The sequence below is a fragment of the Plecotus auritus genome (assembly GCF_963455305.1).
Source record: "Plecotus auritus genome assembly, chromosome: 8".
Lineage (NCBI taxonomy): Eukaryota > Metazoa > Chordata > Mammalia > Chiroptera > Vespertilionidae > Plecotus > Plecotus auritus.
In genome coordinates this window covers 160,464,827-160,527,077 of record NC_137782.1, presented here as the reverse complement: position 1 = coordinate 160,527,077, position 62,251 = coordinate 160,464,827, and the positions used below count along the sequence as shown (strand labels likewise).

The following is a 62,251-nucleotide window of genomic DNA, read 5'->3' as shown; positions in this document are numbered from 1 at the left end:
ATCATTCTACTAACTTCGAACAGATACACCCAGCTAAGACCAAGGAGAGGTGGAGGGTCAGACTATATTAGGTGAGAAGGAGACTTGGAGACCAACTACTTCAATGCTCCTTATTTTGTAATTGAGGGAACTAGCGTTTAGAGGAGCTACATCATCTACCTGCAGCAGGACAACAAGTCCATTTGTAAAGCCTGAGTTATAAGTCATCTACCCAGATCCCCCAGTTCTCCAAGTGCCATCCTGTACTAGGTTTAATAGACTAAGTGAAGCAGGGAGCTGAGACATTTAGGGGGGCTATTATGGCCAGAAGTTTCCAGGTAGTCAGCAAAGCAATTAACAAATACACAGTGAGCACCGATTCTGGGCAATTTCCTCTGAAGAATACAAATATAAAATATGAGGCCTATTTCCAGCTCTTCAAGAAAGTGTGAGCCGGTGATTAGGACTCAGGGTTGAGTGTTAAAAGATCTGGCCCCTCCTCTCTTTTGAGTTGCCACTGAGTCTCAGGTGGACGTGCTTCAGTGCACCTGAGAAATAGCTACATTGCAACAAAAAAGTCGTGTGTGCAGCCATTCTCTGTACCTGTCTTCAGTTTCCCTCGCTAAGTGCTGTACAACTATTAATTAAACATAGATTATTTGAAAGGTGCTTTTAGCGTTTGAACTCAACTGGGCTGCATCAGAAGGTGATATTAATACCATCGCCTGTTGGCAAATGCTCTTTAAAAAAAAAAAAAAAAACTCCTTCCTTTTGCAGTTTCTCCCCATGCAGACAATTTATTTTGCCCATCCTCTGGCTACTTCACCTTTTGTGTCATCATTTTCATGAGACAAGTGGAAATAATATTTCTCTTATGCTCCAAAGAGCCAAACCCCCTTTTCTGGCTGGATCGGAAGAAGGCGGGTTTGAGTGGTAATGGAAAAAAGCCTGATGTGTGTAGTCCGAGCACAAATCCTCAGGGAGAAATAATGCATCTCTTTGAAAAAAAAATAGCTTATACTTATGAGGTAGGAGATTTTCAATTTATAAAGGTTGACTGTTTTCTTCGATTGCCGGGATAACTAACTGCATTCCGGAAAGGTTAGGCTTCTCGTATGTAGGACAGAGCTGCCTCTGGGATGGGGGATGCAGATTCAAAGGTGATGGGTGATAAGTGTGCCCTCCATCCCCTGCGCCACTGCCCCAGAGGTTATGAAACAATGCAGAGCAAAGGGTTAACCTCCATTACCCGGAGAGATGGCAAAGTTCCTCTCCGTGATTTCTTCCCCTATCACTGCTCTCAGGCCTGAATTCCAAATTGATTTCCTTAATAACAATTAAAGATCTTTTTAATTAAACCAGGCATCCTCTCCCTTGGCAAACTTTTCCTGATGACATCTCTGGTTAATTAAAGGTTTGAGCTGCAAAGACATATTACATACGAACAAGGGAAGCCACTTGATGGGGTGCCAGTGAAGGACCCTGCTGGTTCCCACTGCAGAAACCAGAGCTACATCAGAAGGATGGGCCTCGCCTCCTTTACAGCAGCATAAGAAGCTGCAGAAAGTGTTAATAATAAAGACGGTTGGATGAGGGGGGAGTGGTTCATTTTTCAGTTTCCTGAGCTTCAATTGCTGCTTTCGGCCTTGCCGGGTAAGTATTTATCAAGTGGTTTTCATTAAAAGCATCATTCATTTTGATCATAAATCACTGATGCCAACAAAACATTTTTACCTTTTCATCCAAAATTCCTGAGGTAGTTGATACATTTCATAATAGGAGAACAACGAATAAAGGCCTCTTTTCACCCATCAATAAAATGCAGCCACCTCTACAATAGAAAGTAGTAGGTTCTCACAGAAGCGGTGGGGGGAAATCATACGTGTATTTGCAAGAGTAAATTGCTCCGATCCATAAACCTTATTTCTCCTTGTTCTTTCTTTTTTTATTTTTTCCATTAGGACCCCTATTTCAAAATGATAGAGCAGGTAAGCAGTGCAGGATGTCATTAAAGAACAGGACTTTTCTTCCTGCCAAATTCAATAGCTCTTAGGTTGGGAATCAAACCCATGACCTTGGCTTTGTGGTCATGATGGTTGAAAGCAATGGATCTCAAACTTAGATGTACATTAGAAGTACCTCTGATTGCCATTAAGTTAGATGCTTGTGTCTCACCCTAACCCTGCTGAAATTCCATGGGGGATGTTTCCAGGCACCCAAGTTTGAGAACCATTGGTCTAATCCAGTTGAGTCAGCATCACTTCTAGGCCTGCCTGGAAATGAGAAAGGTGGTCTACTAGTTCAATAGTTTGGCCTTCTAGACAACTCAGGCAAATAGAACCTCGTCAGTATTGCTAAGGAAAAGTGGCTCCATTTCTTACAAGACATTGAAGAGGAGATTAAAAATATTTTTGCACTCACACATTGTCACTGGGCAGTGGTTCACAGCTCTAGATCACCAGTTCTCAAACCACTGGACAGGATCAGAATTGCCTGGAGAACTTGTTTTCCTAATCATTGTATTATAAAAAAAAATTTCAGGTATACAGAAAGATCGAGAGATACTATACTCAAACGCCACACATGTAATATACCTACCACCTAAATTCAAAATGTGTTAACATTTTGCCATATGTGTGTGTGTGTGTGCACATGAGCAGAGCCATTAAAAAGTAAATTGTAGACATCATAATACATAACACCTAAGTAATAGCCTTCAGTTAGAAATACTTCAGCACACATTCTCCAAAATGAATGACCTCCTGGACATAACCACAACACCATTATCAAACCTAACTGAATTAAAAATCATTTCCTACGATCTTATAACACTCTGCCCACAATCAAGTTTCTAGGGAATTTAAAAAAGACAAACAAACAAAAACAAAAAAGCAGAGTTTTCTGGCCAGGTTCCCAAAAATGTTTGTTCAGTTAGGCAATGATCATGCTTTGAGAAAGGCTACCGTAGACGACTGACTAATTAAGAATGCTTGTCTTTCCAATAACTGCAACACAGTTCACTTTTTGTACTTGAAAATTGGCCATTTGCAAGGTACTTAACAGCTATTGTTTTATCTGATGCTGTTAACACTGCTACTCTAAGATACAGAGAAGAGATGAGGCAACTGGGGCCAAGAATTATTGTGACCTGGCCAGGTCCTGTAGGAAGGTCACAGTGGCACTGGGGTTCCAACTCTGGTATAATGGATGGAGAACATAGGAGTGCTGGCTCTCACTCTGCGTCTAGCTCTGCTATTGGACTTGAAAAGTGAAGGACTGAAATTGATGGTCTCTAAGATCTTTTCCATGTCAATCTTTCTTTGACTCACTGCATTTCTGACTCCGCCTCCAAAACCCTTTATTCATCTCCATGTGGTTTGGCAGCAAATTTATATGGGGTTATACTGAGTCCTAGGGAAAAACCCAATAATAGAATGCTGTTGAGAAAGAAATGAATTTGACAAACATCTACCCACTTGCTATGGCCAAGAGTGCCCAGGCCCCTTAAGCTCAGGAGGGTGTAAGCCAACGCTGAGAAGCTCCTTCAGGAAGTCAGATGAAACAGGGGTCGCATGAGAAAGTTCAGCTTGAGACCCTCCCATTCCATTTTATAAGTAACCGCAGCTCCCCCATTCTTCCCAGTGTCACAAGGGCTCTGTGCTTCCTTAACTCCCCGCCTGGTTCACCCACATTTTCAGAACTGGTCCACGGCAGAGCTGTGGTCTGACAGGTGAGAACCAGAGCTACTTAAAATTCTTTGCTTGGTGAAGACTTTAATTTTATATGTATTGTGTGAATTTTTTACAACCTGAACATATCCATGCATTACTTGTGTAATTAAAAATAAATAATTAAAAATCTTTGACAGCTTGATCGGTTTTTCTTTTCGGACTCTCAAAGACAAAGCAATCTCCAGGGTGCAGCCAATAGCTCTGAGGTTTTCACTGATGTGTGAGGGGGAGAGGATGGGTTAGCTGTGGGCGGGGAAGTGGTACGAACTCCCATTTACAGAAACGAATGGAAATGACCCAATAGTGCCAACACAACAACAATAATAATGTTTAAGCACGTCTGTACAGACCACACGCACATTAAGGGGCAATATGGAAACTAGGCTAGCTAACCGTAGTGGGACCTGGACCAGTGAAGAAAGGCGGGAGAGAAAGATGTGGAGTAAAGAACCAATTTCTCTAATTCTTTCTGCGTCTTTCAGAATATCCTGTCTTCTTCTTCCCAGTTCTTCCAGACCTGTCTAGTTGGGAGGCATGCCCACATAGTGTCAGTCACTACATCCCCTACCAGAGGCCCTGAGCATCTTTCTTCTTCAAAAGTCCTCATTAGGAAGTTAATCACCACCAGCAGCCTGTCCCTGTCCTTTAGAGAATCCATGGTCAGGGGACCAGCGTGAGGTCAGACAGCCCAGCAGTCTCACGGAGGCAGCTAAAATCTAGAGCTTCCTGTCCTAAAGGAGTCATACCCCACCCCAGGAACAAGCCCTCCTCATGGAGAAGTGGAGCAGAAGTGGCCTTCCAGGTCAGCTGTCCAGTGCCCTGATTTTCTCTAGCCTGCCTTCAGAGGGTCTCTGGGTTTAGTAGCACACACTCTGCTCCTGGAATCAGCTGAGGTGGACATTATCCCACAAAAAGATAAAACTGGAAAGGACTGAATAAAAGGCATTTGGAACAATGAAGGCAAAATGGGCAGCCAGTCTACACATGGCGTGAAGTGAGCATAGCTGATATGGAGTCAGTTTAATTTACCAGTTAGTCTCCTGGATGCTAGAGTCAGAGACCTAGTTCTAATCCCTGCTCTGCCATCAGTTGCGGACTTTTGCTAAGCTGCTGAGTCCTTCTGTCTTCCAGTGTCCCAGGTTGGACTTGGTCACAGACCTCAGGTGCTATTCTAGAATTTTCTGCTTCTTACTTGTGTAACTTACATGTTATCTAGCCTTTCTGAGCCTCAGTGCCATCACCTGAAAACAAATGGCATTAAGAATATGAGCTTGCAGAAAACTTGTCAAAATTCAGAGACAATGGATTCAAAGCATCTGATACAAAAAGTGATCAATATATAGGGTGTCCCCCCAAAATGTCTACATACTTTGAATGACTATACAGTATTTATTTTCAAAATTTAAAAGAATCTATACAAATGAATAATTTTTTTGGTCAATGCCTGTTTTCAAACTGATGACCGTTCTGGTCCAGGCTTGCTGTTAATGTGAAGTAATGGAATCACAAACATCAAAAATCATTTTGTCCAGTATTTGTGGGCCCTCAATTCATCCACTGTTGCTGGTTTTGTACCATAAACTTTATCTTTTGTGTATCCCCATGAAAAAGTTTAGTGGATAAATTTTCTTTATTCAAAGCTTAGTCTGGCTTCACCCTTTATTTCAAACCAGTTAAACCTGAAAAGGAGTGAAAATTAAGTGAGTTATCAGCTGTTAAAGTGTGTATACATTTGGTGTCCTCCCAAAAATGTGTACATACTTTAAATAATTACAAAGACAATGTTTGTACTTCAACTGTGTTTTCAAACTTCCAGTAGCATTTTAGGATGAATTTCCTTTGTTCAAAGCTTAGTCTGGCTGAAAAGAAACATCAACGGAACTATCAGCTGTTAAAGTGTGCATACATGTTTGGGGACACCTTGTATTAGTCAGCCATCATTGCTGCTCATGGCCAGGTGATGATGGTTAAGGTCTCACCTTGAGGGCAAGGAGCATATCTTTGGCACCTTTGTATCTCCACCACTTACTGGCATAAATGAGTGTATTGAAAATACTGAACACTATGCTTGTTCAATGAATATTTTATTTTATTTTATTTTTTTTAAATATATTTTATTGATTTTTTACAGAGAGGAAAGGAGAGGGATAGAGAGTTAGAAACATCGATGAGAGAGAAACATCGATCAGCTGCCTCCTGCACACCCCCTACTGGGGACGTGCCCACAACCAAGGTACATGCCCTTGACCGGAATCGAACCTGGGACCTTTCAGTCCGCAGGCCGACGCTCTATCCACTGAGCCAAACCGGTTTCGGCTCAATGAATATTTTAAAGTGAGCATCTCCTTCCACTTGATTGGCAGCGCTACAAAAGGGAATACGAAGTGATGTGCTCTGGAAATAGAGCACCAGCTTCACCCCTCAATGGATACGTATGTCATGTTGGCAACTCTGGTGGGCATGTGACTTTTATTTGGTTGCCTACATCTGAACCACTTTCTATCTTTGAGGGATTTCCCCCTTAATAGGGAACTAAAATAGCCTCTCCCAAAGGAGCTGAAAATGCTAGCTACTTCCTTTCCCAGCCTCCCTTGCAGCTAGATTTATGTTTTCCCAATCAGATCCCTGTGCCTGATTTTACCTGGAAGCTGATGGGACAAGAGAGGACTGAGAGCAGTGGGAGTGGTGGCAGGTGAAAGGTTGAATTCCTGGTACGAAAGCAACATGGTGCTGGCATCAATAGCAGAAGCAGCCTAGCTGAGTCCCTGCCCAGAGGAGGCAGTGCTGCAATACTGGCCTCTTTTCCCTATAAGAGACCAGGTCTGCAGTGTAAGGTTAGGTATTACCTCTCCAAGCTTAGCCCTGGTTTGCTGTGAGCTTCCCAAATCCCTTTAATATTCTGTTTTGGCTTTCTCAGCCAAAGTCATCTTCTGTAGCTTGCCACCCAGAATTTGACTGATCCAGCAAGATACTTAAAGTCTCTGCAGGTCAGTTTCCTCATCTTCAGAATGAGGTTAATTTTTTAGGAGTAAAAAGAGAAAATATATGTCAGGTGTCTAGCATCAGAGTCCTCAATAAGTATTCTTTCCCTCAAACATAAGGTCTAGCAGCAGTCATAGCCCCAAGTTACTGTGTTACTTAGATTCTTTTTTGACGTTTGAGTATATATGTGCCTTGGATCTACACGATTCTAAAGAGATCCCACAGTATTGGCTGATTCTTCAGCTAGAGCAAGATCAGAAGGCCAGGGTCTACATGAAGAATCCTCAGAGCCATCAAGAGTGAGCTGTATGAGCTGAGTCCAGTATGGGGACCAGCTCTGGGCCGCCTTTCCAAGAAATCATGACTCATATCTCCAAATTTCCCCAAGTCCTCCAAGTGAAATAGAATAATTACGGCATGAATAAATACTCTTTTAGTGCTTTCAAAAATATAATTTCTACCATTTTCAAAATTTGCTAGCACTGGAGTAAGAAACAGCTGCAGAATTATTACCTCTTGACTGACAACTGTTTTGCTCAGACTGGTCAGGTTTGGCCCCTTTGTTAAGACCCCTGCACTTCAAGGATATTGCCATTAGGTGGTGATAAAGAGCCACAGGTTCTGCCTATGGAGTCTTGACAGAAATTCTAGACCGCTTTTAACTGCTTTAGACCCACCTTGTGGATTTGTAGATGACTTCAATATCTGTTAAGCACAAGAAATGGAAAACCATTCAAACTGGCTTAAGCAAAGAGGGGTAATTCATTGGATGTATAGCAGGTATCTCACAGAACCCAAGGACAGTAAGGAGAGCTGAATCTCAAAAAACAAACAAACAAACCCCTCCCTCCCTTTCCCTAGGACCACATGAAGCCTTGTGCCTAAGAACTCTGAAACCACCTGCCTCGTCTCCCCGCTACCCCTGGATAGCCACATGAACTGCGCCCTTGTTTCCCCTCGCCTGCCCTTCTAGCCTAAAATAGCCGCCTCTCAATTTCTATGGCCTTTCTAGTGTCTTCCTTTTCCTTTATAGCCCTTAGCGCTGCCTGCGCATATAGTATATGTTTATTTTCTGTCTCTCCCTCACCCCTATGAGGAAAGCGACTTTGTTTAAATCACTGTTGCTTCATCTGTGCCCAGAAGAGGACATGATGCATAGAAGGTGCTCAATAAATAATTTTGAATGAGTGAAGAATGAATGAATTATCCTTCTCTCTCCAGTCTCGTTCTCTGCTTCTGAGAGCTCATGGAAGAAAATGGCTGCCTAGAACCAGGTCTCTGTGACACCCCCTTCTCCAGCCCCATTCAAACTCTTAATTATGGAGTAATTTAGTTTATTAGTGAAATTTTTGGAGAAAATATTCTGATTGACTTGGTCCAGCCTACAGGCAAGTTCCTTCAGAGTCCATCATGTGTCCAAAGACCTTTGGTTGCAGATTGGGGCCCAAAGTACAAAAAGGTAGCCAGGACTGTGGGAAGAAAGCACGTGCACCCCTAAGCCCAACATAATTATGTGTTTGTGTTGTTTAATTTCATGTGTGTATATGTGAAATAAAAAAACATCAAGTTCCCAATGGGGAACTTGGACAACCACTGATTTTTTTAAAATTATTGCACACATGCACACACAATTAAACAAAAAAATGCATAATACATATATGTCTGTGTCTTTCTTTATGAATTCCCTACTATTCTCTAAAGGCCCTTCTCAGTGAAACTTCTCAGGAGCCCTGATGAGAAGGCAAGCCTTCACACAGAATCCGAACCCTAACTCAGCAGTTTAGCATCTCCCTTAATAGATCCTTCAAGCTGTGGTTTTCTCCTTTTCTAAGAAAACCTTCATTTAATTTTCTGCTGATCTTGCACTTGGTTATGAACTGAACTATTGTCATCGATGACAATCCCCTCCCCCTCCACACACACACATCAGTTCTCTTAGTGTATTTTCTTTAAAATGGGACCTAACCTCTACTCTGCTGTGTTTTTAATCTTTACTTGACCTTCCCAAACAAGAAAATCATCCCAACCAGTTTCCTCCGCTCTATAGCTGGAGTTGGGTGCAACCACTGCAGTATTTATTAATTAACAGACTCTTGGTACAGTTGCCCTGGCAATGCTCACCAAAGCATCGGAACCTTCCAGCAGAACAGCACATACGGCAGTCAATTAACTGCTTTCTTCACACATGTAAGTCAAGGGCACAGAGCACCTGGTGCAGACAGAGGCACCCAGGGGATGCTCAGTAAACGCTTGCTGACTAGCTGACAACACCTAGGCAATGAGGAGGATGCTCAGTCTGCTGACTTGAACATCTGAAGGCATTTAGAGCTGGTGGCAGAGACACCATCCCAGGGGAGTAGCAGCCAGTGTGATTTAAAGAGCATCAGCATTTCTAAGGTGCTAAACCTTAGAAATGATCTAGAAGAGCAGGGAAGGGACTACATGCCTTTTACTAGGACAGGCTACTATGGGAAGAGGGAAATGCTAGACCCGTGGTTGGCAAACTGTGGCTTGTGAGCCACATGCAGCTCTTTGGCCCCTTGAGTGTGGCTCTTCCACAAAATACCATGGCCTGGGCGAGTCTATTTTGAAGAAGTGATGTTAGAAGTTGAAGTTTAAAATATTTGGCTCTCAAAAGAAATTTCAATCGTTGTACTGTTGATATTTGGCTCTGTTGACTAATGAGTTTGCCGACCACTGTGCTAGACCAATTCTTTGTCTGTCTGTCATGTCCATTATCATCTCCCAAAGCAACACAGAAGACTCCTCTCCAGACCTCAGTCTCAGGGGCTCCACCATAGCAGGCCATTAGCCCAACTCAAGCGAGGTCAGATGAGCAGTGAGGAAAATCTCCCTCACTCAAGTGTAACAGAGAATGCCAATTATAGAGACACAAGAACTAGCTTTTGGCTTACAGACAAGCATAATATTTCCAGCTTGTTTCTGCTGAGGCTATGTTCATAGCTCCTGTCTTTAGGAAAGCTGAATCCTACCAGCTACATCTCAAATTCAGATAGAAACCATTTGCTCCATTATATACTCCATCACAGATGGCTTCCCACATTTCTTTTGAATATAAAGAATGGAGAGAGACCCACTTAAGCTAGTCCTTAAAGTGGTGTTTATTGATAAAATAGAGAAGTCAGTCACCTGTGCCATCCGGGCCTCTTGGAAAGAGGATCGAAGTGATTGGAAAGTGCAGGGACCAAGCAGCAGCTATTCTCTGTGATGCTCTCTGACATAAAAAGTCTTGCATCTCTGCCTTCCCCTCTCTGCACACTTGCTTCCTCACTCATGGTTTCTGCTCCCATATTTTCTTTTTTTTTAAATAAATCTTTATTCAGATTATTACAATTGTTTCTCCTTTTTCCCCCCATAGCTCCCCTCCACCCGGTTCCCACCCCACCTTCTGCCCTTACCTCCCCGCCACTGTCCTCATCCATAGGTGTATGATTTTTGTCCAGTCTCTTCCTGAACCCCCATACCCCTTTCCCCCTGAGAATTATCAGTCCACTCCCTTTCTATGCCCCTGATTCTATTATATTCACCAGATTATTCTGTTCCTCAGGTTTTTAATTCACTTGATTTTTAGGTTCACTTGTTGATAGATATGTATTTGTTCATAATTTTTATCTTTACTTTTTTCTTCTTCCTCTTCTTTAAGAAAACCTTTCAGCATTTCATATAATACTGGTTTGGTGGTGATGAACTCCTTTAGCTTTTTCTTATCTGTGAAGCTCTTTATCTGCCCTTCAATTCTGAATGATAGCTTTGCTGGGTAGAGTAATCTTGGTTGTAGGTTCTTGCTATTCATCACTTTGAAAATTTCTTGCCACTCCCATCTGGCCTGCATGGTTTCTGTTGAGAAATCAGCTGACAATCATATGGGTGCTCCCTTGTAGGTAATTAACTGTTTTTCTCTTGCTGCTTTTAAGATTCTCTCTTTGTCTTTTGCTCTTGGCATTTTAATTATGATGTGTCTTGGTGTGGTCCTCTTTGGATTCCTTTTGTTTGGGGTTCTGTGCGCTTCCTGGACTTGTAAGTCTATTTCTTTCACCAGGTGGGGGAAGTTTTCGGTCATTATTTCTTCCAATAGGTTTTCAGTATCTTGCTCTCTCTCTTCTTCTGGCACCCCCATAATTGTGATGTTGGTACGCTTGAAGTTGTCCCAGAGTCTTCTTACACTATCTTCAACTTTTTGGATTTTTTTTCCTTTTTGCTTTTTCAGTTGAGTGTTTTTTGCTTCTTTGTATTTCAATTCTTTGACTTGATTCTTGTGTTCCTCGAGTCTGTTTTTGGGTCTCTATATAATATTTTTTATTTCAGTCAGTGTATGTTTAATTTCTAGTTGGTCCTTTTTCATATCTTCAAGGGTCTCATTATATTTATCGGCCTTTTCTAGGATATTCTTGAAAAGCCTTATAACCGTGGTTTTGAATTCTATATCCAGTCATTTGTTTTCCTCCATTTCTTTCGTTTGTGATCTGTTTCTTTGACGCCACATTTTCACTGCTTCCCTGAGTTGGTAGGGTAGATTTGTGTGCTAGGTTTCCTATATGGCCCAGTGGGTCGGCCTTCCCAGTTAACCTGAGGTGGACACTCTTGGTGCACCCCTTTGTGGACTGTGTGTACAGCCTTGTTGTAGTAAGTCTTAATTGTTGTTGGTATCAGTGGGAGGAATTGACCTCCAGGCCAGTTGGCTGTAAGGATCAGCTGTGTCTACGCTGGGAGAAGTTCGGTGTTGGAGACAGCCTTATAGGATTAGACTTGCCAAATTGCAATAGCCTCTGTGCTCAGTTTGGATGGAGTGGAGTCTCGGGGCAGAGCAGACAGTCTTGGCTTTCAGTCAGCCTTGCCCTTGCGCGCGCATGCGCGCGCCTTCAGACCTCTGCCTTCCCTAGCTCCCGAGTCTCCGCCCAAGAGTCCAGATTCCCCCCCACAAGAGCATGGGTCCCCAGGGGCTCACCTGGAACTGGGGTTCAGTGCAGTCAGAATTGGGGCTCAGTGCAGTCAGGAGCTTCTGACTCCCTTCCGCTAGGGAAAGCCTGTGACAACCTCCGCAGCCTTTGTGTGCACTGGCACGCGCGTGCCTTCAGACCTCTGCCTTCCCCAGCTCCTGAGTCTCCGCCCGAGAGTCCAGATTCCCCCCAGTAAGAGCATGGGTCCCCAGGGGCTCGCCTGGAGCTGGGGTTCAGTGCAGTCAGAACTGGGGTTCAGTGCAGTCAGGTGCTTCCGACTCCTTTCTGCTAGGGAAAGCCTGTGGCAACCTCTGCAGCCTTTGTGCACACTGGCGCGCGCGCCTCCAGAACCCTGCCCACCGGGGCTCCCCCGGGTCTCCCCCAGGTCTCCGAGTCTCCGGGTGCCTTTCTCTCTACCTGACAGTCCAGACGCCCCCTGTATGAGCCTAGGTCCACGGGGTTTCACCTGGGACTGGGGTTCAGTGCAGTCAGAACTGGGGTTCAGTGCGGTCAGGGGCTTCCTTCCCCCTTCTGCCAGAGAAAGTCAGCCAGGCTCTCAGCCACCCTTCCTCTCTGCGTGCACAAAGACCCTTTGCCGTACCTCCAATTCTCTGTGAGCTTTTCTCTTTCCTTCTAGTTGTAGAATTTTCACTCAGCCAGCTTTCCTGTGGTCCTAGATGGTGTCCGTTCTGTCTTTTAGTTGTAGTTTTGAAATTGTTGTGCGAGGCAGCAGTTTAGGTGCTTACCTATGCTGCCATCTTGGTTTCTCTCTGCTCCCATATTTTCAGTGTGGCTTGCACTGCAGTGACTCTGACCCCATCTCTATGTGCGTTGGGCTCAGGTTCTGACAAATAACTCAGTCCCTCACTATTCTATTTCCAAATTTTAAGAGAGGGGTCTGATTGACTTGGCTCTGCTCAGAAAACTGCTCTAGAAAAACAATTGTATGAGAAGTGAATGAGGAGAGCAGGTTGCATGCTACTGTCATGGCTGCCTTTGCCAAGCTGGGCTGGGAGCAATTGCCTGACAGGGAAATTTTGGGTGGGGGCAGGAACCCCAAGCTATGTGACTGCAGCTCCCATGATCAAAATCTCCTGAGTCTTTTCATTTCCCATAGTTTCTGTGCCCTGCTGCCCTTCATTCCACACATCTTGTTCTTCTATATATTTTTTTCATGTTCAGTAAGCAACCTTCTCCTGACCATGGCCTTTACTTTCCCATCACCTTCCCTTAGCTGTATCTACTCTTGAATGATATTCCTAGATTCAATTTTGAATGGAGGGTATATGATGGTATATGATCTCAATCCAGAGATTCCACATCTTCCAACCACACTCCACTTATCTAATCATAGCAGTCATCTCCATGCTCAAAGGAAAGCATTTGTCTCCAAAGCTCACATTGTCGTAGTACTCTTCAGTCATCTGTCAAACCAAAGTCTGTTCTATACGTCGTTTAGCCAGCAAAACCTGCTGTCTTAGAGAATTTGATGTAGTCATATCATGATCAATCAGCCTAGTCCTTCAGTTCAAGTTAAGCCAGAAGCAAGTTTTCACAAATTTTTCAATTCTGGCTTGTTTTCCAGAGGCCAACTGCTTCATTCTGATTCCTAGGACTTAATGAAATCAGGTGCTTTCTGGGTGAGTTCAAAACAACAGTCCCCATTGGAGGTAAAATCTGCATATTCCTCATTCATGCATTTACTTCTTTTATTCACCAACTGTATACTGGTATGTGTTAAGTCTTACCCTCTAAGACGAAGGAGACACAAGTAAACAAAACAGACAAGTCTGTTTTTGCTCTCGTGGAGACAAACATTAATAAATTATCTGATATGTAATTAAGATGAGGACAATGAGGGAAAGGAACACCATTTGAGAATATCATATAACAGAGGAAATTTATTTAGACTGAGGGCTCAACTGAAGGTTTTCTTAAGGAAGGGAGAATTGTACTCCATGTTGAAAGCAAAGTAACCTAGACCAAGGGGCAAAGATGAAAAGAGAACTCCTGGCAGAGGGGTCTGCATGTGCAAAGGCCCAGGCCAGAGGCAGCATGCTGCTTTTCAGGAACTGCAAGAAGATCAAGTGAGAGAAAAATAATACAAGAGGAGACTGGAAAGGCAGGGGGACAGCCAGCCCCCCAGACCTTTGGAGGTCATGTTCAAAACTTTGGGTTTTATCCCAATAGCACAGAGAAGCAGAGCCAGGAGCTGATTCTAAATGACAGGGTTGGTTAATAAGGGCTGCAGAGGGATGGTTTATGGTATCCTTGTGTTCAAAGGTCTCCTTCAGCTACAAAAATGAGAGCAATTTGGAAAGGTCCAGAATGGGTGGACAAACCAAAGAAGAGGCTAACAAAGTAAATACAAGCAAGATGATGGGCCTGGGACTGGGCCAACATGTCAGATGACAGAAGGAGATGAATTTGAGAGATAGTGGGGGAAACCAGTAAGAGCATGCAATCTGCTGAGAGATCTAATGCTCAGACATAAAAAACAAAAACAAAAACATAGAGTTCACCTGGTTTCAATGACATAGAAAAATGCTTGACGAGGAGGGTAGTATTGGCTCTAACTAGGAAAGGTGTCATATGGTTCTGAACTGGATCTATTTAAGGATGGTTAGATTTGGACATGCTGAAATGGGGGAGCTTGGGGACTCTAGACAACCCCTAGGAATATGTCTCAAGGTTCAGTTGATGGGTTTTTGTGCTGGTGTACTCTATACATAGCCTTCTAATTGTCCAGTGAGAAGTAAAACTTGAAAAAATTATCCAGTTAATATTGAAAGTGCACAAAGGTAATCATTTCGCATTGGCCACTGCGCAGTGAGTGTCTCCTCTGTGACAGGCGTTGTGATTACACACAAGTTGACAGCACCCAGGTGCTGCCCTTAAGATGCCACACCAAGCTCACCATCTTCACAGCCCGTGGAGCAGTCTCTACAAGCAGAGTCTGAAGGCCATCTGCATCAACGTCACCTGGGCAGCTGTCTCAAAGTGCAGATTCCCAGGCTTCCTCCAAGACTAACCAAGTCTGACACTCCATACTGAGACTCAGTAAAGCAGACTCACTAGGGGGTGTGTAGGCATCTCTAGCGTAAAAACGAAGTGAAGAGGCAGAGGGTGGAAGGAGTATTTTTTGAGTGACTGTGTTCCATATGTGACAAGCATTTTACACATTAATTCATTTTAATCCTCCCAAGGACACTACCGTTTACATTATTATCTCCATTTGACAGATAAGGAAACTGAGATGCAGAGAGGTTAAGGGATTTATCCAGTGATACCACTCACCTTATAAAATGGAGGCTCCAAAGGTGACATCATCTCTTTCACAAAACAAAATTTTTAAGTTGTCTAACAGTCAAAAAATGGAGGCAGGCCCAGTGGGCATGGCTCAGTGGTTGTGGGTTTGACCTATGAACCAGGTAGTCACGGTTCAATTCCCTGTCAGGGCACATGCCTGGGTTTCATGCAGGAGGCAGCCAATCAAGGATTCTCTCTCATCATTGATATTTCTATATCTCTCTCTCCCTCTCCCTTTCTCTCTAAAATCAATAAAAAAATTTTTAAAAAAAATGGAAGCAGACCACCACCTTTTAGCTCACCAGCAGAATGACACGTTTTTTCATGAAAACACCCATGAAGTTCTATTGTGATTTTCCCAATAGAAACAAGCAAATGGAGTTCCTGTGGGATCTCTAGGACAGGGGAGCAGTCAGGGAGAGATGGAATAGAAGGGGGGCAGGAGTGGGCAGGAAAGAAGAAAATCCACTTGTAGTTTGGTCAACTGAGCTAGTTGGGACTGAAAATCACCAAAAAGCTAGCTGGGACATTCTCAGGCTGTCACTCGCCAAGTCTTGATTTGCAGATAAAATGCCTCCGTAGCACTAAGACTCAATGGCAATTCCATGGGCCAGAAGTACAGACCCCACAAAGCCACTTCTAACAGGGAGAAACAGCAAGCCAAGACATCAACACCGTGTCTTCCTTCCCCCTCCACTGCCATTTCAACATAACCTCCTGGTCAGGCACACCCTGCTTCTTCCTGGATTGCAGACCATGCCAGCAAAGTGGACACAAAGCCAGAGAACCGAATCTGCAGGTAAGCCACGGGGAGTTAATGAGGAGAGCATTGCCAGGTAGGATGAGCAGACACGGACCACGGCAGATGAGAGCGAGGTTTAATTCCATCATGCAGGGGAAGATTGGCAAGCACGTCCCAACTGGAGCAGATTATTGCAGCAGAGGTGAAATATTTCATAGGATATTTTCAGAGGGAGATGCAAGCAGACAAAATGGTTCCAAATATTTTTTTTTAATATCTTTGCCATAACAAGCTAGGTAAGGAGCATGTGGGTAATTGATGCATATGCATGAGAGCATAATTAAGAACTTTAAGACCTGGAAGATTTTCCAGCTCTATGGCAATTATAAACCATAAAAAAGTACCCTTCCTTGGGATGCAGGGCTATTATTCAAGCATCTCTCCTCATTATGGTAGCTGGAACTTACAAAGCACCGCACAGAAACGGAATAAACAAGGGGTGAGCTGTCATAAACTAATGATCCTGGCCTTGTGATTTTCCAAGAGTCTTTCCACACATGATCTTATCTGAGCCCTACACGTATTAGTTTCCTATTACTGCTGTAACAAATTACTACAGTTTTAGAGGCTTAAGATAGCACAATATTTTCTCTTATAGTTCTGGAAGTCAGAAGTCCAATATGAGTCTTGGAGGACTAAGTCAAGCCGTCAGCAGGGGTGGTTCCTTCTGAAGGCTCCAGGGGAGAATCTGTTTCTTGTCTCTTCTAACTTGCAGCCCTGGGCCTATGGCCCCTTCCTTCATATTCAAGGCCAGTCACATAACATCTTCAAGTCACTCTCTACTTCTGTTATCACATTGCCTCCTGTGCCTTTGATCCCCTTCCTTCCTCTTATAAGGACACCTGTGATTACATCTGGCCCATCTGGATAATCCAGGATAATTTTCCCATCTCAAGATCCTCAATTCAATCATATCTGCAAAGCCCCATTTAAGGTAATATATTCACAGGTTCCAGAGATCATGAAAATCTTTGGGGGACATTCCTCAGCCAACCACACTATAGAAACCCTATGAAATACTAGATACATAAATCCCATTTTACAGATGAAGAAACTGAGATTCAAAGGAATCTTGAACTGACTTTCTTGACTTGACTTTGCTGGGTAATTTCATTCATGTGTGGGTATTTATTGCATGTCCTCCGTGGGGCAGACACTATTGCATACACAAGTCTACCTTGAGAAGCTTACATGCTAGTGAGGAAAATAAGCAATTATCTAAAGATTTACATAGATATAAATATATTTGTGTTATAAAGGAAAGGAATAGGGTAGTAGAAAAGAAAAGTAACAGGAGTCACTATTTAGACGTGGAGGGAGTCAGGTCAGGGGGAACCTCTCTGAGAAAGTGGTATTTATGCCAAGACCTGAAGATCTATGGGAGTAGATAGTCAAGAGGAGAAGGAAAAGCATTTGATGCTGAGGGAACAGAGAGTGAAAATACCCTGGAGTGAGGAAGAATCTGTAACTTCAAGACCAGTGTGGCTGGAGCCACATGATAGATGTCATCTCCGCCTGGAAGCCTTTCCTAATCTTGGATTATGGACCCTCCTTGGACTTGCATAGTCCCTTACACTACACCTTATCAGAACACCATGCCGATTTTAATGCCCGGAGTATTTGGGTCTCTTTAACTAGACTGTGATTCATGCAGAATAAGACTGGGTCTATTCATCTCTAAATACCTAGCCTTGCACAGTTTTTGGCATGAAGTAGGTGCTCAATAAACACTCATGGAATAAATGTCTGAATGAGTAATATACAAATTGCTCCTTCTATAAAAGTCCCTGTACTCATGTGATCAGCCCACAAAGTTACTGATGTTATAGGTACTGTGCAGAGAAAGTATGACTCCTTTATTCTCCATAGCTGATCTGATCTTCCTCAAAGCCTCCCCTTCCCTTCTCAGTCCTGCCCTCCACCTACTAGAGATAATGAGGGGGAAATACTATATGTAGTTCACCCAATTCGAATTTTAGTTTTATCTGTTAGCAGCCTCTTTGTAGAGTTCATACTCTTCGGGTCAGTCAGTCTTTCAAATTTCTAATGCTTTCCCACCAAGGTGGCAGCCAGGGAAATAAAGAGGCTCTTCTGTATCAACCAGAAGTTGTCCTACACCCCCGCCCCATAAACACTGTGAGTACTGTCATGTTGGAATGGAAGCTGTTTGAAGACAAGGACTGTATTCTATCAGGTACTCTGGGAAGTACTAAAAGTATGGGACGGATTCAACATTATTATGAATTATAACCAAGGGTGACAAGATCCCATTCAAGAGAGTCAGTATTCTGTGACTAACTAGTAAAAAAGATCAAATAGCTGGTGACACACTTTTTCTTGGTATCATTTTTCTTACCTGTAAAAACTAAAAATATGGATAATATTCTTATTGGGTTTACTTTACGAAATCAAAGTGAAACAGACATTTTGGGGAGAGAAGATGAAAGATCCAGAGAAGAAAGCATGACCACTGTCCCAGCTCCCCCACTTCTGATCTGATTCATCCACCCAACATTGTCGACCACTTCACCACAGTCCAAAATCCTACAGAGAGTCATGTTCTGGAACTTCCATTGTCTCCCAATCTGCCTCCTTTTCCAACACTCTCCTCTCTGGTTTTGTAATCTAAGGGAATCTACTTTAACATCTCCCTGCCTCAGCTTTCCTATCTGGAGATAATCCCATCTCCTTCACTATTGCTGGCAGGCAGTTAAGTGAGCCTGACCTGACAGAGGCAAGAGACTAGTGGCTTAATTAATCCATGTCAGTTATTTCCAGGCTGGGAGGCCCACCTCCCTGCACCCAGACCGGCCATGGTACTTTGGATCCTGCCTCCAGCCTCTGCTCTGGATCTAGAGTGCCTCCCATCTGAGGCCTCTCCAGGAATCCTCCCCATCTTCCCAAGCCCAGGGCAGGTTTCCCTCTAGGAAACTAATTCAGAATACTCAGGCCACATCCATCTCTTCCTTGCTGAATACTTACTGCATTGATCCTGAGCAGAACCATACATTTTAGGGCTTAATTTTCCCCCATTTGTTCTATGTAACTTGTTTCCTAGCTGTGAAACCCTTGAGGAGTGGGCCCCAGACATCCGAGTGCAGAGAAGCCAGGAGGGTGCCCAGCCCCTCATGTTGGCTGATGGTCTTTGGATCCTCCTCTGTCCTGGAACCAACTCAGACCCCGGCCCTTCCAGGCACATGGACTCCTGCAGCAGTTGGAGGCCTCTCTCAAATGAAGAAGGTGATAAGAAAGCTATTTGCCCATAAGTAAATAACTGTTGTAATTATGGAACATTATTCTCAACAGACCAGCAGACGGAAACCAATTTACATAACAGTCTCAGTTATTCATGGAAATGTTTGTGATTTATCTACCAGAGCAGATGAAGACCCTAAAGTTAATGTGTGTACACCAGCACCAGTCAGCCAAACCTCCCTCTCTTCTTAACAAGGTACCCATGTTGAGCCAATGTGGTAGTCAACAGGTCAGACTCAGCATTTTCCGATCCACATTAGGATGGGGAGCTCTAGGGAACCTTGGGTTCCCACCAGTCTCCCCATTGACACCTGGGGCCAGGACAGGGGAGCCGGGGTAGGGGGAGGGGGGCAATGAGAAAGTGTGGGACTGAGAAAACAGCCACAGGGAGGAAGAATGTGGAAATGTGCAACCCCCCTGGCATTTTTCATCTTGCCATGAAGTCAGGGTTGCCAGTGCTCATCCGATGGCTACCTTGTATGAATCTAGTGTGTCCTAGAAGCCTGCAACAGGACCCATCTTGGAGAGGGATGGAATGTGACAAAGAGGTTGGTAGGTACTGAAACAATGGTTCTGTGCATACATCAGAATCATCTTATTGATTTTTGTGTGAACATGTGAAATCCTGGATTTTCATGTCTTGGCCCCTGAATTTCAGGTTTAAGAGGTGAATTGAGGTGCCTCCCTGAACCCAGAGACGCAACCACTCTGAAATGCAGCCAACACAGGATCACCTGTGGCCCTGGAGAACGTGACACGCCGTGAACGAGCCCTGTGTTAAAATGGAAAAGGTGATCTGTGGGACCCTGGAAGCTGTGTGTCTATAACCTGCCCAGGCAATTCTGATTTAAAGTCCCACCGGGCAGACACACCAAGGAGGCTCCAGATACCTACAACATCACTCAAACCCCCAGAGTCAACTCTTTTAAACCAAGTAAACAATGAAGTTAAGAACCTCAATTTTGAAGCAAACTGGCTCCCTTCCCCTAGGAATGGGCTTTAAAGAGAGAGTTCTATTTGGGAACAAATAGATAATCCCCAAATGAAACTTCATAAAGTGGGTGCCAAGGTGCGAAATTCACCCTTGAGAGAAATACCAAGGGTTTACCTTTAAGGTCTTTGTTTCTTCTAAAACTTCGCTTTTAAATGCCTGTTAACAACAAACACTTAATTGTTTGCATGCTTTAAAAAAATTCTTTGTAAGAGGAGGGAAATAGCCCTAACCGGTTTGGCTCAGTGGATAGAGAGTCGGCCTGCAGACTGAAGGGTCCTGGGTTTGATTCCGGTCAAGGGCATGTACCTGGGTTGCAGGCACATCCCCAGTAGGAGGTGTGCAGGAGGCAGCTGATCGATGTTTCCCTCTCATCGATGTTTCTAACTATCTATCCTCTCCCTTTCTTCTCTGTAAGAAATCAATAAAATATATTTTTTTTTAAAAAGAGGAGGGAAATATTTGTTTCAAAACCCCAAACTCTTCAACTCAAAGGTTGGCTCTGCTTAAGGCCCCTGCACACTTCCTATTGTTTTTGCTTAAAAGATATTTATATAAACTCCCATGTGCCCCTGGCAACCCTAAAGGCAGCAGCTATTAAATAAACCAACGCATGCGGTGTTTTAAGGGCAAGACAAATCACAGAGTCTCTTTGATTCAGGCCCAACGGAAACCCACACTTCTGATGGTAACTAAGTGTCTGTCCAATGGGGATCTTCCCAGAAGACCCCGGGCTGTGGGAGTGACTGCGGGAGCGCCCGCCCATCGGTGAATTTCGGGCCCTCCCTGCACACTCAGGGAAGCAGTCACTCAAAAATGCAATCAGCGTAAACCCATCTGTGAACTTGGACAGCGTGGCCTGCCTCGAAAGCTCCATGTGTTCCAGTGAAGAAGGTGACGTCGCACAAGTGCAAGCAGATGGATGGAAGGAACTGACAGCTGATGGGGCGCAGAGCTCACATGTTGGGAGGGCCGTCCAGGGGACAAAGGAGTGTGCATCTGGCAGCGCAAATATGTAATCACTAGAAAGGCCTGTGCTGCAGCGGCTCGGGCTCCGCTCACTCCCTGTTTCCGTCTGTTTAGCCATCCAATGATTTGTTTGCTTTTTCTGGAGCCCAGAAGTGGCTCTTCTCGGAGGGCGGACATAAGCGTCTGGTCACTCTAAAGCGGTCTTCTTCAATGACAACTGATGGATTGAATTCCCAGGACACATTATAAGCACATGAGCATGACTGGTGGGGACCCAAGTTCCCAGAGACTGGTCACTGCTGGGCGCCCTGCCCTGGGGGTTTCTGACCAGCTCAGCCTTGAACAGTGACAGTCCCATCAGGTACAGCCCCGTGGAGGCCCGGCCAGAACACTAGCCTGCTTGCTTCTTCAGCTTTCCACTGCTCTTTTTTTTTTTTTTCTAATATATTTTTATTGATTTCAGAGAGGAAGGGAGAGGGAGAGAGAGATAGAAACATCAATGATGAGAGGGAATCATTGATAGGCTGCCTCCTGCACGCCTCTTACTGGGGATCGTGCAACTGGGCATGTGCCCTTGACTGGAATTGAACCCGGGACCCTTCAGTCCACAGGCCGACGCTCTATCCACTGAGCCAAACCTGCTAGGATCCCCTGCTCTTAATAAGGGGACTTCCAACACGTTTCATTTGCCTAAAAAAACCCATCTGATTACTTCTAATCTATGATGGACAAAATTGCAAAGGAGGGGTGCTGAGTAAATCCAAGAAATGACTAGACATCCTGGGAATTGGCTCCACAGAGACTGTTCTTGGCTAGGTAGACCTAGGATACGGCTGGGGTTGGGGGTGGAAGGATGGCATCTCAACTGTGGAAAGTGAGGGCTGTCAGCAGCTGAGAACCCTGTTCTCAGGCTGGGTTTCTCCCCTGTCTTATGAAGGCTGAGAGACTTACCTGATTTAGGAATAACTGACCATGTTTGGCTCAGCTCTGCTCTCTACCTCCTGGGGGCCAGCAACACAGACAGCCCATTGCCCAGCGTTCTGCAGGGAGCTGGGCCACCTGCTAAGTGTTGGTGGGGAGGGGGGCCTGAGGGGCCCCACCAGAGGAGCCATAGGGCCCTCTTTGTCCACCACGCATGTGGAATAGCACCCACATCTCAGTAGCCAAGCTCAACGGTTTGAAGCACACAGTCACCCTGCCCAAGCCCCGCCCATTGCCCCCACTCCCCCCCCACCCTGGCTCCCCTGTCCTGGACCCAGGTGTCACTGGGGAGATTACCTTGCTGCAGCGGTCGCCTCCAGGTGACACTACCAGCGAATTATTCCAATCTCCAATCTGGAAGACAGCTGCACCAGGCTCAGCTCACATGGTTGATGAGGGAGATGGGGTAGCAAACACACTTAGAATATGGTGTTGCGGAGGGGGGGGGGGGGGGTGGAGGCACCACATTACTGATGATATGGTCACAAGCACCTGAGTGAAGGCTTCCGCCAGGAGACAGAGGTGCTGGGTCCCAAGCTCCCAGGTGCTCTGTCAGCGAGATCTGCTGCAGGGGCGGCTGGCACAGCTGTAGCTCAGCAATTAGCTGAAGCCAGGGCTGTTTATCTGCATCTCCAGGGTTAGAGTGGGACCATACAGGCATCACCACTGGGCGGCTAATTGAAGACTGAGAGCCTCGTGGGTCTCACGTGTGTTTGATGTATCCTATTTGGTGCTTCACGTGCTCATGCATATTTAGTGTGAATCATGAATATTCAGTGCCTACTCAGCTCCTCTCCCTTCCTATGTTAACACACATGGTTCACTCTGTCTGTCACCTCTTTCAAGCCATTTGCTTCACTTCGTTTTATCTATCCTTCTTATTCATTTGTTTCTCTTGTTTCTGAGCAGAACAATATACTCTCAAATAATCCAGCAAACGCACATGACTTCAGCTCTGTTGCTAGAACAGTAACCTCCAACGGCGAAACCCACTTTACAATTTGCAAAGCTCCTTCACATTCATGATCTTATTTAATCGTGGCCAGCATCCTGTGAGGCAGGAGTCAGCATCCCAAATCAGAAGATGACACACCGACCCGGGGAGAGGTTCACGGACTTTCCCACGGCCACACAATCACACTCCCAGTGGGTGGCAGAGGGGCCGGAAGCTCAAGGCATCCGGCTTCTGGTCAAGTGTGTTTCCCATGTCACCAGCCCACCCCTGGATCAGGTTCACCCCATTAAAACCCGCTCTCTCACAGCACAACTTGCAGAATTCAGACATCGCCTCACTGCCTGGCACAGCCTGACCTGAAGAAACCTGCGTGCTGGAAGGCTGGGTGTTGGACACACACACGCACACACACAGACACGTGCACGCACGCACACATTCTACAGAGAAAGGATGTGCTGCAATGAGCCAGCCTGAACAATAATCTCATAGGACCATTTCTAGGCAAAACCTTCAAACCAAACTGCATGTTCACCATCTAATGGAGTCCCCAGAAGGCCCCCCTGCAGCTCGCTCCCTCCAGAAGCTCATCCACCTGCAGAGGCAGCAGTGGTTTCAGGGGAGACCTATGTGTGCCCCGAGAATACCAGGTCCTTTCAACTGAACACTCCCCACCTCATCCCCTACCCCACCCCTACCACCAAGGCTAAGGCCACTCTAACAACCTCTGACTTCTCCCTTCTCAAGGCAGCCAGAGACCAGGAAAAGAATGTTCTGTGTCACCCAGAACTGCACCCAGGGAACCCCGGCCACAGACACGGGAGTGAGGCTCAGCTCACAGGCCAGCCTTGTTGCGGGGCCTGAACCGGGCCCCCGTCTATGAGGGCGTGCAATACCTACCGAGGGTGACAGAGGGGAAAGGTGGTCTGAGGGCCCACAGCCCGGTCCTCGGGCTCCGCCAGAGCACGTGCTACTGCCCGTGGCTGTGAGGCCTCGGCGGGCTGCCTCTCCTGTTACTGCTGTTGAACAAATCGGTCTGCGCTGGGCGAGCGGAATGCCAAGTGTGGTGAAGCTCCCTCTGGGGGGAGACTTGGTGTGAGGCCAACGGGAAGTCAAAACAAAGACAATGATCATTTTGATCATTTTATTCAGCCAGAATGAAAATGAGTCTGGGAAATGAGTCCTTTGTACCAAAGCCCTAAAATAGATGTTTTCCAAACAGAATTGAAACGTGGGTTTCAGGCATCAGAGCCCTGTGGCCTCTGGCTGGCTCTGGTTCGGACGCCACCTGCTTCTCCGCCGACAGAGGTCTGAGCCGTGTGGCCTGGGCCTCCTGTGGGTTAGCACGGCCGTCCAGGGAACAGCAAGCCGCAGTGGAGCTGGCTCTGCGCTGAGCGGCTTGCATGTGATCACACGTGATCCGCACGGTGTCCTCTGGACCATAGATACCCACATTGGAGACTCGCCCATGCTGACTTACACTCGTAAATGGACTCAAGCAGGCATCTTTTTTTAAGGCCACACTGTATTCCTGGCAAATTGATCTCCAGCCAGAGGCAGATTTTTAAGTTTTACAGTCCAATCTCCACTGCACACATAAACTTCTTAAACAGTTGAGTTGAGAAGTGAGGGAACTGATCTGAGAGCACATTAACAGCTTTTTGGGAGAAGGGAAAACACGCAGGCTCCCTGGCAAGGCGAGGCCTGCTCCTTCCACCACCTGCTGCCTCATGGGACTGCAGGCCGGCCTCGTTGTCTTGTACAAGCAGGAGAGGCTGTGCCTTGTTTTCTACAAGCAGGGGGAGCTGTGTCTCGTGGTCTTGTACAAGCAGGAGGAGCTGTGCCTCATTTTGTACAAGCAGGAGAAGCTGTGCCTTGAGGTCCTTGTAAAAGCAAGAGAAGCTGTGCCTTGTTTTGTACAAGCAGGAGGAGCTGTGTTTCGTGGTCTTATACAAGCACGGGAGCTGTGCCTCGTGGTCTTGTACAAGCAGGGGAGCTGTGCCTCGTGGTCTTGTACAAGTGGGGGAGCTGTGCCTCGTGGTCTTGTACAAGCAGGGGAGCTGTGCCTCGTGGTCTTGTACAAGCAGGAGAAGCTGTGCCTCGTGGTCTTGTACAAGCAGGAGGAGCTGTGCCTCGTGGTCTTGTACAAGCAGGGGAGCTGTGCCTCGTGGTCTTGTACAAGCGGGGGAGCTGTGCCTCGTGGTCTTGTACAAGCAGGAGAAGCTGTGCCTCGTGGTCTTGTACAAGCGGGGGAGCTGTGCCTCGTGGTCTTGTACAAGCAGGAGAAGCTGTGTCTCGTGGTCTTGTACAAGCGGGGGAGCTGTGCCTCGTGGTCTTGTACAAGCAGGAGAAGCTGTGTCTCGTGGTCTTGTACAAGCGGGGGAGCTGTGCCTCGTGGTCTTGTACAAGCAGGAGAAGCTGTGTCTCGTGGTCTTGTACAAGCGGGGGAGCTGTGCCTCGTGGTCTTGTACAAGCAGGAGAAGCTGTGTTTCGTGGTCTTGTACAAGCAGGGGGAGCTGTGTTTCGTGGTCTTGTACAAGCAGGAGGAGCTGTGTTTCATGGTCTTGTACAAGCAGGAGAAGCTGTGTCTCATGGTCTTGTACAAGCGGGGGAGCTGTGTCTCGTGGTCTTGTACAAGCAGGAGGAGCTGTGCCTCGTGGTCTTGTACAAGCAGGAGAAGCTGTGTCTCGTGGTCTTGTACAAGCGGGGGAGCTGTGCCTCGTGGTCTTGTACAAGCAGGAGAAGCTGTGTTTCGTGGTCTTGTACAAGCAGGGGGAGCTGTGTTTCGTGGTCTTGTACAAGCAGGAGGAGCTGTGTTTCATGGTCTTGTACAAGCAGGTGGAGCTGTGCCTCATGGTCTTGTACAAGCAGGAGAAGCTGTGTTTCGTTGTCTTGTACAAGCAGGAGAAGCTGTGTTTCGTGGCCTTGTACAAGCAGGAGAAGCTGTGTCTCATGGTCTTGTACAAGCGGGGGAGCTGTGTCTCGTGGTCTTGTACAAGCAGGAGGAGCTGTGCCTCGTGGTCTTGTACAAGCAGGAGAAGCTGTGCCTCGTGGTCTTGTACAAGCAGGAGGAGCTGTGCCTCGTGGTCTTGTACAAGCAGGAGAAGCTGTGCCTCGTGGTCTTGTACAAGCAGGAGGAGCTGTGCCTCGTGGTCTTGTACAAGCAGGAGGAGCTGTGCCTCGTGGTCTTGTACAAGCAGGAGGAGCTGTGTTTCGTGGTCTTGTACAAGCAGGAGAAGCTGTGCCTCGTGGTCTTGTACAAGCAGGAGGAGCTGTGTCTCATGGTCTTGTACAAGCCGGGGGAGCTGTGTTTCGTGGTCTTGTACAAGCAGGAGGAGCTGTGTCTCGTGGTCTTGTACAAGCACGGGATCTGTGCCTCGTGGTCTTGTACAAGCAGGAGGAGCTGTGTTTCATGGTCTTGTACAAGCAGGAGGAGCTGTGTTTCGTGGTCTTGTACAAGCAGGGGGAGCTGTGTTTCGTGGTCTTGTACAAGCAGGCGGAGCTGTGTTTCATGGCCTTGTACAAGCAGGAGAAGCTGTGTCTCGTGGTCTTGTACAAGCCGGGGGAGCTGTGTCTCGTGGCCTTGTACAAGCAGGCGGAGCTGTGTCTCGTGGTCTTGTACAAGCAGGAGGAGCTGTGTCTCGTGGTCTTGTACAAGCAGGAGGAGCTGTGTCTCGTGGTCTTGTACAAGCAGGAGGAGCTGTGTCTCATGGTCTTGTACCAGCAGGGGGAGCTGTGCACACCGAGGCTCAGGAGGGGCACGAAGACTTAACAACCAGCTCCCACCTCAGTCTGGGTCTGGCCCAGGACGAGCCACCTCCCACTACTCACAGGACTTTCACTGTCACAACCTGAAAGCAACATCTTGATCCAACTGGTTAATCCTTCTGGGAGGAAGAATCCTGACTGTGTAGGAGAAAATGATGCCCAGGTCCCTGGAATGTCAGGATATGAAGCCCATTCAGAGAGAGTCTGGTGAGCTTTTCAGTGGCGGTTTCATGAGGAAACTGTGGCTTCTGCAACATCAGATGATTTGTTTGTAACGGGAAGTCTCATGTCTCTGTAATGCTTTCATTTAGCAACTCAAACAGATACTGACTTTTCAAATGACAGGATTCACCATTCATTCATTCAATAAATCCCATCCGTGAGCGAGGCGCTAAGCTAGGTGCTGGGGTACAAGACTGAGTCGGCTGGGTGCAGATGTATCCCTCAAGGAGGTGCATTCAAAACAGGGCTTGAAAACAGTTTGCTTTTCTCAGAAACAAATACACTGCATAACAAAAGAACAGCGCATCAATTTAAAACTAAGCAAAAAATAAGAGGCAAGGAAAGTGAGTCTGTGTGGGGCTGAAGCTGGCCTTTGAGCTGAGTGGGGCTGGCAGGACACGAATCAGCCCATGTTCACCAGGGTGGGTGCTGAAGCTGTCATCCTCAGTCCAGCACCCTGGGAGGAGCCCTTCTGTGGGGTCAGAGCGCCACCTGGTGGTGGCACAGCCTCAGCACATACCACAAATGCTGAAAGGAAGGTGCCCTCCCCCCACCCCCAGAGAAATCAGGGTGCACTCATTGAGTACACTGCCAAATGCCAGAATCAAATCCTATGTTGTCATCTGATGCTCCCCTTGTGAGGGCAGTACTGGTCTCACTATTCACCTTCATGAGCACCTTGGAGCTCTGATGAGTAAACCTGCTGCTTCTGAGGTTCGAGTGAGCAGAGAGCAAGGTCCCTTGTCTGCTTGACTGAAGAGGAGCTTTAATAACAAGATGGTCAGTTTCTCAGAGGTCCCTGCGGCCGGGTCCCTGACACTGGAGACTAGGACAGCCCTCCTGAGGTCACACTTCAAGGAATGGCTTGATTCATTCAGAGAGGAGACCTGGAGGAAGAAGAGGAAAGTCAAAACGGAGTATGAAACCGTGTGTGTCCTAGAAATGCAGTTCCGAGGAGTGACCGTGCTCTTTAAAACAAAAATAAATAAGAAGAGTTGTTTAAAAAATACTATGCTGCCCAGTTGAGTGCCCACAACGTGTGTTGGCATTATTTAATCTTCACAAGTGACCCAGTGATGTGGGCTCCATGTTACAAATGGGTAAACTGAGGTCCAATGTCACACGGCTAGGATGTTCCTTCCCAACCTCTCCTCGCTTTCATTCCTGTTGGATTTTGTAACCCCTCTGTCCTCAGGATCCTGGAAAAGAGGCGGCAACTCAGGACTGGGCCAGTGACCCTGAGGGCCATCTTCCCAGAGCTCCCAGAGCTGGACACACGGTGTTTCCAAGCCAGGCTGAGCTGGCCCGTGGTTACCTGCCCATAACTCACCAAACTCACTTCCTCCTGTTTCCCATTATGAATATAAACACATCTGTTTCGTTGGGGAAACATTGGATTGAAAATCCCGGAGGCTAAAATCATTTCTCTAACCCAGCGTGACAGCGGCAGGAAAGCGGTGCCATTTGCAGTCAGCGGCTGACTGCCCTGCCCCGGGCCTCACCTAGAATCTGGAAGGCTCTCTTTTGGTGACTAACTTTTTATACAAAACAGGAAAGAAGAAAAACATTAAAACCGGGGCTAAAGGAAGGACAGGTATTTTAGCCCCTCATAGGATTCTTCCCCCCACCCTCTCCCTGAGCTTTTGAAAGCCTAGGCCAGAGCTCGCCTGGTGTGCTCTGCCTGTTGGGCTGGACTGTGGTCAACCCAGCCTCCTGGACTCCCTGGCCTCACCTGTGTCGGTGCCTGAGGACTGATTCCTGGCTCCTCCTTCACTGGGCTTCTGGTGTGCACACTTCCCACTTGTCTTGGTCATGATAAACTTGGCTTTCCACTTCCGGGAATTGCTGATGTCCAGCACTCAGACCTTAAGCAAGACTTCATCCTGACCCTGACCCTTCTATCCTGTTCCAGATATTTACTTGCCCGCCCCCCATGACCTGGAATGACAAAAGATGGGACAGGTATATTGGGGTGGGGAGATGGCTTTGCCCCTGCTCACCAGGACTCGGTGTAGAGAGTGTTGGAGGGAATCGTGGGTGGAGGTTACTGAGTTACCACAGTGATGCATAGACTCGGGGTGCCACACGAGTGGCACAGGAGGGCAGTTCCGACCACCAAGAAGTCAGACTTCACTTGGATACAGATCCCATCTGCACCAAGCAACACCATCACACTGTAGTCCAAGTACCATGAATGGGCTAATGGTCCCACCTCTCCAACACCCCCACACCCCAAAAAATCCAAGATTGCCTTCATGGATCAAAGTAGTAACTATTTAATAAAAACAACCATTTACAATGGAAGAATCTAAAAACAGAGAAACCATAAATAAATGGACATTAAAATCTTTTAAAGACTATAAATACATGATTGTCATTTATAAAATCAGTAATATCTCATGTATCTGACACTTGATGGCAAACCATTTTGCATTTTATCATTTGGAAGAAATGAAGATTTCTCTAAATAAAATACTTGTCTATCTCTTCAGCCAGGTGTGGAAAGTGCTCCCTCCTCCTACAGTGGCTCTATCAGACTGTGAAATTTGCTTTAGTTCTGTCAATGGACACGTTTTATCCCATTCTTCAGCCTTTTCCTTTAGTCTGCTAAGGACTTGGAAACCAGATAGCCACGTTTGTTAGGACAGTTGGTAAATTAAGAAAATTTAATGAATGGCTGGGAGGTGCTAACCTATGAGTAAAATGCATGGGCTTTGGGAAATGGCCTTTGATCTGGTTTTCCACTGGGGTTCTGGATTGGTAGGGATGCTGTGAAAGTGAGGTGTCACTGTAGTTTAAACAATCAGATATACCAGCCATCCACTGATTGACCCTATGATGTGGCACGGATTTGTGTTCTTCTTTGAAGTAGGTACATGAAGGATTTCTGGACTGATTTGAAATGGATCTGATAGTCCAGAGGTCAAGTAAACAGACTGACACCTGTCACATACAGGAAGACCTTTGAGAATTCGGGTGTTTTAAATCCCTGGTCTTTCCCCTCTACCCCCAAATCCAGTCATCTGGAGATATTGTCAGAAGACCACCCAGTGACCTGAGATTCCAGAGCCAGCCCATTCCACCTGGACCCTGCCAATTTGGTTATTTTCTGTGTTCTTGAAATCTCAACATATCCCCACCCCATACCCAAACAGTTAAAACATAGCCCCTGCCTCCACCAGTTTGTAAATGCTGGTACAGTTTGTCTAAGGACATAGCATTTCCTCTTCAGATCTTGAAACCTAGACTATTACCCCAAATATGATGACACTTCTAAGGTCATTTAAATTGGACAGCCATGGGGGCAGTGTTGTATAGAGGTTAAGACACCAACTCTGGAGTCACATTGCTTAGGCCACATCAGGTAACATCTCTGCGTGTGACAAAGTTGTAGCCATAGGGAACAAGAGCTGGTCTTTACAAGTCCAAGGCAGTCTTTGCTACCTCCCTTCCCTTTCTGCACACTGGCCATCCGAAGGGGAGATCTACAGAAGAGAAGTCTTCCCAGTGGAGACATGGTCCGAAAGAACAGAAAGTGAGTAGAGCATCGGTGTTGCCTCCCATGGGCCATATGGAGAGTCCTCAGTGAGGGCAGGTGACGCTCCAGCCTTCTCAGCAGTACAGAGTCATCATCTGCCACTGGACGTGATGGGGAAGCAAATTACCGTCAGTGCAGCCCGGCCTCTGACCTTCCGTTAAAGGTGCTTCGTTTCTCAGCCTGACATAGAACTTGGGCTTCCTCCCCCTCACTCATGAGAAGCCATGGAGACAGGACATTAATGAACGGTTTAGCCAGAGGGACCACACCATCTGGTAATAAGTATAAATCAACCTGAAACATAATCAACCTTGACTTCTCATGGTGCCTGTGAATGATGATAGCTGAGATACAGGCTGATTCTGTATTCAGTTCTCGATGCCTCCCCCTCTCCCCAACCCCCATGAACTCAATTTGGCATGCTCGTGACAGCTGTGTGTGCAGGTGTGTGGACTGACCGGGTAGCAGAAATCCATTAGAGCACATTCTACATGTTTACATTTATAGGCCCATTTGTCTGACAGCTTTATGTGGTTGTGATGAATGGCACCTCTAATTCACATAGAGGGGACTTCCGGAGAAACCACTCTACAGGCCAATTAAATCCGGATGATAATGCTGCTGCTGGTGATGATGAAGATGGTGATGGTGAAGTAAGTTACCAATGGTGTCAAAGAAAACCCCAGAGTGAAATTCCAACCAGTTGGCTGCCACTCCCTGGAGGACTCCTAGGATGGCCCTGAGGATCTCCTCCTCATGAAACCAGAAATGGTCAGAGCCGGAGAGGTTCTTAGGGAGCACCTAGCCTAGCCCACTCATTACTCACACAGGGAAGCAGAGGCCCAGAGATTTAATATGCTTTGCTAGTTACAATGGTGCTGTGAGTTCCACCAGGTCTCAGCCCAGTCTTCCTTCCATTGTAGCACCTTGCATTGCTAGCCTGCTCAGGCTGTGGGCTGTTTCAATGGCCCACTCATGCTGTCTCGTTCTCCCAGCTCAGAGCCTGCACTGTGGAAGCACTGCTTGGGATCAGGAAGTGACCTTGAGGATCTTAGGTGGGGACGGGCTCATAGGAGTCTAACCATTGCCCCTCAGCTGAATCCCACCTTCACACTTGAATATGGGAGTGATTGAGGGGAAACACATGCGGAGGGTCCCTATATCCTGAAAAGATATTCCACAAAATGGACATTTGAGGTCAAAGAAGAAGCCCCAGCTTTTAGTAGGCCCTTCCTAAGCAGCTCAAACAGAGGATTTGTTTTAGAAAGAAAGAGCAGCCTCCAGACTGCAATGTCTTTGCAGCAAACACCAGCTAGCACCACATCTGGCACATAGCAGGTGCTCAATAAACCCACGCAGTTTGAATGATCAAGGAAGACAATCGGTGTCAGGCACAGATGTGTCTTCTCCTCAGCATATCACCTCATTCACTCAACAACATTTGTCAAGCACCTACTATGTGCAAAGCACTGCATGAGATTCAAAATAAGGGCTCAGAGACTAAGAATCTCTTCCCATATGGGGAAGGCTAAACCAACTCCTGGAATGAGGTTTATTTCTGGCTTGTATGTCCTGATCATTTCAGACTCACAGATTCCTCATGCTCTACACTCTAGCCAGGATTGTACTTGCCATTCCTTCTGGCCTGGGCCTTTCCTGCTCTCCATTCTGCCTGCCCTGGCTCTTTCTCATCTTTGAGGTTTCAACTTCAATGCCACCTCTGCCTGAAAGGCCTTTGTGGAACATGCTACCTAGACCAGCTCTCCTGTGACTGTCTGTGGTCAAGCTCATTGCTGGCCCAGGTCTTCGCCCTCTAGGTCCATGCCCTCTGCAAGTGACTTTTGGAAGCGGGCTTGGCCACGTGACTTGCTTTAGACAACAGAATGAGCTGCAAGGCACGTTGTCCCCGGGTGTGGAGACCTTGCATATTTCAACTCACTCCCCTTTGATACTGTCATTGTCCTGAGTAAGGCAAGCCTTCCTCAGTGAAGGTGCCAGAAAAGCCCCCGCTCACCCACAATCACTAGCCAGATAGCTGAGTCCCACTGACTCCCAGCATGGGACTGGGGATCTAAATAAGTGCTGTCGTCACCACTGAAGTTGTGTGGATTTGTCACATGGCATGATCATGATCATAGGCATTGGGTACACTGAGTCAGTCTCTTGTTCCCTTCATATGTGTGAAGCACAGAGTGTGTGCTCAGTACATATTTGATGAATGAATGAATTAATTAATTCAGTGCCACATCCTGAACTCAGTAGAATAAAGGGCGCCCCCAAACCCTTTTCCTTCACAGAAGCCTGGCCCTGCAGTGGCCTCTCTACCTTAGATGATGTGATTCAACCCCATGGAGAAAATCTTACCTCTGGCTTCTGGAGGTATATCCCTTTGCCATCTTGGCTTAAGTTTTGGAAGACACCTGTGAAAATGCAGAAGAAAGAAACACAGCTAATATGTTTTGAAAATATTATGAACTCGTTCCCCCTATAGGTCCCCTCACTGGGAACCCAATTGTGGAACCACATGTGGCCATACTTATTATAAGTGAGCTGCCTCAAACCTCCGCCTCTGGAGAAGGCAGGGTGCAAGTGAGTGTGGGTAGATGCAGCCGGGACTGGCAGGCACGAAGCCAGCATCCCGCCCGGCTCCCTGGCCTGCCGTTTCTGCACTGGCAGCTGTCCTCCCTCCTGCCGGAACTGGGGGCAGGGGGGCAATCCAGGAGCAGTGCAGAGGAAGCCCCGCCCTCCATGCTTCCCAGCAGCTCACTCTCCGTCTTCTCCGCTCGCAGCATCAAGAGGACGAAGCTGACAAAGTCCATCTGGAGCTTGGGGCCGCCGTAGCGGATAAGCATCAGCAGGCAGATGTCATCGCTGAGCACGATTCCTGCAGTGAACACGGACTCCTGCCCTCGGTGCCGGGGACGTCACACCCAGATCCCCTCCCATTTGAGACCCTTTATTTAAATTGTCCCTTCTCTCCTGGGCCCTGAATCCTGAAAGCATGGGGGTCTTCCTTTATGGGCTTCATTGTGAATTGTTTAATTATTTAGTCCATTCATTTTATCTCCACTCCCCATTCCTGCTCCCCTTGGGCAACCAGCATGAGGATCTTTTCATCCAGAGGGTCACTGGCCTTCAAGGCAGAAGGCAGTCTGCCAGGGTCAAGACCCTCTGCTTTGGCGCCTGGTGGTCCTGTATTTAAACCCAGGCAGTTACCTAACTTCCCTGAGCTTCACTGTTTTTCCTCTGTAAAGTGGGGGTGAGAACATGGCATTGTTGAAGATTAAATGAGAGTGTGGATGGGCCACCCCTCAATAATTGTTAGCAGTGATTATAGTGACAGTAACAAATGTTTCTGCTGTTTGTAGGTCCACATGTTTGGATCTCTGAACTCAGGGAGTAATTGTGCATTAGAATTACTCCAGAATGCCATGCACTCCTCCCGCCCCCTTCCTGTGTATGCCCTCCAGCACCAGGTGCCCTCAGGCCTACCTCCACCCTTCATGGCGGCCCGCAGCTGGGACCAGTTCAGGCATCCTGACTGGTTACTGTCTTGCTTGTGGAAAACCGCCTACGAAGAACCGAATGTTAAAGGAGCCAGGCGTTTCCAAGCACCACCCGAGAGCCCCTCTGTGCCAACAGTGTCTACGCTGCAGACACAGTTGGGAGTGTAGGCTCCATCGGCAGGGCCTGCTGCCAGGATAAGGACACGGTGGAGGGTCCATCCAGGATCCCACCACCTCTCCCATCTCTTCTTAAGCCTCTGAGAAAGGGAGCGGTCTTTTGGTCATGGGGGATAGACAGTCTGGGTATGCATGAAGGTGTTTAATCTCAGCGCAATATCCAAACTGAAGGGCTTCCAACTTGATGACTCTGGAGACAGGGGGGAGAGTTGTGAGCAATGACTGGAAAAGTAGGAAGGAGCCAGTTTGTGAAGGACTTTAATGCCACACTAAGGAGTGTGGACTTCCTCTGAGGGCCATGGGAAGTGATCTGATCTCCTGTGGGCTTTAGAGAGTCAGGGGACTAGTGCAACAGGCCCTCTGCGGTTGCCAGGGCAAAGGAGGCCTCACTGGAGACAGAGTAGAGAGGATCCAGTGAGTAGTTGGGTGTACAGGGCTGAAAGGGAGAGAAGTAAGTACCTTACAGACTTTGCAGGATTGCCTTTTCTGCAGCATCCTGCAAGGAGGTGTGGTCAAGACATGTTCTTACCTGATAGAGCATCAGCTGCTTCCACAGGTCCCTGAATTCCTGGATGCTCACGGTGCCTGAGGCATTAAGCTGGCAGCAGGGTTAAGGTCAAAGCTGCGAGGGGCGTTTCACCTATGCCTCTGGAAGCAGGGATTGGCCGGCCCTCCGCACAGCAGTGTGCAATGTATGGATAGCCCTGTTCAAGGTCAGCTATCTCTCGTGGCCTCCCCTTGCCAGAGAGTCCAGCTCCTGGCCCTTGCTAGAAAGGACAGAAGGAGCTGAAACACAGCAGCACGGAGAGAAGTGCTGATGGTGGTGGTAACGGTGGCAATGACAACAGCTACCATGTATTTAGTGAAGCCGGATGTTTTGACGTGGCCAATTTGAGGTGATTTAAATTTTAAACGCACATACTGACATTTTTTCATTATTGCTAAAACCAAGTTATGGAAGGAATCAGGTGGCTCAAAATGCTTCTTATATTCAGTCATTATGAAAAGTCAACAGCTTAGTGGTTGGCCTTGTCATTGTGTCCTGATACCCTTGCATTAGGGAGACAGGCTTCTTTATTGGTGGGACTCCTTTTTCAACTGGTAGGTGAGATAGGTGTCTACTGGCCCCTGTGACAGATGATCAGAGAGTCTGATTGCATCCAAGTTCATGCAGCTGGAGACAAGGCTGGGATCTGCTCCAATGCTGGGACACCTGACCTTCATCCCACGCTGTCCACGCCCTCTGCAAAGTTTCTGCGAAGACTGTGTTTTGTATTTGCAACGTTCCCCACCCCCCTCCCACACACACATCCATCCTATGTGCCTATCTGTGGTACGGACAACCAAACTTTGAATAAAGTGTCCACTCAGATAGGCAGAAGGTTTGCTAGGAAAACCGCAGGGCTGAGAACCAGGAGACCTGAGTTCCAGAAAGTTGTTGAACTTTCTGAGCTCCAGGCTTCTGATCTGTAAATGGGGGCAGCCACTGCCTGGTCACCAAACAGAAAACTTAGAATCCTGAACTCTTGTTAAGTACCCTGTAAATCTGGAAACTAACCACCACCCTGCAGCTGCCTCATCGGCACTATCAGACTATTGTTATCAATAGTTTATATTGATCACTTTTTTGAAGACAGACCTGCCCCAAGCACTTTACATAGCTTGTCCCATTAGCATTCTCACAATGACCCCTACCGACCAGGCTTGAATCCATCTCACGCTGTAGATGTGGACCTGCAGGCACTCTGATGCTGAGTGACTTGCCCAAGATGACCCAGCTGGTACGCACTGGGATTGGGATTCACACCCAGGCAGCCTGGCTCAGGGTGGAGCTCTCAACCAGCAGCGTGCATCCTCCCACAGACCAGTAAGGATACGTCCAGTAGGGCCAGGATGCTCTGGCAGGCATCGAGGCTGAAGAGGGGCTGTGTGCTCCCCAGACCTGGAGAGGAACAGGAAGAGCACATGGGGGCTGGCCAGGATGGCATGACATGGCCCTTTTCTAATGGGACCAGACAGGGCTGCCTAGGCCAGCCACAGGTTCCGGTAACCATCATTTATGTGGGAAGGGAAGAGACAAAGAGCCATGGAGAGAGGGGACGCTTGGTGGTGATCCTTGCACCCAAGTTGTATGTAAATACCTGAGGAGAACCCTAATCGTAGCCTGGCATTGCTTACAAAGTGGGGCAGAAGAACTCACCCCATGCACCCAGCAAGGGCCAGCATCAGAGAGCTATGGTGAGAGATCTGAGAGATCAACTTGTTCAAGCTCCCACCTAAAATAGGGATGCTTTCCTCAGATGTCTTGACGATGGTCAGTCAATTATGGGTGCTCACATGGATGGCTAGTTCCATTCAGGAGACACTTCCTAAGTTAATTCCAAAGGAAGCTTCTATACATTCCACTCACTAGTCCTCATTCTGCCTCCAGAAAAGCATAAATGGGTATTTGTCTCCTCTCCACATTTCTCCAATGGTTCCCCAGACCATATGGTTTCTAAACTCTCATCACCTTCTTCTAGACCTAGTGAATGGAGGCCTTTCCTCAGAAAAGGCTATCTCTCACAGGGGTCCTCAAACTACGGCCTGTGGGCCACATGCGGCCTGCCAAGGACATTTATCTGGCCCGCCGGGTGCCGCTGCCTATCCTGCTTAGCAGCCGACTCGTCCCGGGCCCACAGTGCGCATAGAAATTTGTTCATAGTTTTTTTTTTTTGTTTTTTTTAACTATAGTCCGGCCCTCCAGCGGTCTGAGGGACAGTGAACTGGCCCCCTGTTTAAAAACTTTGAAGACCCTTGCTCTAAAATATGGTACCAAGCCTGGATAGCACCCTTCAGATGCAACTTGGTTAAGCAGAGTATATATGAAAATGGGTCTATCACTTGCAAATTTTTCAGTCTGCATTTTCCAAATTATGTTTCCAAGGAAGATTTTCTACACACAAAGAGCTTTGAGTTCAAATTTGAAATAATTTGTATCTATAGGTGCTTTTCTCCATTCACCAGACACCTTAGTACATGATACATACTGAGAGGCCAACACTGAAATTTTGATTGACACAGAATTTCCCAAGCGCAATTGACCACAGAACCTAATCCCTTCTATTTCATGGAACACTTAATAAAACCTCTCGGTTTCTAATGTTTCTTGGAACACAATTTCAAACACACAAATCTAAATGCTTCCATTAGCTACAGCCTAAATCTGAATTAGCTCATTTAATGGCAACAATTTAAAACTATCAGCTCATGTTAAGCTCGAGGTCACCTAAATTAACCAGATATCGTTCCCATCAATTGCCACAAAATGAAGTCTCTTCTGTGAGGAACGTGTGCAAACATTTTTTTAAAAAAGTAACCAAATGGTAGTTTTGAATGATCATCCTGACTTCATTTCATCTTTGGGTTAGGGCACAGCTTGTAGTGAATGTTCTGAAATTTCAATTCTGCTGTCTAAGATAACGCTTCCTCCCAGCACTGTGCCAGCTGCACATCTGGTCCACCTGCCTTCCACGTCTGCTTCCCGACCACTAATAAAAGTTGAGGAAGTGAAAGCAGGGGTCAGGTGGCGGCGGGGGGGTCAGGGTTGAGGGGAAGGGTAAGAACAGAACCCAAAGATTTTCCTCTAAACATCTAGATACTCAGCTGTAATGGAGAATGATCCCTCTGGTTTTATATTTATATAACTTTGGGGAATGGTGCTACAACTTGTGAATGCATCTCATATTGCTACTTTCAAAGCCACATGTCATCCTTTATTGTGGGAGACATTACCAAATACTTCACCAAAATTCACAGTAGTTCCCTGACCTATCAAACCAGAACCTTCTCAGGGGAATGAATGGAAGCAATCTGTCTGTATATTCCTTGGAAAATCAATTTGCATATTTGTGATCAAGGCATTTGAACCATTTTTTTAAAAAAAATTATTTTGGAGAGGAAGGGAGAGAGAGAGAGAAAGAAATAGCAATGATGAAAGAGAATCATTGATCGGCTGCCTCCCGCACACTCCCCATTGGAGATCGTGCATGTGCCCTTGACTGGAATTGAACCTGGGACCCTTCAGTCCGCAGGCCAACACTCTATCCACTGAGCCAAACCGGCTAAGGCAGCATTTGAACCACTTTTAAAGTGCATTCTTCTAGGTAATTTCCCTGGGATTTTTTTTCCAAGTGGGGCAGAGGGAGAACTCTTGTATCCTATCATTTCTAGAGTCTCTTCTTCTGGCTCTTGTACCCTAAGCACACTTTGAGAAACCATCTGGAAGTTATTTCAAGCCCTGGGTTATACAATGCCCTGGCCTGTAACTTGTTTGGGTTTGAAGTCTTGTTTTCTTATAAAGAAGAAGCAATCACAGATGTGAGGTAGAAAATAACCTTTAATTTTTTGGCTTACTTTTTTCATTTTGAAGTTTATTTTCCTCCCTGGAGAAATCATGTTAGTCTCACTCAAAATATAAACTGCTTTTATATGAACTTTAAGCTTTCCTAATGATGTATCCCAGGCTTCACCTGACGGCCTCCTCACCACCTGTTTGTAGCCCTGCTAGGTGATGTGCTTCCTACTTCGAGATTTTTACAGGTTCATCCACTTAAATATGAATTCATCAGAGCGCCCCCTAGTGGACTAGTCAATATTTAATATTTATTTGCCCTGTTGAGGAAGTGGGCATAGTTTTTCCACATTGAATTTATATGCCAAGAAGAAAGTACTCAGCTATTCTTCTCAAACTAGGAACATAGCAGAAATCTTCATTTTCATCTATCTCCTCACTCAAACTCAGCAAAACAAACAAACAAAAAAGGAAACTAATTTCCAAGCTGCGTAAATTCACTTACTACTCTATCGGACCACAGGACCCATCCTGGTGTAAGACACAGCTGCTCAGGGGACCCGCACACAGCAGTTCCCACATGCCACCAGTGGAAAGGGACACAGACCCAGAGTTCAGAATGGTGGTGTCCCTGAGTCCTGCAGGAGGCACAGCTTCAAAGTACTCACCTGACCAGGTCAGCTGGTTCAGGATCCTCTGCAGTTGAGCTGCATTTATTTCCGGACACTGGAGTGAAAGCGGAGGGACGGGAGAAAAGTCATCATTATGGGAGGCTCGCTAGATGCAGAGGGGCCCAGCTCACAGGGCCTAGGACGTCCTCTCCAGCATCCGCTCAGCGTGGCACAGATGCCATTTCTGGGCAGAATAAGTGACACCATGATGTTGCCCATAAGGAATGTGACTAGTCATGGAATTGAATCTGGAATTTCATAAGAACTTGTACAATAGTTTTTAACTGGGTGCCAAGCCCAGAGCACCCCAGCCGGGCAGGACTCTTACGAAACAGCCTAAGAGAGCAGTGGCTTTTCATCTGGGTTCTATGGAGATGCTTCATGAGCTGAGCAAACAATTTGGTTTAAATTTTACTCCTAATAAAATATCCTCAGCCAATATTCCAGATTTTAATTTTAGATTCATCAGAAGCAATTCTTTACATTAACATTTAACTTGAAATTATGTTAACAAAGTACAAAGATCACAAATTTAAACTTATCAAATGGATACATATTCATAATATACAATTTTTAAAAAAATGTTTTAAGTGTGTTCTTATTGATTTTAGAGAGAGAGGAAGGGAGAGGGAGAGAGAGAAACATCAGTAGGCTGCCTTCTACATGCCCCCTACTGGGGATCGAGTTTCACAACCAGGGAACGAAACCAGCAACCTCTTGGTGTATGGGACAAGGCTCAACAACAGAGCCACACTGGCCTAGGCAATAATATACAACTTTAACCCGTTTCAGATATATTGGTATTCTCGATAAGATTTCATTACATAAAAGGGTGGCAGCAGAAAATATTTGGAAACCCCTGGCATAGAGAAAAACTTTTACAAACAACACACGTTAAATTTTGACATACCGCCTCTGGCTACATTAGGCAAAGCACTAGGGGTGAATGTGAGAGAAGATGGGAGGGCAGGAAAGATATTAATTAAATCCACAGTGTTACTAACATGCTCTTCCATTTTTAATGAAATCGCGCAGATGTCAGACCCCAGATTTCCAATGTATTTCTCGCCCCATTTCCAAATAGGTTTAGTGTCCTGCAGGTTAGGGACAGACAGACCTCTAGAGCCCTCCACACTTGCCGCTTCCTTCGGATCTGGATCAGGCCAGGGAAGAAAACTCAAGGAGACCAGGTGTGTAGCCCAGGGCCCTCCACCTTCATAAGGTCCTCTTACCAGGTCCACCTCCTCTCCAAAAAACCACCCAAGAGGTCTTTCTCTCTGGGCTTCCCTTAATGTCCCTCCCCAGGCCCCCAAGGCTGGTCATTGCCATGCCTCCCCACTCCTACCACTGAGTTCTGACTCTGCTATATTCCATTTTCCCCTACAACTAATTAGTGTAGCTTCCAAGAACAGATAGGCATTCTACAGGAGCCTTCTGGAGACAGCAGCTCCACGCATTTGTCTAAAGACTGAGGACTTGAATAGAAAGTGGCAGCTTGGAGAACAGGTAACCTTAAATCACAGTTCATACACAAGGTCAGGCAGATGCAAACACATATCCGTGCAGTTATCTGCTCCACTTTGCCCCTGCTCTGCCCACTTCTGGCTACCACACCTCTTCAACTTGCCTTTTCAAAGAGTTTGGTGAAGACTTCATCATGCCCTTCAGTTTGGTCTACTATTTCCTACAGGAACAGACACATAGAAAGATGCAATTATTCACCCGGATACACGCGCTCTCGTACACATAACTCATGTCTCACAGCTCCCAGGTTTCTGAGATCCAGAAGTTTGACCTTGAGCACTGTCTTAAAATTTTCTACCACAGCATTCACACAGCCCTCGTTTCTCTAATTCTTGCTGCCTTTGGGGAAGTAGCAAACAGTGAAATGGGCAAAAGAAGCACCAGGTAGAGAGAAGCAGAAGAAGGTAAAGGTATAACTCATGCCCCTGGGGCTCTGGGCCCTTGAAGACAGGACCTGACCAGAAGGGCAGTTCTCTTGGTGCAAAACCAGCAGAATCTGGGTACTCTTAGGGCACAATAGCTAATGTATCATACGTGCCACAGAGTAGGGTCTGCAAGATCTGAGGACTTTCTCCCCAGCCCTGAACATGAGGGGAGAAACCCAGCACCCTGGCTTGGTAAACAGTCCCAGCCATGCGAAACTCCACCGACTACTTACCTTAGAGAAGACAATTCCGGAATTGCTGCCAATTTCACTGAGGGAAAACAAAAGAAAGAATTCCTTCTTGGGGATCATCTTGGGAACCTTTTGGCCAATCTTCTCCCTCCCCCGGAAACTCTTCCCAGTTCTTTAGCTGATGCATCATGTGGACCTGTCCAGTTCTCACACCTCACCTCCCACTTCTCCATGAAGTGTAGGTCCAGACACATGGCACACACACTGCTTGTATCTCCTCATGTGCCCGGTGCTGTTTCTCATCTCATGCCTTTGCTCACGCCAAGCCCTCTGCCTGGCACACCCTTTACTTCCTCCTACCCTCATCTAACAATTCTTACTTATATTTTAGATGCTTGAGATCAAGTCAAACTATCAATGGTCAAAACATGAAGGAAAAAACTGAAATCTAAGCATTGAAGGGCTGTCATGTCAAAACAATCATAGGCCAAATACTAAGTTTGGCTGGGATGTGTGCATATTGGTTTACCTGCACACACTTGCAGTGTCTGGGCCTGCTGTATGATGACAGCCTCCCCTCATCGCAACCATCCCTGTCATCCCTTAGGAATCACCATCCCTGCTTTCCCCAGGATCATGGAAGGTTAGCTGATGCTCCTTCTTGATGCTCTTCTAACACCTGTGCAGATAAATGCTTCCACTGGACACAGTATAACAAAAATAACTGCTCATGTGACTGTGTCCTTTCCAGACCTTGAGCTTCTGGAGGACACGGGCCATGCCTGTGCCTGTCCTGTCTTTTTCTCTGTAATGTCTAGCAGTGGTCATGTGTTAGTAGGAAGAGAGTGGAAGGAAGAAGGGAAGGATGTCCTCCATGTGGAGAGCTGCCCTGCTCTCCTGATCTCCCGATCTCTCTTCTGTATTGGCCACAGAGACCCCATCTGCTGCCTCCCTACCTCATGCTCCTGATCGTCCCTGGCCCGACTGGGCCCGACCTCCAGGAGAGGCCTGTGTCCTTACTAGAAGATGTGCTTCCTGGAGAAGACTCTGAGGACGAACTCTGACTCCTGCCAGGCCTCCGATGTGCAGGGCACAATGAGGTACGTCCCCGGCTCCAGCCACAGCTCCTGACTCACTTCTTTTTCTGGGAAAAATGCCTCAGGAAAACTTAGGGGGTTATTTTGCAAGAAGAACTCAGGGGGCAGTTTCTTCTGGTCATCATAGAACTGTAGATGGAAGACAGAGGGCACCAGTTGAAGAGATTACCCTGGGCTTGTGGCCAGGAGCCAGGAGTAAGGTGGCCTCTTATCTGTCAAATTCAACCTGCCCCAGTGGAGGATGGGATGAAAGAGTGAGGAGCTTGGAGATGAAGATAGAACATATCGGGAGTGGGCACATTTGCTGGAACCCTCTGTGGGGCGGAATGAACACCTACCAATTGATTTGCCGTAACAGTGAAAACAACCTCCTACACAAAATAAAGTGAGCAATGTCACTGTGCCTGCACTTTCCAAGTTCAGTCATCTGGCCAAAGCCACCCAGCTGGTAAGATTCCCAATGCCCATGTTCTGTACACTTCCTGAGACTGCGTTCGTGCATGTGATGAAGTTCAAGGTTGATTATGCTCACAGATGCAGATGCATCACCTACCAACTTCCCACCATCATAACAGCTACATACAAATAAACTGGACTTTCACATCATCTCAGTGAAAATTGCCTCAAGGGGAAGGAGGACTGGACAGGAGCTCACAAGACCTGAATCAGGGCTCTGGTTCCGACATCGCCTGGATGTGTGTGTGTGTGTGTGTGTGTGTGTGTGTGTGTGTGTGTGTGTGTGTTTTAATCTTATATTCATATTCTCTCTCTCTCTCTCTCTCTCTCTCTCTCTCTCTCTCTCTCTCTCTCTCTCTCTCCCCCCCCCCCCATAGCCTCCCTTTTTTATTTCTCCCTTTTTCTCTATTTTTCCTCTCTTGCTCCCTCTTCCCTTTGCTCCCACTCAGGGCTGTGGAGGAAGAGGAGGTCCATATGGGGGCTCCTTTACAGCTGTTAACAAAGACACTATCCATCCAAGCGAAGACATATTTCACAGATTGCACTCAGGGCTGGGGACACAAATGTCTCTCCTGATGACATACGCTTTCTTTTATCAGACAATGAGAACTACAGAATCATCCTGTTGCCATCTTGGCCTTGGCTGCCAGGAATCGCAGAACTAAATTTTATAATTAGTCATACTAGTTGTCCCAAGTTTCATTTTCCTGAAATTTTCCTGCTTAATTATCCTTCATTTATTTATTACTTTTTTCTTGCCTTTTAAGTTTTTAAGTGACTCACAGTTTTGTTCTATTTACAGTTTTATTGTAGTTGACCCAAATTCTGTTTAGAAATAGTCCTGATAGAAACATTTTTTTTTCTTTTTAAATGAATAGGCAACTTAGGGATCGCTCAGTGTTCCCACAGGAGGAAAAAAAAAAATGCACACACACAAAACTGACCCAAGACACCCAGTGCAAAATGGTTTCTGTATAAAAATCCTTTTACATTGTTTAGTCCAGTCTGAGAAAATTGTGGTTTTCACTCCTGTGTTCTTTGGGAACCAAAATAATAGCTGCCACCCAGCAGAGGCTGGGCGGGATGGCCCATGCCTCCTTCACAGAGCCCTCCAGGCTGTCACTGCACCTGAAATGCAGAGTTGTTGTCCTCTGCTCACATTTCTGTCCCATTTTCCAATCCTTTATCCCTTGTCCCCGAGGAGGTGGGCCGCATGGTCTCCTCATGTCTCACATGTTATAGATCTATTTTACTGTGGGCTTCATAACTCAGGCAGGGCTGTGATTTATCAGCCTTCCTGTGCTGTGACAGTCTTCGATATTGGCCCTAGGTATTTATGTAGGGATTTAATAAATTCTAAGATTTATGGGCTCTGCACCAGGCTCAGAGACCTCCCTGTAGAGGCATAAGCAGTTCTTGGGGCCCTTGGATAGGAAAGAACAGCAGAAGCTCATCACCCCCTCCCTCCGACCCCAACACAGAGGCAGTTGCCATCCTTGTCAGACATTCTCAGAGCTCCTTGGAAAAGGCTGCTCCGGTCAAACCGAACTTCACAGTGGCTGGGCCACAGCTGACATCACTCCAAACCAGGGCCAGCTGGTCAAGTGTGGAACTCACCCTGCTCATCTGAAAAACAAACAAAGGAGACCTCGTTTGTCAGTGAATCCAGCTCTTCACCAGCACAGACTCGAATGGAAGCTGATATATAGGAAGACTCTACCCGGAGACCCCTTCCCTTCTGTTCCAATGACATTTTAACCCACCATCGGAATTCTGGAAAAGGCTGAGGGAAGGCAACCCTGGCTTTTTCAGAGACAAAAAGGAAACCAGTATCGATTGTAAACTATGTGCCGGACAAGCACTGCCACGTGGTCTTTTATTCTGTTCTTTGCATAAATATCATTGTCCCCATTTTACAGATGAAGAAACTGATGCTCAGTGCAAGAACATGACTTGTCCTGGATCACATAGTCATTGCTGAGGGACAGTGCCAGGATGTGCGCCCAGGTCTGTGGGTAGGCAGACACGGATAGTGAAGAGGACGGGAAGCAGGAAGAAAGGACAACAGCCGGAGACCCCATGTGAGGCCGCCTGCCCCCACATCCCACCTACCCTGAAGAGGTAGAAGCCGATGGCGAGGTGAGGCTTCCGGTTGCGGTGCCTGTGCCTGGGCTTCTGGAGCAAGGACACCAGCACGCTGCAGGGCATCAGGAACATCCTGCCCTCCTGGGGCCTCCAGACGGACAGCAGGAACTGCGGGTTCTTCCAAAATGTGTCTCGGGCTGAAAACAGCAAGTGAGACAAGTCCTCGACTCTGCCAGCATGTGGCTCCCCTAACACTGAGAGGTGCATGGATCCAGGCACCAGCCCCAGGATTCCCACCCGGAGGTTCATCTGGATAGAGTCGAGGTCTCTTCAGCCTCAGCTCTATCCACCCTCCCATTTCACCGCTACCACCCAATTCTTCTACAGACACACGGGCTGAGAGTTATTCTCACAGTGCCAGGCACAGGCTTCCTGTCCCATAAGCAGCTGCAGCCCGAGTAAGTGACTCTAACTAACTGGGGAGAGCGTGCCATGGCCCCCAGGCATCTGCATTTTAAGGGAGGGCAGCTTCAGCTGGGGGGGGGACCACTCTGGTGGGAGGGGGACACCAGAGTTCAGGCCTCCACAGCCCGCTGAGGTCATACTCTACAGGTCCTTCCTTCCAAAGGGATCACTCACCACCTCCATTGGGGAGAAAGGGACAGGGGTCCCCAAAGCTTCCATTTTGAGAATTTAGATGTGCTTGTCTCCTGTCATTGAGGACCTAGAAATCTTGATCCCTACCAAATTCTAGGTCAGGTGGGCCGAATGCAGATGACATAATTACGAGTCCCACCCTTCCTTTTACCATGTGTGCGTGCCTGTGGCCTCCTGGTGCTAATTAGGAAAAGGCCCCTCTGGAAACGCAGCCCCAATGGGCTGGCAGCTTGAATGAGATTTCCACGCCTTTGTGCAAATTAGGAACAAAGGTGCCCCATCTTCCCAGGGACACAGCCCAGGGCCAGAGCAGTCAGCTTGGCCAGCAGACCCCCTCGCCCCTCAGCCAGATGCCCTCTGCAGGGCACAAGCTGCACAGCCATCCACAGTGGCTCTGCCCACATCTCCCGCCCCCCCCCCCCCCTTGCCTGGAAAAGCTACCACTTTAGACCCAAGAAGCCTGGCCAGCTCCTGTGCACACACTCACCTTGGTGCAACTTTATGGGGCCCCCAGCTGTGGTCCCCTTCTCCCATCTCCCCTCCTGCGCGGTGTACGACCACTTCTGGCCCACCTCGTGTCTCAGCAGGCCTGGGGTCAGTTTACAGATGACCAGAAGCTTGAAATGTACTTTAAAGTCCTGAAGTGTCATCCTGGAGAGGAAGAGGGAACCGCACAGAGACACATGAGATGATGTCTAGCTATCAGGACCAACGGGGAGGCTGGAACAAGGCAGTGGCATCCCAGCCCTCTCCCATCCTCCATGCCCCTGTGCAGAGCCCAGCAGGCCTTGGACAGGGGAGTGGGGCGGGCTAGACCAGTGTGAGGGTCCATCACATGTTGCCAGAGCTACCGAGAAACCCCTTCCTGTGGCTGGAAACAGCCTCATACGACGGCTCCCGGAGCAGAATGTTGCTGTTTTGCTGGTTGCCCTGATAAAGCTGAATTGAGGCATTTATAACCAGTCAATTGACTTATAGATGTTCAGCAACCTGTTCTCAATCATTAATGGATAAAAATCTTTGCTCCTACTCACTGGCTTTGCAATCAAGGCATGCTAATTGAGCTGCCTGATGCTCAGTTCACTTATCTGGAGTTGGAAATAACAGTATTTGCAGGGATCTTGAGTTCAGTGACTACTTCAAAAGAGAGAAAGGGTGGCAGTCATCTGGAAAGGATGGGCAATGGAGAAGAGGACTCCTGGGAACAGAGCGGATGTTAATAGGAAGGGTGAAAAGCAAAGGCAAAGGGGAACAGAAGGGTCTCTGTCAGACAGCCAGAAGCAGCATCAGCTCAGGGCGTTTGGGTGACCCTTCATAATAAGAGGTGGGTGGCCTTAGAGTCAGTGGGAATAGTGCAATTTGGCTCTGGAGGGCACAGATGAGGTGGCTTATAGTTTGGCAAGACTTTGCAGTCCCTTCTTTTCTCATTTCCTTTCTAGGCCAAGAAAGGCATAACCTTGAGATGGAGTGTACTGAGTGACACAAGAGCAGAGCAGAAGTTGGGGAGGAGGTGGCCACCCCCACACCCTGCTCTGAGCACCCACTGAGCTCCGGGCCAGTGGTCACTGCTCTTGTCACAGAGATTGTGACTGTGTGTTTGCAGGGGCTGTTTGCCCTGCTAGACTGTGAGCCCCACAATGATCTTTTTAGTCTCTGTATAGGAGATGCCTGGCATACGTGGGGTACCCCACAAATATTTGCTGGATGGGTGACCAAATGTCAGCCAGGGCATTTGTCCCTGTTCCTAGAGTCAAATACCAAAATTCTCCATCATCTTTTTTTCTCAGCAGCACCATCTTCTCCTTGGGGCTCAGTAGTTCCCACGTACTTGAGCTGAAAACAGAAAAGACATGTTTTCATGGGGAATGAAAGGATTGTGGAGGACATGCGAGAAATTCTTCAGTAAATGTTCTATTTGCTGAAGGGTTGTCATTTATCCTCATCTTCATGCTGCCTTTGCAGACAACTAAGTCTCACATCCTGCATTATAAAAGCAACGTATAACATTAATGGAATGGATTGTTCACTATGAGCCAATTCCTGGGCTAGGCTCTTGACGTGCTTTATTTCAGTCAAGGCTAACAACCTTACAAGGTAGGGGTTCTTATTGCCAATTTAGAGATCAGGAAACTGAGGTTAAGAGATTAAATCACTTGCTTGAAGCCACAAGGCTATTAAATGTCACAAAGCTATTTGAACCTGTATTGGAATTATTTCTTTTCAAAGCCCATCATTTTGGACTTCTATTTCTGGCCATGAAGGATAAGGCTTTCTTGTATCACTTTCATACCATAAACAACTAAAACAAAATATAAGGAACAACTGTTTCCAAACATGAGATGGCAGACAGCACAGGATCGGGACCTCAAGAGGAAGGGAACAAAGGAGGTGAGTCCTAACATTGCCTAGACTTCCCTGGGCAGTGATGTAGAAAAGTGGACCCCAAAAGGAACACAGCAGTGTTGCTGAGTGTAGGAGACAGAGTCCAGTGTTCAAGGAAGCCAAGACAGCTAGATTTTGCTGGGCAAAGTGCCTGAGAGAAGGGGGCTACATAAAGAAGTAGCTCCAGAGAACTTCATAGGGGCTCCCTTGAGTCTTTGGCTGAAATCAAATTTGTGCATTCATAAAGAAATCCTCCATGAGACTGGACTATACACAGAAGAATTTCCAGAGCTGACACAGGCTGGGAATCATTTAAAGTCCCCCCAGCCAGAGTTGAAAGACCTTGTTGACTATATGGGGTCTTTAGTAGAGATCCCAGAGGGTCAACACCTTAATAGTGGGGTCAGACTATCCCTGAAATAAAGATTTCTATAGCTCTGCCTTAAAAGTGCTTTAAAATAAAACTTCAAGTTATCAGAATTATCCCTAAGCAATTTAAGTACCTGCCAGAAAAAAAAACTAACGTCCTTTAAAGGAATGCAACAAAATTCAGCACTCAGAAACTTAAATTTACAATGTCCAGCATCCAGTAAAAAGTTACTAGGCATATAAAAAAGCAGAAAATGTGATCCATGACCAGGAATAAAACAGGACAAAGAATCCTAGAAATGAGAGAAATAATAGAATAAGTAAATAAAGACATTAAAACCCATTCCATATTCGCCAAGTTGTAATGGGAACTATGGAAATAATGATGAGAGAAGTGGGAGATATTCTCAAATGGAATCTCTAGAATTAGAAAATGCAATATCTCAAATGAAAATATACCCTAGATGGGATTAACAGCAGATTGAACTCTATGAAATAAAATCCCATCATTTTATTTAATCCTCACCATACCTCTGGCTCAGAGAAATGAAAAGCTTGTCCAAGATCACACAACTAACAAAAGTAAATTAATTCATCACCCATCTCTAATGTATGTACTTGTTCTTCTGTGAGACAGACTAAAACCAATGTCATGATGCTATATTTTGGTAACACTTAAAAAAAAACTATGTATATATATCTTTGGGTACCATTTTCCACATAGACCCATCTTCTCTGACAATTTTCTTTACTCGTGCATAAGAAATCAAGTGCAGCACATCCTATAAGAAGTGGAATTCAACTTATTTTTCTGAACCTTCATTTCTTCATCTATAAAAATGATTAAGTGACAGTGGGTATGTGGGCATGTTTCTGTCCTTTAAAGTGTTATACAGAGTCAGGTATTATAAATCTTCATAGCAGGAAGGGGAAGGACTTTACCACTGGTCTCCCTTTCTGCCTGTGCCCTATAGCCAGTCTGTAGTCTGTAAAGCCCCCATCCCTGTAGAGTTGTCTCTGGGCAGAAAACAACCTAAGGTCACTAAATAGGACCAGAAGGTAGAGCCCAATTCGGATCTGTCCACCTCTGACCCAACAAGCCCAGTAGTGCATTGAACCATGCCAGGGGAAGAACACTGGACTAGACAGCAAAGACCTTGGTTGAGTCATGCTCTGAGACCTTAAATAATCCATTTAGTCTAAGCATCAGTTCCTTCATTCATAAAATGCAGCTAAAAACACCGACCTTATAATAGCATTATTTGGAGGGTTAAATGAGATAAAAATTCAAAGGACTTAGCACAGCGCTGGCCAGTTCTTAATAAACATTTAACCTTAATTACTATAAGAATGAGAAAGCAATCTAGATATCATTAAACCTTTTATAAATGTGAGAGATTGACCTTCACAATCTGAAAACTTTCCTGATCCAAGGGAAGAACACCTTGGAATTTGTGTGCACATGGCGACCTCCATTGCAGGCTTCACCTACCCCTTCCTCACCCTCCCAGCCCATCTCAGAAGTTCACCTGTCACTCCAGTCTCCTTTCCATTCCACCATCCCCCAGGGGTTCCTCAGCTTGACTAGATATTCAGGCTTGTGGTGGCAGGTCACCTGCACAAAATGGGAAGTGGTTTAGGGGGCTGGTCCGAGTGCCAAAGGCAGGTGCTACAGATATCTGGGTGAGATTCACACCTGCAAACGCGACTTTGAAATGGAAGATCAGAGGCCCCTGAGAGTTGGCAGAGGAGAAAATAACTGTGGTACGTATTGGCTGTGAGACATAGGGCAAGTTACTTAATCTCTCCATGACTGTTTCCTGATCTGTAAAATGAAGCTAAGAATCACATCTGCTATAAAAGATTGAATGGTGGCCCCCAAAAGAAGTGTCTACCCAGAACCTACCAATGTGACCTATATGAAAAAAAGGGTCTTTGCAAGTGCAATTAAGTTAAGATTCTTGATATGAAATCATTGCCTTAGCCGGTTTGGCTCAGTAGATAGAGCATCGGCCTGTGAACTGAAAGGTCCCAGGTTTGATTCCAGTCAAGGGCACATGCTCAGGTTGTGGGCTCAATCCCCAGTGGGGGGCTTGCAGGAGACAGCTGGTCAATGATTCTCTCTCATCATTGATGTTTCTATTTCTTTCTCCCTCTTCCTTCCTCTCTGAAATCAATAAAAATAAATAAATAAATCATCGTGGATCCAGGTTGGTCCTAAAGCCAATGACAAGATAAAAAAGGTGGGGGGGGGTGCTCGGGGGGAGAAGACACAGAGGAGAAGGCCACACGAAGATGGAAGCAGAGCTTGGAGCTATGCTTCCCAAGCGAAGGAAGGCTGAGAGCCACCCCTAACTGTGAGAGGCAGGAAGGCTTCTCCCCTAGAGTCTTTGGGGGGAGTGTTGCCCTAGTGATGCCTTGATTTCAGACTCTGGCCCTTAGAGCTGTGAAAGAATACATTGCTGTTGTTTTAAGCGCCCCCAAGTGTGATAATTAGTTACAGCAACCCTGGGACGCTAATACCTACGCACAGGGATGTTGTGAAGATTGAGTGAATTAACATTGGTGAAGCAGTTAGGACAGTGTTTAGCACATAGTACGTGCTAAGTTTTGTCAAATATTGTTAAATAAATCTAAAACAAAATATTAAAATAAACATACAAATGTTAACGAAAAATAAATTTTGCTAAATAAATATGAAAATAATGTCAAATTCTTGGTACACACACACAAATGATTGGGGGATATCTAAGAGGAAGGAGAATTCAGGCATGAGTTGAGTTTGAGAAATTTGAAACAAAATTAAAGGGAATTGGGGAACTTTTGGTAAGTGAGCCTTTCTAGGGAATATCAGAGGTTCTTTAAGATTGAACCCACTGATTGCTTATCTCCACACTTTGCACATGCTGTTCCCTCAGCCAGGAATGCCCTTTGCTCATATAAATCCACCATCTTTCAGGGACTACTTCAGTGTCACCTCCTCTGGAAAGCCTTTGAATGTCTTCTCTCCTAGCTTCTGCATCCCTAAAACCTTTCACCTATGCTTTCTTATCATTTTCAGATATGGTTTGTCTCCATACTTGACTGTAAGTTCTCTGTAGGCGCGGTCCCTGTCAGATTCCTCCTTCAATGCTTAGTTGAGCTCAAAAGGTAGATATTATGGGAGGAAACTGGGAGACTGCTGAAAAGGAGCAAGTAAGAAAGAAGCAAGAACCTGGAGTGAAGTGAAGTTCAAGGAGGGTTGTGAGGCACAGCAGGGATGGATGGCCAATTGACTTGGGGCTTCCCCGTGGAATGGGAGGTTGGGATGGTGCAGTGATGGTGGCAAAGGCTAGACCTACCACTTGACCCCAGAAAATAGGTACAGAGGTACGGGGAATCCCACTGGCTTTGGCAGGCACTGGAGGACCCACCAGAGAATTCACCCCAGATTAGACACAGATAATAAGATGATCCCAGGTTTTGGCAAGAAGCCCTAGGAGAGAAGGGGGTGCTGAAGGGAAACAGGGGCAGGGGCGTGGTTCTACCCACCTTCCTGATTCCTATGAGAGTGTAGGCATGCCCATCCACCAGCCCATTCTCCAGCACCCTCTCGTTCTGTAGAAACAAGAGAGCACCATCAGTCCTGCTTACCCAGGGACCTGTTTGGCTGGAGCAAGGGTTAGGAGGAGGGGGTGGGAGAGACCCACGCTGCCCTGTGTTACCTTACAGTTTTCATAGCTCTTCAGCACCCACCATCTCATTCAAGCCTGTAAGTCAGGGTACCACTCTGCAGGGATTATAACCACTTTACAGAGGATGAGCTCAGATTCAGAGCCACTAACTTAGTGCATAAGGTGACACATGGTCGCTGGTGGAGGCACAGCTGAACCCAGGGATCCCTGCTCCACCTCCACGTTCTTGGTTGTTATTAAATTAGACAGTAAGAACCAGCTGTGCCAATAGAATACCTCACATGTGGTCAACACTTAACTGTCAGCTCCCTTCTCTGCACACTGCCTGTGCTCTATGGTGGCCTTGCCTGCCTTGAGGTGCTCAAGGTGAACATCAGGATGGTAGGTGCAGGGGTTGGCAGAAGTCTTGGGGCTCCCACTGAGGTGAGAACAGCAACTGGTGTCTGAAGAGGGTGGCAGCAGAGAAGGAGGACACCCAGTCTCACCCCTGAGTGGGTCTGGCAGCCGATGAGGGTTCTGCCATAGGTGGCTCGGGTTAGGATGTCCCAGAGGTTCCCAGGGGCTTCTGCCAGTTTGATGGTCACTGTCACCCCACCGGTGAAGTCCAAAAGGGCATCAGACACCTGTCCACGCTGCAAGTCCTCATAGGAGCCACAGAGCCTGTCCGGGAAGAGAAAACATAGGCAGAGAAGGGAAGGGGCATTTATGCTGTAGCTTGGGATGGTCCAGAGGAGCCTTGTTTGGTTATTCCCTGGGCATGCATCTGCTAACCCTTCCCCCAACCCCAGGGCAAAGGAGGAAATATATGCCCAGAATTCTTATCCTGTGAGCAACTCCATCCATTAGTGAAGGCAAATTCTTGAACATTTGTTCAGGTGGGGTGACCCCTACATAAAAGGCTCTGGATATGTCACATATATGCACTGAATCAAGTATCTTACTTCATAAATGTTACCTGCCTCGTCTTGCCTTCCCTCAACATTGATGAGGGAGACAGAGAAAGGGAGAGTGGAAGGGAAGGGAAGGGAAGGGAAGGGAAGGGAAGGGAAGGGAAGGGAAGGGAAGGGAAGAAGGGAAAAGATTTCACATGGTTGTCTTACTTAGCATAGGCCTTTTCCAGAAGAGCTCCCCAGAACAAGTTCTTGAAGATGGAAGAGACGAAGACCAGCTGGCCAGCTTCATTCACAGGCAGTCGGTCATCTATCACCACAGGTACCCACCTCCCAAAGTGCCAGAACTGGAAGGAGAGGGTGCCCACTGGTGAATGAAGATTATAGTGGAACATGGTCAGCCCAGGAGACAAGGACACGACTTTTCCAAGAACCTTTTTTCCTATGTTCCACCCGACTAGGGCACCAGGAGGACACTCACCCGGAACTGGAAGATGCCAGCATAGTTCTCGGTGAAACTCTGATTCAGGGGGACGACCTGGCTCAGGATGTCCTGGTGCAAAGTCAGAGCTTGCAAAGCAGCCAAGAACCAGCAGTCACCTAAGCCAGACAGCACACAGTATCTGCACAGATGTACTGCACAGGCATGCACACTCTCCAGGTGTCTGCATGGATGTACTGCACATGCATGTATATGCTACAGGTATCTGATGGAATCTACTGAGGATTTATTACATGCAAGAAATGCCTGGTCCAAATTGCTATCCTTTCTGGACTTGTAGCCTAATTTAGAAGGGAATTATGTACTGGGGAGGAAGATGGTGATTGAGAAAGTGTGGTGCGGGGGGGGGGGGGGGGGGGGGGCGGGCGGCACGGAGCATTGGCTGGAACCCAGACTTGACAACAAGAATTGAGCCATATTCCTGGACAAGCTTTTAACCTCTCAAATGTTCCATCCTCAGGAACATGGACCCAAACACAACCAAACTTTCTGTCTCTGTAACTGATTTATATTCTTCTGGGAAAGCCTCAGCCCTCTGGATTCCATTTCCCTGTCTGTAACATGGGTATCACTACACATGTGCCTTCTCTCATGGCCAAGGATTGTTTCTAAAAAGAATCTTGGCTTGAGAACAGGCCTTGGTGGACCCTATTCTGGGGCATCTAGTGACAAGAAGGAATCATTACAGGGACTAAAGTAGAGTGAGCACATCTTCCTAAGACAAGACTTTAGATCTGTAAAGTCGTAATGAAGATTATCATTTGGCAGGGTTTTTGTGAGTTTGGGGTTTTGTTTTTTGTTGTTGTTGTTTTTAATCCTCACTTGAGGATATTTTTCCATTGATTTTTAGAGAGTGGAAGGGAGGGGAGAGACAGAGAGAGAAATGTTGATGTAAGAGAGACACACCAACTGGCTGCCTCCCACAACTGCCCCTACTAGGGCCAGGGATCAAGCCTACAACCAAGGTACTTGCCCTTGATGGGAATTGAACCCTGGACCTTTCAGTCTGCAGGCCAACACTCTATCCACTGAGCCAAACCAGCTAGGGCTATGATTAGGCAGGTTTTGACATTCCCATGCATCCTGGTAGGACCAGTTGTTACCATTTTCCCAGCAAAGGACACAGCATGTCGAGGTAGAATTCAGGTGGCCATTTCCCCCATTAGAATCTCTTGATTCTCCTCTTCCCCTTAGCCAGGCCAGGCTCCCAGCTGCTAAGTGTGTGTCTCAAGAGCTGTGCAGACTTACCTAACAATCCCTGGCACAGATCCAGCCTTTTGGTCTCGGCAGAATAGAAGTGGGGGTTGACGTGCAGTTCCTGCAGAGACAGATGGAATTGTCCTTCTGACCAGAAGAAGCTCCTGGAGCCACAGTGACCATTGGGTCCCATATGCCCAAACTGGACATATGGGGACATCAATATGGAATATATATATATATATATATATATATATATATATATATATATATAATCATGGCTGTCCCAGAAAATCTGGCATACATATTCTGTCCATTGTACCTCTCATTCCTTCTTAAAGCTCATGTAAGTCAGGTCCTACTTCTCTACTTCTTCCTGCCCCTAATCCCACAAATAATTGCCTCTTGGGCTTTCTGTACTGAGATGTGGCCTGGGATGGGGTGAGGGATTTAGTGCTCCAGGACCTGCACTCAGTCCCTCAGTCTTTGTGGGCACAACCCACTCAAGGTCAGTTGTATGACAAACTCTATATCAGCAGTTCCCAAGATTTTCTGGGAGAAGTAGAATCATGACTGCCCTCTAGGAGGTGCACTGGGAATCTTACACACAGTAGGGACTTAATAAGTCTGGCTTTGATGGCGATGGGTGATTAGGGAAGAGAAAAGAGGAGAATTTGTAGTACAGGTTGATTTCACTAAAAGTGCTCCGGGAATTACATGTAAATCAAGTCTGGGGGAGATTAATTGCTTTTGAACACATTGAAAAGTTGCCTATTAAAGAAATGGTTGATGCATTTATAAACTGAAGAATACTTTTGTAGTGATTAATAGCTTCTTTCTTCTTTTCTAATTTTATCTTTATTGTTTAAAGTATTACAGATGTTCCCCTTTTTTCCCATTGACCACCCCTCCTCACTCTCATTGCCTCCCCAGGCCTTCACCCCACTATTGTCCATGTCCATGGGTTTTAATTTACATGTCTCATGAGCCTGATTTGGGGGGAGTGGTGTGTGAAATGTGAAAATGTGTCCCTCTGGCAGACGGCACTGGCTGTGACTCAGGATGCCTGGCCATCTCAGAGGAAGCTAACCAGTACCTTACTGTATTTGGCTGCAGTTGCTCTTCCTATTTCTGGCCTGAGGGGGAGCTACATCTTAGACCCCTCCCAAGATCACCCCTGTTTTTTTCCTGGAAAATGGGTGTGTGGGGACTGACCCAGTTCCCTTCTCATGGGGATCAATGGCAGTAAGACTGGGTATCCGGAAGCCCTGAGCCCTCAGAAGGAAGGTCTGGGTTGACACATTTTGTGTTTGTTTGACAGCCCCCTCCCCATCCCTTACCGTTGGCCTCCTCCACTGCAGGTGCCCTGGCAGCTTCTGCAGCAGGTGCCCGCTGCCAATAGAGCTCAGGGTGGCTGGGAAGGTGTCATCTTCAAAGAGGCAGCCGTCCCTCAGGCACCTTTCCTGCAGCGCCTCGTAGTCCTGTCTGGGGAGCTGGGAAGAGGCCCCCACCGTGTCCTGCCCTGACTTCCAGCTCCTTTGGGAAGATGACCACAGAGGCATAGCCAGGTGTGGATAGGAACCTAAAGGATCTTCCTGGATGGTCTCTGTTGCTCCTGAAACAGAAAGCAGATGTTCCATTTACTTACTTCCTGTTAATGCTTTGTCATCCCCACAGAGAGGAGGAAGAAGATAGAGAGAATGAGAGAAAGAAAAATTAGCCTGTGAGAAAGAAACAAAATGTAGATGTACTAAAAGCAGCCTGGAAACATGTCTGTACCAAGACATACTCCTATATATTTTAGGGGTGACCCAAGGGTCCTCTCCATTTGTCTAAATTTTGCTTATCCAAAACCCACCTTGAGCCCCTCCTCCAGGAAGCCTTCCTTGGGTGCCTGGCCTTCACTGAGTCCCCCTTATCCTGACTGTCTATGGACTCACCATTTACCCCATAGAATACTGCCCTCTAAGGTGCTTCTCAAATTATCACTAGTGAAGTGCTTGTATTCTTTTATTTCCAATTTGTCACATAAATTTAATGAAAATGAATTAATAGAAAAATGAAATTTATAAAAGGTATACAAGCCCTCCTTATTTTTTAAACAAATCAGATTCGACAGAAGTAAACTTACTGCATCTCATGACAAGCCGTGGTGCCTTGTGGGGTTCATCACAAGATCAAATTTCAGAAGGAGGCTACACACACAAATATCTTCCCTTTATAAGTATTCCTAAGTCACCTTAAGGAGGGTCTAGAAGACCCAGATGTGGACAGTTGACCGTTCTTACAAGTCTTCTGTATGTTACAAGCTGGGCGTGAAATTGGCACACTCCCAGATTGCCACAGCTTTCTGCAAAGGACCAGATGGCTCTTGGTCATATTTGGAAATTCATTTGAACTGTTATACGTGAACCACGTGGAGCAGGCCCATAAAAATAAGACTATGCAAATGAATAGGGGAAAGCTGACTGGGGCACAAGATATTAGAGTGTGTCGCCTAAAGGCATGCTGCCTGTGCCTAAGAGTTCTTTCCTTGCCCCCACCCCCACCTCCCGAGGGTGTGAAGACTCCTCGGTCGTGTTCTTCACAACAGGATCCATTTGCACTCAGCAAAGAGAAGGGCAGAGACTCAATCTTCACTTTTTCTGTATTGGCTATGCTTGTCTTGTGTACAGGGTTAGGTGCTAGGGAGAGCTTTGTGGTGGTGAGAAAAGAGGGTATCCCTGGTACTCATGATCCAGAGGAGGCCTTTGAGTGCTAACCAGCTGGTGAGACACCTGAGTCTGTTCCATGCCTTGAGTCCTTGCCCTGATGCTCAGTTCATTCAGATATTTACTGAGCACCTACTATGTGATAGATACTGTCCATGCTAGAAACATACATCTGGCCCTTGATGCACCTAATATGGATAGAGTGTGGAAAGGAAACAAAAGACATAAGAACCATGTCCTTGCTCACAGGTGCTATGAACGTGTAGCATTCTCCTAGGGATGGCTGATTTCCAGAGAATTCTGGTATCTTGCCACACACCACTAAGTTGTCTGAGGTGAAATTGGAATAGAAACCTAGACTCCTAGCACAATGGCTCTGTCTGCATGATAAAAAGCATCGGATAGAAAACGTGATCAATTCCACCTTCTTGTCAGTTAGAACAAAAGAGCAAGACTAACTACGGGCCCTGCCTGATTTATCTCGGTTACAGATTGCACGTCTTCTGTGTAATAGATGGTGCTCGGTGGGCATGGAATGCTAGAGTTCGAACTAGAAAGCCCAGGAGATGGTCAGTTTGGCCACCTCTTACCTGTGTGGCTGTCAGCAGGCCCTTTACCCTCTCTCAGCTGGTTTCCTTACCTGTAAATTGAAGATGACACATACTGTGTCTACTCTCAGGACTCAAAAGAGATAACAATGTGAAGTGATTTGCAAAAACTTTAAAGCAGGATTGGCAAACTGTGGTCCCTGGACCAAATCTGGCCCACCCTTAGATTTTGTAAATAAAATGTTATTGAACCATAACCATAGTTACCTGTTCATGTACTACCTATGGCTGCTTTTGCAATACACAGCAGCAGAGTTGGGTAGATGCATCAGAGGTCATTGCTCATGAGCCTAAATATTTACTGGCTGGCCCTTTGCAGACAAGTTTGCTAAAAGCACGCTCTAACTCAGGTAGATGGCTGTCGCACGGTGCTAGGCAGAAGGGTAAGCTCCAAGTAGGAATGCACAAAATAAAATGTGGTTAACTGCAGCCATCATTAAGAACTTATTTTATTGCAACAGAATTTTATCTCTAATTGATTCATTGATTTTTTTATTTTTTTTTACAGATGCTTCACATTCTCATGTTACTTTCGTGTCACAAATAGACTTGAAGGTGTGGGCTGCTTTTTCTCTCTACTACAGTCTCTCATTCATTTTTTAGATGTGATGACAGCAGACCTTCCTGGGCAGAATTTCAGTGATTTCGTGGCTGCCAATTATGAATAGGAACCCCCCCTCCCCCGCTCCCCATCTCTAAGTACAGACCATGACCAGTTCATAAAAGAGGAAATGATTTTGCCAAATTAACGGTTTAAAAGGACCTTGAAAATTTTTACTATTTAAGTATTTGTCTACATTTGATTTCATTTTTAACAGAAGACCCAAAGCACTGATCCTCATTTGTTAGAACAGACATTTGCCTTTCAGGAAACAATGAAGAATGTGGCCCGACTATGAGCTATCAAAGGCAAGAATATTTTTCGTTGATTTTTTTTTTCTTTTCTGAATTCTCAGAGCCCGGCACTGTATCATGAATTAAACAGAAGCTTGATAAATGTTTGCTGACTGGCTGACTGAACAAATAAATAGATGGGTGTTTTGTCATTTGTGAAATGTGAAGAATGATAAAGCCTGCCTGCCTGCCCCTCCTGACACGAAGCTGAAATGAGATAAAAGATGTCCACCATTTGGCAGCTCTCTATTGTTCTGATTATGTCCCGGAGCACTGATTTAGGTTGAGGCTTGTGTTCAGAGGCCTCCTTAACATCCCGCGCCCCTTCTGATCTGGACTTGTTTTGGGGCTCCTTTCTGGGAGAGGAAGTTCTGTGGGGTCCAAGGCAAAGAGCCTGAGGAAAAAAGTAAAATCAAGGTCAGCCTTCAAGGAGGGAGTCTCCAAAGAGAACATGCTCCTTGGGAATAGAGTGGGAAGAGAAGAGGCAGGAAGCCCCCTGCCTTGGCGGGTGATGCTGGGGCGTCCTCCGGGCTGACTGCATGCATATTTGGATATAAAACCTTGGCTGGGGGAGCTCCCTACCCACTCTCAACTGCCCCATCTTCCATCTGACTCCGTGAGACACTGCACAGCCACCAATCTCTATAGAAGCGCATACACCTTGACACGCCCAGAGCCTGTGCGCACCTTGAGTTGCCACCTAGTGAAGACAGCTTGCCTTGAGCTTAGGAACATTCACGTGCCCTTGTGTGGAAGCCAGACCTGGCGTCACTTCTTGCAGGTAAACCTCAGATCAGGCTAGAAGGAACTTGGTGGTCACTGTATTCCGTGCCCCTCTGTACAGGGAAGACCTCTGCGCAGGCCCAGTGGGCCCGTGGCCAGCGCAGTAAGACCAAGGTGAGCCCTGGGCATCTCTTTGGCATATCCTCTTCTTTTCTTTCCTACCGGCTCCTCGAGCAGCACCTCAGTGGGGTCACTCTGTTCCCCTCAAGCCTGCTTCTGTCTTATAGTTGTCCCCACCCAGGAGACACCAGCACCCTAGAATCAGGTCATTTCCTACCTTTATTTCTCTATCACCTTCCCCACTTTTAAAGGACCAACCTTAGGATTTTTCTCCTTTTTAAACATTTCAAAACACATTTGGGTAGGAAAGAGTTTTAAAAACAGATGTAAATTCGTTCCTCTTGTTTTTCAGGAGTATTTGCATCTTAAAGGGTCAGACATTCAGCTACATTACTAGTCAGACTGAGGGAGCTTTCCTCCTGTTCCTGAACTTACCATCTGAGTGGCCCTGTCACATCACACCCCTCAGATCCCACAGCTCATGGCCTCAAACCCAAATGGTCCGGGTCTCAGTGTTTGGCCCCTTTCTGTATAAACAACCTACAGCTCTAACCCGAGGTCCCTTTTACTTGCACACAAACAAGACATTTCTTGCTCCCTCTGGTTTGAATTGCATCCAACCTTCAGAGCTCAGTTCAAGTTTCCCCTCCTCCCCAGAGCCTTCTCTGGCCCTCCAGCCCACTTTCTCTTCTCCTCACAGCCAAGGTATCTTACTGATATACAGATGTTTGCATTTTTAAAAAGGTATTCTAAGGGCCTCTGAGCTTGTGTGACTGTCAGAGAGACAGAACCGAGCTGCCATGAAAGAGCAATCCTGAATCAGTTATGACTTAGCACTTGCCCTTTGTTCAAGTGCGTGAACAAGGGAGAAGGTGCAAGGTAACAGTGCACTCCCCACTGACCCCTTCCCACCCCCAAAGCTCAGTCCAGGACTTGAGGAATGGATGGCCTTGCATCTTAGGCTATGATTTATGCTACTCCAGAATATCGACCTATGCAGTTAGAAACCCAGGCAAGACTTTTCAAAAGGTAAGTCAATTAAAACCATCTTTTAGGAAAAACTATTTGCTAGTAAATACTAAAGCTAAGCATATCTATATCTAGATCTAGATATCTATAGTTATAGATATAGATATCTATATATACATCTGATATATCCCATGACACAATAATTCCATTACTGGGTATTATCCAATAGAAATGCTTAAATTTATGCACCAAAAGACATGTACAAGAATATTTATAATAGCATTATTCAAAGTAACCCCAAACTGAAAACTACCCACAGCCCATGAACATGGATTATATATTCGGGTGCAGTCACACAATAGAATACTCTACAGCATCAAGAATGAACAAACAAGAACTACATGCTACAATATGGATGGAATTCACAAACATAGTACTGAGTGAAAAAGTCTAGACACAGAAACTCTATGATTCTTCTTACATAATTTTCAAAGAAAAGCAAAACCCTGTGTTAGAAATCAGCTCAGGATGACCCTTGGAGGGATTTATCACAAAACCAATTATACCACTAACAATTAAATCAATTCTATTATTCTCTATTGATTTGATGGTCAGGAGAGGGGTTTAGAAGGGAACTGGTAGATCCAGTTCATTTGAACAAGGCTTTGTTGAGTGCTCCCCATGGACCAGGTGCTGCCCTAGAGGGGAGAGGTACATGATGAACTAGAATTTCTGCCTTCAAGAGTCACAGGCCAACAGCTAGACTCTCACTCTAGAGAGAGCCCTCTTCTCTTCACGGCCATGTGCACACTCTGTTGAATGACTGGTTCTCATCCCATCCAAGAATCCTTTCTAGACTTTTCTAGAGTACACTAAAAAGTCAAAGATACCCTCACCTGTTGTTTCTGGGAGATCTCCCCAGACTCCAAAACCTAGGTCTACCCACTAGCTCAACTAAGAATACAGTTCCAGCCTGAGTTCTGTATCTGACAATATTTGACTTTTCTGGAACAGAAATGTTAAACACATATCTAACCTGAATCCCACCTAAACAAGCAATGCCTCCCTCTGTCTCCAGGAGAGGACTTGTTCTAAGCTGAGCAGACTGCTTCCTCCAGAGGCATCGGAGCTTCAATTAATGGTTTCAGTTGCCCAGAGGCCAGCAAACTGCTCAAACCAGGGTGAGTTCTAGCTTTCTCATCTAAACAAGGGCCCTTCCAGCCCCCAGCCCCACAATGATAAGTATTATGAGGGACCATTTCGCTCTCAACTTCTCATCATTGTCATCTTCACATCTGATTTCACAGAGGAAGTCAAACCAGCCTCACTGCCCATTAACACTCAAAGAGCAACCTTTCTCCTGGAATATTAGGATCCTACAAGGCCCAGGCCACCTCCAGACCCCTTCCAAAACTGAGGAGGCTCAGAAGACTCCTAGCAGGGCCTGAGCTCTAGGAAATGACAATACCTGGCATAATCAGTAACTCCACCAAATGACCACTTAATAGAAATCAGAGTTGACGGGACCTCAGGGATCACTTAGGCCACCACCATCACCCTCCCTTATGTACTGAGAAGACTGAGCCCAAAGGCCTGAAGTCTGTCCCTTCAGATCACACTGGTAAGCAATAGCGAAGCAGAGAACAAAAGTCA

General features: G+C 46.5%; 1 protein-coding gene across 1 annotated transcript; it reads right to left on the bottom strand.

Annotated features, from left to right (window-relative positions):
- Positions 1–32,372: 32,372 nt before the first annotated feature.
- CAPN14 (calpain 14) lies at positions 32,373–56,135 on the bottom strand (the record flags this gene model as incomplete). The annotated part of the gene is made up of 20 exons (XM_080684967.1): positions 32,373–32,399; positions 32,802–32,857; positions 33,205–33,321; positions 33,930–34,008; positions 34,650–34,718; positions 35,998–36,062; positions 39,122–39,179; positions 40,752–40,808; positions 41,307–41,343; positions 42,285–42,490; positions 44,930–45,099; positions 46,047–46,210; positions 47,318–47,392; positions 49,840–49,925; positions 51,842–51,904; positions 52,470–52,644; positions 53,085–53,221; positions 53,356–53,474; positions 54,625–54,694; positions 55,914–56,135. 20 exons carry the CDS (start codon positions 56,133–56,135, stop codon positions 32,373–32,375), a joined length of 2,052 nt encoding a protein of 683 aa, XP_080541093.1.
- Positions 56,136–62,251: the final 6,116 nt, after the last annotated feature.